The sequence below is a fragment of the Camellia sinensis genome, chromosome 11 (genome assembly GCF_055761805.1).
Source record: "Camellia sinensis isolate YWXY chromosome 11, ASM5576180v1, whole genome shotgun sequence".
In the NCBI taxonomy this organism is placed as follows: domain Eukaryota; kingdom Viridiplantae; phylum Streptophyta; class Magnoliopsida; order Ericales; family Theaceae; genus Camellia; species Camellia sinensis.
In genome coordinates, this window is record NC_138971.1 from 11,298,254 (window position 1) to 11,370,342 (window position 72,089).

A 72,089-nucleotide genomic window follows, 5' to 3' on the forward strand; every position below is an offset into this window, starting at 1 on the left:
ACCAATGAATATGGGGTCATGGGAATCCCTGCCACCTCCAGCTCTGGGGCTAATGATGGGAAGTATACATAGACCCATAGCTGAGAAAAGCAGTGCAGAATGTAAGTACGAAATGCTGAGAGCAAAATACAGACTGTAAAAGTGCGCTGTGAGTGCAATGTACAAATAATGAAAAGTAGAAATGTAAATCAAGAGGACAGAAAAGTACCTCCCAGGCTCTCCAATAGCCGCCAAGTAAATCGCCCCGCCCGCGGGAGGTCGCGCTCATATAAAAGTAAAGGGTAGCCAGGCCGGCGCCACCCCAGTCATATCGATGGACCTGTGATAGGTCAACCAGAGCGCTCAGCAGGTATAGCCCGACTGTGTTCCCTCTGTCGGCGAACAGGGTAGTCCCGAAGAGGAACATAAGGAAACCACGGGCATACTGCTCTGTCTCCTCGGGAGTCTCGGGCACCATCTCCGCCCGCCGGAAGTGGGAAGAGAACCAAGTGTATCGGACTCTCCCAGAAACCCTGTCAACAGGCGGGCGAGCCCCCAATAGATACATCCAAGCGACCTCCCACTCGCCCATATCCTCATCGTAGGGGATGGACCAACCTCCGATGTCTAAGCCAGTCAACACAGCGAAGTCTAGGGGCGTCATGGTCATGTCCCCGGTAGCAGAGAAATGAAAGGAGTTGGTGGTGTCCCACCATCTCTCTACCAAGGCTGCCATCAGTGTCCTCCTGGCAGGACAACGTGACAACCCGACGCAGAAGGGCCCAAACCCTGCCAAGTCTACTAAGTCTCGGACACCCTCCGGGAGCTCAGTGTACCAGTCCCGCGCGATGGTGGAACCATACCCCCGCACACTGCGGGAACCAACCTGCATTCATAATGAATACATGTGTCAATAATGGAATGAAATGGGCCGTGTGCCAATGAGATGAAATGGGCTGTGTGCCAATGAAATGAATGGGCTGTGTGCCAATGAGATGAAATGGGCTGTGTGTCAATGAGATGAAATGGGCTGTATGCCGGTGAAGCGAAATAAGCTACATTCAAATTTTAATCTGGGCTGCGTGTTCAGAAAATTTGAAGTTTGGGCTGCGTGTTCAACTTTCTATCAGTGTGGGCTGCGTGTTCACTATTTAATCTGGGCTGCGTGTTCAGAAAATTTAAATTTTGGGCTGCGTGTTCAACTTTCTATCAGTGTGGGCTGCGTGTTCACTATTTAATCTGGGCTGCGTGTTCAGAAAATTTGAAGTTTGGGCTGCGTGTTCAACTTTCTATCAGTGTGGGCTGCGTGTTCACTATTTAATCTGGGCTGCGTGTTCAGAAAATTTGAAGTTTGGGCTGCGTGTTCAACTTTCTATCAGTGTGGGCTGCGTGTTCACTATTTAATCTGGGCTGCGTGTTCAGAAAATTTGAAGTTTGGGCTGCGTGTTCAACTTTCTATCAGTGTGGACTGCGTGTTCACTATTTAATCTGGGCTGCGTGTTCAGAAAATTTGAAGTTTGGGCTGCGTGTTCAAATTTCAACTAGCGTGGGCTGCGTGTTCACTATTTAATCTGGGCTGCGTGTTCAGAAAATTTGAAGTTTGGGCTGCATGTTCAACTTTCTATCAGTGTGGGCAACGTGTTCACTATTTAATCTGGCCTGCGTGTTCAGAAAATTTGAAGTTTGGGCTGCGTGTTCAACTTTCTATCAGTGTGGGCTGCGTGTTCACTATTTAATCTGGGCTGCGTGTTCAGAGAATTTAAAGTTTGGGCTGCGTGTTCAAATTTCAACTAGCGTGGGCTGCGTGTTCACTACTCTAATCTGGGCTGCGTGTTCAGAGAATTTAAAATTTGGGCTGCGTGTTCAAATTTCAACTAGCGTGGGCTGCGTGTTCACTACTCTAATCTGGGCTGCGTGTTCAGAGAATTTAAAGTTTGGGCTGCGTGTTCAAATTTCAACTAGTGTGGGCTGTGTGTTCACTTTCGAATTCGGGCTGTGTGTTCGACAAATCAGTGTTTGAGCCGTGTGTTCACCTCTTAACTAATGTGTGCTGTGCGTTCGCAATTAATTAATGAGCCGAGTGTTCAGAAATTCGAGTGTTGAAACTACATGCTCAGGATGCAAGCAAAGTACTATGTCATAAGCTAAACTGCGTGTTCAAGCATGGCAAAGGTGCGAAATGTACAAAAAATACAGAAAATGAGGAAAATACCTCTCGGGCCTCATGAGAGAGGTGATGCTCCGGCTCTCGGAGAAGCAGATCCCCGGGTGCTCGCTCGTCAAAGCTAGTAAAGTGACGGAAGACAGCACGAGGGAGGACATGTGCTGGCGGACGGTACCTCCCGGGAATAAAAGGTCGGGTCCTCGGGGGTAGAGTCATGGGATCGAAATCATCTCCGGCACCTGGAAAACCTCCGCCGTGGGGAGAATTGCCCGCCATTTTCAAAAGATCTGCAAAGGGAGCAAAAATGAGCAAAATGAGCCGAAATTGAAAAAAGTCAACAAAAGTCAACTCTCGGGAAATGAAAAGTCAACGAAAGTCAACTCCCGAGAAAATCTTCTAAATATTGAGGCAAACTTACTTCAAGTGGCGAAAATGCGAAAAGAAGCTCCGAAACCGAAATTTAATCGCTTCAAAGTGCTTGAAACTGAATTTTTTTTTTTTTTGCGGAAACAATTTGCACGGGGCGTTGGAAAACGCGTAGGAAACTCAGATCTGGAGAAGAAAAGTGTTGTAGGAGGCAAGAAAGGAAGGGGCCTCGGCTGCCTTTTATAGGCTCAAGGTCTTGGCTGAAGGAGCATCAAAAAGGAGGTGAAAAAGACCAAACTGCCCTCGGATCTGGGCATATGGCCGGCCGGCCCCCTTTTCTAGCCGGCCAGCCATTTCCTTTTTGGAAAACTGGCCGGCCAGCTATCTACTTTATGGAAAACCGGTTGGCCACCTCCCCTCTCCCATATAACCGGCCGGCCATGTCCCCCACATGCTCACCTAGCTCCCTGCAAATTTTGAGGAAGATCGGAGTTCCCGGGACCTGAAAAAGTTCAAGAAAAGTACACTTCCGGTCGTGAAATAGCTCCGCTGGGACTTCAGCTTCAAGTTCTGACATATGTCTCATCATCATTCATCGAAATCGAAGTATATCCTTTTTGAATGAGTTGTAGCCTTTCCGGGAAGCGGATCGGAGGCCGTGATCGAGTTACCTTCGCCGAAACACGCGTTTCCGTACTCGTTGTTTCATAACAAACGGGCACCCTGATTCATGCTCGTGTCACATTATCTTGCATTCTCATGAGCATACCTGCATTAACATGCACATTTCTTGATATTGGCATACCTCCATGTTTGAGCATGCGTTGTCACGCACGTTCCTTTCTCGCATCGCGATGCATACACTCACCGGCACTGCGTGTGTCGAACTTTCGGAATCACATTAAATATATGTTGGTAGCATGTTGTACTTGTTGCAATTTCTCTCTTTTGCAGGCACGATATTGTATGTACGGTTCAATTGAAGCTAGTGCGACCAGACGAATCGCGCAGGTATTGTATCTTCTCCGTGTGAGACGTGGCGGGGATTGAATAATCCTCCGCATTCTTAACTGCATGAAATGTAGTTGTTGCTTTGCATTCTTGCTTAAAACTGTTGCATCTATTTGCGAATACTTGCTTCATTACAGCTTGCTGCATTTGCATGATCGTTGAGTTATGTTCGGCTTCTTGCATATCATTTGCATTTTGCCCCCTGCCTGCGGGCACATATCTGTTTATCTTGTACGTTTGTCTAAGTCTTTGGCCTTGTCAAAAATGGGTCGTCTCTGGGCTTTGACATTCACTCCTGTCACTTATGACTTTCGAGTTCTGTCAAAGAGGGGCAACTGTAGACACCCCATTTTTGACCGACCTTAAGACTCAGACGTCACTGATTGAGCGCTTGGTGATGTTGCATAATGTGCTCGTTCAAGAGTTGCGGCCGTGAGCCCTGCCTCCGGACTTCCGAACCCTCTTCTGTGCCTTGTCTCGGTTTGCGAACCAGACTCGGTTTTATCTGTTTCTTTTCCTGAGGGGAGGGAGAGGTCCAGTAGACCATCTCTCAATGTCCGCAGGCTACATTTCGTGGCCGTAGGCCATTTTGCCAATTTCGGAGTCCGGTTTTCGATTTTTCGGGACCGTTGGCTGTGTGCCTCGGTTCGGGACCGCCTAACCACCTCCGTTTGTTCTGATTTTTGGCATACTCCTTATTTGCTCCCTTTTGAGGGACACTGGGGTCTGAGAAACCCACTTCGTGGCCGAACGCCACTTTCGGTGCTTAACAGCCCATTTTCGGGACCCCGAACTGCACGTTTTGGCCCCCGAACATTCGTTTTCAACGGTTTTCGTTCATTTTTGGTAGGTACCTCTGTTTTATCACCGGGGAGGTCACTGAAGGGTGGGAGGCCAGCAATTGTTGCAGCAACCAGTTATACATCCTCCGACGCCCTCCGGCGCCCGTTTTTCGCACTTCCGGGCTAATGTTGAACACTTTGGGCCCATTTTTCTTGAACTTTGAACCACATATTTGTGATGTACACACATGGGAGGACCCTAAAAAATGGTGGCCGGCCATTAATGCTACTTGACCCTTTTGACCCCCTCCTTCCGGGCTAATGTTGAACCCCTTGGGCCCATTTTCTTGAACTTTGAACCACATATTTGTGATGTACACACATGGGAGGACCCTAAAAGTTGGTGGCCGGCCAGTAATTCCACTTGACCCTTTTGAACCCCTCTTTCCGGGCTAATGTTGAACCCCTTGGACCCACTTTCTTGGACTTTTAACCATAGGGTTGTGTTGTACACACATAGGAGGACACCATCAATTGGTGGCCGGCCAGAAAATCTGATTGACCCTTTTGACCCCTAGCCGGCCGGCTAGGGGGTGTGGCCGGCCGGCCACCTGCAGCAAAAGTACCAGGCCGGCCGAGCTCCTTGCACTGTTCCCTTTACAACTGTGGGGCTTTATCCCCCAAAAAAGATCTTTATCCGGGGGATATTTTGTGGGGGAAAGTTGCTCTCCTTTTCCCCCACCTTTGCACCCCATTTTTGGCCTTTATAACAAGCAAGCTATATCACATGTTGGGGTTAGAAAAATTCTTCTTCAAGCTTCCATACACAACTCCATCTCTATACCTCTCATTTCCTTGAAAATTCCTAAGTCCTTAAGCACCATTTCTTCTACACCACCAAGCTCTACCATCACCACCTCATTTCCAGCAACAAGGAAGACTTCTCAAAGGCCAAAGAAGCTGCAAATTGGTCCAAGAAGCAACAAAAGTCTTAGTTTTCAAGGGTGAGTAACACTTCTCCTCTTTGACCCCTTTTTCTTGATCTATTTGTAAGCCCCACATACTTTTTGTTTCAAGCTCCGGCCCTAACTGAAAAGGGCCCTCTTTTGAGCTCATCTTCACTTTTCATTAAGGGCTCAACCCTGTTTGAGCCCTCCATGATGCACTTGCTTCATTGATCCTCTTATATGTCATAATCTTGCATGCTATTTTTGGCCCATGAGTAATCTGTTTTTGAGCATGTTGTAAACTGATATTAGGCTTATTTTGAGCCCCTCTTCAACATTGAAGAAGGGATCAACACCATTTGGGACTTCCATGTTGTACCTACCTTTATACTCCTCTTTTCTTCCCCATTCTTGCATGCAATGGCAGCCTACCATGCTTTTGTTTTTGGCCATTTTACAGTTCTGAAAAGGTGCTTATTTTGGTCAATTCTTCATGTTTCATTTAGGTCCTTTCATGGTTTGGGACCTCCATATGCCACTTCATGTTATATCTCTCTTTTATTCCTCATTCTTGCATGTTTAGTTAGCCTATCATGCTTTTGTTTTTGGCCATTTTACAGTTCTGTAAATAGTCCTATTTTGGCCCATTCTACATGTTCTATTAAGGGTCTTTGGCTGTTTGGTGATTATTTTGTATACCTCATGTTATAGCCACTTTTGAGCCTTATTTTGCATCACATTTCTATCATGTTTGTATACTGATTTTGAGGCTGCCATATACTGTAAATATTCATATTTTTGGTCCCTCTTCAGTGTTGTAGAACGAAATATTTCAGTTTGGGTTTTGCTTATATCACTTGCTTCATTACCCCTCTCTTGGCCCCTATTCTTGCATGCTATTTTTACCATACCTATGCTTGCTGTTTGGCCATGTTTATAACTGTGAAAGTGCCTTTTTTGGGACTTTCTAGCTTCTGTCTTTGCATTGCATGTCCATATTGTGCATGTTTGGCATAGCTATAGGCCATTTCGGGTGCCTAAATTCGCATTTCGGGACAATTCCATGCATTTCATGTCATTTGGCCTCATTTCGGGACTGTTTTCCCCCATATTTTAGTGCTGAAATTCCATTAGAATGATTGCTATCCATTCCATGTCATTACATCACATTCCGCCATTGCCTCGGTTTGCGTGCCCGTGTGCACGCATTTCGAGGCACCTCGTTTTTATCCGACGGCTTCCTATGTGAGTGTGGCTGAGGCTCACTCATATTGGTATAAGCCCATATCATGTTTTCATGTCATTACATCGTATTTTGCCATCGCCTCGGTTTGCGTGCCCGTGTGCACGCATTTCGAGGCACCTCTTTTTTATCCGACGGCATCCTATGTGAGTGTGGCTGAGGCTCACTCATGTTGGTATAAGCCCATATCATGTTTCCATGTCATTACATCACATTCCGCCATTGCCTCGGTTTGCGTGCCCGTGTGCACGCATTTCGAAGCACCTCTTTTTTATCCGTCGGCATCCTATGTGAGTGTGGCTGAGGCTCACTCATGTTGGTATAAGTCCATATCATGCCATTTCCATGCCATTACATCACATTTCGAGGCACCTCTTTTTTATCCGTCGGCATCCTATGTGAGTGTGGCTGAGGCTCACTCATGTTGGTATAAGCCCATATCATGTTTCCATGTCATTACATCGCATTTTGCCAGTGCCTCGGTTTGCGTGCCCGTGTGCACGCATTTCGAGGCACTTCATTTTTATCCGTCGGCATCCTATGTGAGTGTGGCTGAGGCTCACTCATGTTGGTATAAGCCCATATCACATTTTCATGTCATTCGCATTGTGTATGCCATTTTCTCAGTTTGCGTGCCCGTGTGCAAGTATTTCGAGGCATCTCATTTTCACAGCATAGTGCATACTAGGTTGTATCTTAGATTGCATTCTATCATTTTCTCGGTTTGCGTGCCCGTGTGCACACATTTCGAGGCATCTCATTTTCACAGCATAGTGCATACTAGGTTGTATCTTAGATCACATTCTGTCATTTTCTCGGTTTGCGTGCCCGTGTGCACGTACTTCGAGGCATCTCACTTTCATAGCATAGTATATGTTAGGATTGTATCTTAGTCGCATTTCATGCATATCATGCATATTGCATCGTGTTCGGGATAGGAGTTAGCCCGGGCACGGGAAACGAGGTACATTTCGTACTCCGAGTGACGGAATGTGTCTCAATTCCCCAGTCACCGACACTCCGGATTATCCATGATGGAGTTAGGTTTTAGCTGTAGTTTCATGTGCATTTATCCTATATTGAGTTGTGCATTTCGGCTCCTCGGCCATCATGCCTCGGTATGCGTGATTGGTGGCACGAGGATCGAGACATGCATATATCTGTGCAAATACATTGCTATGCCCCTTTCCTGCTCTCTGTTGCAGCAAAACAAAGAATCAGCAACCTTTTGGGGCTTGGCACGCACTTCAAGAACAGGTGTAAACAGAGGCTAATTGGGGCATTCCGGTGGATTTCCGCGCAAGGCAACCCGGACATGCATCATCCATCAGAAGCAAGGCAGTCCCTGGCTTGCACGCCAGTTTTACTTGCTTTCTTAGTTAATTCATTAATTAATTAAGAATTTGTATATTATTCGGACTGTAATATTCTTTCATTTGGGACTGTACTATTTATTCGGACCCTCCGAGTGAGGGCATAACTGTAATAAGTGTGCGTGAGTGTGATGTATGTCTCCCAACCCCACGTCTTTCTCCCTTTTATTTATCCGCTTATGATGGTTAGATTAGGGCATATTTAAAGTAGCATACAGTATGACAGCATGTTTGCATTCATTCATCTGTATTGCATGCACCGGGCTCGGCGCATCATACTAACTGCATTGTACTTTCAATTTCAAAGTTGAATACATGATAGTTGTAACATTTCATATGCCATCTTAGAATAGCCGAGCCTGCTATAATTGCATTTTGCATGTGTTGCATTAGGCATTTCTATATAATTAGGATCATGCATGATTTCTAATGAAGTTTCTATTTTGGCTCGGAGTACCCGGTAAGTTTTATGCTTTAGCATCCTTACATGCGTGTGAGTGACTGCCATGAATAGCATGCTTACCATGAGGCTATGTGCTTATCTGATATAACTGCCTGAATGCCTGTGGGTGAAGGTTGGGTTACTTAAATTGGAATAAATCATCAAATGTTCTAAAGCCTACTTGCGGGTAGCAAACCATTTTCAAAAACAAACATGAAATGTTTCGTTCCAATTCAGGCGACCCGGTCTATATTTGTATGCTGTGCGCATCACATAGTAACCTAGGCTAATAAACCGGAATAAGAACTCACAATGTTTTCAAAAGTTGATATCATGGTTAGTAGAGGCCGGTCTATGACCGGGCGAGCGGGGGTGCTCACGAAGTGACCTTCCCCAATCGTACCCAAGTTCCCGAGCCGAGGCAACTTTGGTGATGACGGACACGTGGCCTTTTGGCACCGAGTCAGGGTTTCCTAAATTTCCCAAAATAAAATATTTAGGTGGCGACTCTGTATCTGGCAAAGCAGTCCATGTTTGGCACTTCTTTCAAAATCTGTTTTTCTCAAAACGATTTGCCGGATTTGGACTCTTTGGTTCAGACTTAGAACCGTGACTAACGAAAGTCGAGTCCGAGCTGTAGCGAGGTCCCCCGCGGGCTTGTCTACACCAGATGGACGTCGTCAGGTATTTGGTAGTCTTTTCTGAATTCGGCTAGGCCGCCCGGAGTATTTACTAAGTATCTATACTTCCCCATCTATCGTATAATTTAAGAATAAGTTATTTCGGTGCAAATATTGTGCTCAGTAGCTCGGTTGAGCGCACGCAGGAGTGCCTGGGCAACCTAAGTCTGCAAAGTAGAAAACACGGGTTAAGCACAGATCATTGGACCGTGCTACAAATTAAAAGCGAGGTTAAGAAGTCCTACTTCGGCTTTATGGACGGGTTCTATCTCGGTTCAGCAAAATTCTTGGTAGCTCGGTTTGAGCAAGGTTCTTATTAGCCAAATCTTGGCGGCATCTCGGCATACTGGCCTTGAAAACAATTTTGTTAGACCGGTTCATAGTCTAGGGGCAGCTTTCTGAGTTCGGTCTAAAAAACTAAGAAAGCTGGCTTAGCCCCAAAGGCCTAAATCGGTTGAATTTGGAGTTTTGTTTTTTCGGTTGAGCCTCTAGGGGCAGCTTTTTGAGTTTTGTTTAGAAACTAGGAAAGCTGGCTTAGCCCCAAAAGCTTAGCTCGGTTAAAGACCGAGGTTCCTTATTTATTAAAGTCAAACTTCGTTCGGTGGGCTTATCTCGGCTAAAGTTATTCAGGAGTTGATAACCTACTGAAAGTACTGATTTCTGAAGTTCTAGTTCGGTTATTATCTGAAGTGATCTACCTATATAGGACAAACAGTATTCTAGTTCGGTTGCTACTTGATTTTGGATTCAAGACTAATTTTCTACAGAATTGGTCTTACGCGCATAAGTTCTGCTAATGTTTTTTCAAGGAGATATAGAAGTGAAGCAGAAATCGAAGAACACGTTTTGCAAAAATACATTAAACCAAATGCATAAAGCAGATACGAAAGCAAAAACAGAGGAAGAGGATGGGCTTACTTACCAGATTGGAGACGAGGGAACTGGAGTTGGAGCAGTGGCAGCAATGAAAAGCACGAACTTGGAAGCAAAGAAATGGAGGCACAGAAAGAGAAGACAGGATAGATGAATTTAGGTGGATGATTGAGAAAGGAAGGGGTGTTTTGTGAAAAGAACGAGCGGCAAAAAGGGGCGGGACTGTTCAAAATTTTCGTGGTACGAGGGCGGCGTGACAGCTGCTCACAGCCTATCAGAGCCTGCCACGTGTCATTGGAAAGTGAAGCGTTACAGTCAGTGATTGAAGAGACGTTTTGACCGAACGCGTAGAGCCGGAGTAAAATAAGCTCGGCTGGAGAGGCTAAGTGATTTTTTAGTTCGGCTGGAAAAGCTTATAGACGTTAGCTCGACTGGTCACTAGGTAATCCCAATCATGCCGTGCAGATGGAATTAAGGGGCAATTGAGAGGGTAATTTTTGGTGAAAATTGGGCCGAGCTATGAAATGGACTTTATGGCCCCAAAGTACGAAGGACCAGGTAAAATGGGCCGAGAAGTTACTCCGGCCCATGAGAAATAAAGTTACTTCGGTCAAAAGAGGTGAAGTTACTTCGGCTCAAGAATTGTAAAGCTACTTCGGTTTGGACAACTTGAGTTAGTCCGGTCTCCGAGTTAGTCCGGTCATGACGTATTCTGGATAGATCGGTCAAGACCTTGCTACTCGGTAGCTCGGTCCCAACATATCATGGTTCATGCATGGGAGAACCGAGATGAGGAGTGAAAGGAAGGGCCGAACTAAGGATAGTTCGGCCTACCTTGTGGCTCAGCTTAGCCAGTTTACTTCGGTTAAATGGTAGTTCGGCCGTAGTAAAAACCATCCCACTTGGTTTAAGCAGTGGGGGGTGTAAAAGGATAAGCATTATCCTTTAGGAGTATGAATCCTAGAAGGACTCTGCATGGAGAAATAAAAGTCCTACTAGGATTGTGCCACTCGAAACCTATAAAAGCTCACAAGCATCATCTTGGAGGAGGTAACATAACACAACATACAATTTTTCTTCCTGAACACATTGAGCTTTGTCTATTTGTCAAGTTTTCTGACTTAGGCATCGGAGAGGTTTCCGGCACACACCCGACGGCTAGCTCACGTTTGTGTTTTCAGGTGACAAAGCGACGTCGTACGGAGGAACGTGGACTTAGTCAACAGGATTATACGAGGAGAATTATTTCTTCCCCGTACAATACTCGAATTGGTTTAGTAATCCCATTGAACGGATGAATTAGCTTGGCAAGTGAAATTGAAAAAATAGCTTACGAGATTAATATTGGTAAGAGTGTTTTGCCCCTCCCTTATATCAATCAGCTCCATTTCATTTGAAAAGATTGGCGAAATATTAGTGCCATTTATAATATTTTATATATTAAATCCATTTAAAATAGTAAAACAAAAAAAAAATTATTGCTATATTATTATTAATCTGGTAGTATATAAACAAATATTTTTATCTTACATTTTTAAACTAATCTCACTTTATTACTAATTTTTTCATTCAATCTCACTATACTCATAATCGCATCCAACCTAATCCGTTAAAAAAATAAGAGGCCTAAGGACTTAAAAGCAATTTGACTTCATATATTTTGCCCCTTTAATATTTGACTATTTTTTTCACTTTAGTCTTAAACAAAAAAAATTCTTTTACCTTGATCCTTGATTTTTTTTTTCAATTTATTCTAGAAGTTATTCAAAATTATACAAAAATTGACACATTGATAGACAGATTACATAAATATTTTATTATATATAACTTACACTTTTGACACAAATCTAAATTTTAATATAATAATATAATTTTTATACCATGTGAAACTAACGTGACATTTTCAATTTAATTTTAAATATAAGTTGGTTTTATGATTTCATTAGGAAAAAAAAATTTAAAATATGAAAGGTTAAAGTGAGGAAAAAAATATTTAAAGAATCAAAAAGAAAATGGCAAAATGTAATTTATCCCTTGAATCCCAATAGATTAACTGCAGTTGTTGTAACCTTGAGGTGTGGGTGCAATATTTAGGTGCTTTATAAAGTGTGAAGTTGGAAGTTCAACTCACTCAAAGTGTTACGTTAATAATTAATAAATAATAATTGATTTTCATTGATAAATAAATAATAATGATACTAAAAAAGGGTCACGACAAGTCTTATTATTGCACATGTGACTCATGAGTATTAGGGATTTGCTTTTTGAAGTAATTTTTGATGACTTATTTTTATTTTTAGTGAATTTTATATATAAAAAAAAATGTTAGGTTTTTAGATTCGACTTGACGAGACACAGTAAAAAAAACTAAAAATAAAATAAAATTTCGAAAAAAAATATAAAAACAAAACTAAAAACAAAACTTTTTTTGGGCTTATTTTCATTTTGTTTAATTATGTTTTTATTTTTTTTAAATATTTTTTAAATTTAGGACAAACTTCACTTTACCCCTTGTGGTTTGGGTTGGATGCGGATTACCTCTATGACATTTGAAAATCACTACATAACCCCCCACGTGGTTTATGGACTAAAATGCACCGTTAGTTTTTTTGTCTAAGATAACAGACTATAAGAGTCACACACTTATATAGAAAGTAGGTCTACTTTTAAGACAAAAATACCCTTTATATATTTTCAAATTTACCAAAGAATGTCATTATTGTTTCCACTCTCTGTACTCCATTTCTTTTCCACCAGCACCTCCTATTCGCGTTAGGATCCTCTAGAGTTAATCCTCTAGAGTGATCTCCTAGAGTGGTTAATCCGACGGCTGGAAATCAAACTCACCAAAACGACGTCGTTTTGGTGAGTATTCTGAAAAAAAAAAAAAAAAAAATGTCTCCCAAAGCTTCAAAGCTCTCCCCTGCACATCCCCTGATCTCTTCTTCATCGCCAAGTACTTTTGAGAGAACCAACTGTGGATTAGATGGTGAAGAGTCTTGTTTGGAGTCACTGAATCGTCCTAAAGATCTTGCATCGTTGTGGGGCAAATGAAGTTGGATCTCTCGTAGGTCTGCCCTGTGCATAGAGTCACAAGATCTAGCGTTGGCTCCAAAGAAATAGGGCAAATGAATGTTGTCTTCAATCATCTTCTTCAGATCCAATTTCTCTTCGGCGCTGGCTCCACCGCCCAAAATCCCATCTTTTACGGCGGCTTCCAGATCTAAACACAAGCCCACCACTGTCCCTCCTCCGACTGCAAGGCTGATACATCGGCATTTTCACACACCCTTATTAGAGAGACTTGTCAAGAACTCTAAAAAAGAGAGAATTTAAAGATTACTCAGAACCAACCCAGAAACAAAAACTGGTCTTCTTCAAGGCCCATCACATCCATGGGACAGGACACGAAGCGTGTGGTTGAAAAGAGAGAAGAAACAGTTTTTTCTCACTCTGCTTTAAGACCCATTGCTTTAAGGGGAGGACAATGAAAGGAGGAGGAGAGAAACGGTGTGGGCGGCAAACGACGAGGACGAAGGAGGCAACGAATCGTTGAGAATGGGCGGGCGACGACTGGGAGAGCTCCAGCGAGGGACGCTATGCCGGAGTGGGGTTGAGTTTAGGAAATGGGTCGGTGATAGAAGTGAAACCCAGAACAAACGAAAGAAATTTGAAATTTTTTTTTTTTTTTTTTTCAAAATACTCACCAAAACGACGTCGTTTTGGTGAGTTTGATTTCCAGCCGTCGGATTAACCACTCTAGGAGATCACTCTAGAGGATTAACTCTAGAGGATCCTAACGCCTCCTATTCATGTTGGTATATTTCTAATAAATTAAATCCCAGAAAAATATCCACATGGGCCTCCAATAACAATAACCTAGGGTGTGTTTGTTGGGGGATAAGGGGGGGACTATCCACTATTTGGACTCCATGTCCGACCTCCCTCCTTATCCGTCGTTTGATTTTTTTTTAGTCCAGCGGACTCCATGTCCGGCCGGACTCCATGTCCCCCATATGGGGGACTATCCTGTCCTGGGGGGGTGGGATTGTTTTGGGGGAACTAATCACTGTTTGGATTAGATGCGAAAATGACAATTTTGACCCTCTACTATTTAATTATGTATTATATTTAATAAAATTTAAATGTCTCAATTTAAAAATAAAATAATTTTATTTAACTTTTTATTAATGTTTTATTTATTTAATTTTTTAAAATAATTTTTTATAGATATTTTATTGATGTTTTATTTTAAAATTTTGTTTATGTTTTATTTAATTTCATTATTTAAATTTAATAGATGTTTTAATAGATGTTTTATTTAAACAATTAAATGTTTAATTTCAACAATAAATAATTTCATTTATTTAAATTATGTTTTATTTAAACATTTAAACATTTGTACATCAACATGTTTATTAAATTATTTCAACATCTGTACATCAACATGTATATTTATTTAACATCTATTAAATTATGTTTTAATACGTCAACATTTGATTACATCTACATTTGTTAATTGTTAATTACATCAACATTTGTTAATTGTTTAAACATAATCTGTACATCAACATTTATTTAATTGTTAATTGTTAATTGTTTAAACATAATCTGTACATCAAAATAATTTCAATGTTAATTGTTTAAATAAAAATTTAAACATTTAACCATTAGTATGTTTAATTTCAACAATAAATTTTTATTTGTTTAAATAAAAATAATCTGTACCAGTCAATTTTTTTTATCAATATTAGTATGTTTAAATATCTTTAAACAAAATTTAACCATTATTATGTTTAATGTTTACTAAAAATAATTAAAATATTAAAGATATGTTTAATATTGCTATTACTTAGTAAACAATTGAAAAAGGGTAAAATAGTCTTTTGTTCATTTATCCTATCCAGTCCGTCCAACCAAACGTTGGATTCACTGAAAATAGTCCTATCCAGACATCTAATCCCATGAAAAAACAAACACATGATACATATCCAATCCGACCAAATAGTCCGGGGGATTCACAGTGTTGGACAATCTTCACCGTATTTAAAAGGATTTAATTCTGTTGTGTACAAAACAACAACCAGAATAAAAGAAATAGAGGAAAAAGGAGAGAATATGTTTGATTACAAAAATCAAACTCGAAATAAAAAATAAATAAATAAAAACAAAACAGATTTTATTTTGTTACAAAAACAAAATTAAAATCTGAATAAATAAACAAATAAAAATAACACTGAAAGTAATTAAATAACTTACTTGATTTAATTTCTTCGAATTATTTTTCTGATCAAGTCCAGTGTTTAACACTGTGTCCTTAAGACAGATTCGTCCTCTCCACGGTGCTTTCAGAATTCGGACGTCTATCTCCCAGGATGAAATGATCTTCCACAAACAATAGCAGCACTACTAATTGTTTGCCTTACGAACACACTAAGTGTTTACACTCTTTCTTTTGAAAATAAAATGCAGCAAGATGAAGAATAGAAAACAGAAGTGAAATACGAAATTTCTGAATGCAAAACATCAAATGAGGGTGGTCCTATTTATAGATGTGAAGGTGGCTCTTCATTTTGAATTAAACAGGTATGTAACTCTTGGTTTTGAATTGAACAGGTATGATACCTGTTGGATTTGAATTCAAACAGATAGCAAAACGGGAAGGGCCCTGTTTGGGTGTGCATTAATTCCAAAACAGTTTATTTCTGTTTGAAACCGGGAAGGGCCCTGTTTGGGTGTGCACTATTTCCAAAACAGGTTATTTCTGTTTGAAACCGGGAAGGGCCCTGTTTGGATGAACAAAAAATCCAAACCAATTTAATTTGAATTATGGATTTTATTTTAATAAAAAATAAAATTAAATTCAAATATTTTTGGCCCAAAAAGATTAGAAGCCCAACCCAACACCACGCACCCGCGCCCAAGCCCAGCCCAGCCCGCCCGCCCGACCGGACGGCGGCGGCGGCGCGCGCGCGTGTGGTGATTTTTGGGTCCAATGGGTCTAGCCCATTTTGCCCATAACCTCTCCCTCTAAAACACTTGGGTACCCCTTGGGGCACACCCCAAGTATCTCACCCTAAGCCTTATAAACCCTTTCAAAACCTCCCACCAAATCAATGTGGGACAAGCCAATTTACAACCTTAAGGAATTTCCACCAAAACTCCATTTCCATGGAGCACACTTTGGCTTCAATTTCCCATTCACTCGGTAATGGTTTTGAGCAACCAAATATACCACGTGAATCACAACGCGGCATAGAACGCGTTACCACTTTAACCCGAGTAAATCGACACTCGGGGCCCACCTAAAAAATAGACCGAACTTAGGAAAAAATTCTGGTTTTATCCAGAATTTTATAACCATTCCAACAATCCCCCACATGAATGGAATTTGATGACAACGGAAATGCAACAAAATGCAGACTTAACGAAAGAGTATAAGTCGAAAATATCTTGCATCAGGATAGGTAGTTTTCGGCTTTGAACCTTCCCTAGTGATAACCTATCGGACTTACTGGCTAACCAATGGACGCGATGCCTTGAATTGTTCAGCCGTTTGTGTAAGCCAAGACAATAGATTTCACACAAAATATCTTCTAACACATCGTGGTTCTCACTGTTGTGTTCATTTTGGCCTTGAACGCACCTGGTTTTCATAAGTGTTTCTAGAGAATTTAGCCTTTGCATTCTCATAGAACCGGCCCCAGTTCAACACTCATATAGGTGATTCTTATTGTGAGTATCTCTTTATACTCGTCTTGATTTTATGCCTTAATCAAGATATAAGTAATCATTAAAAGCAAAGCTTATCCTTATACCCCTGCAGACAACATATGTTGCAGATATCACTCTCACCATAGGAATGGGTAGGAATTTTAATCCCTTGGTGATTTCTGGCGAGCCATACATAACTTAGTTGTCCCTTTGAACTTAGTTCTTGGGATCTCCAGTCATATAAGTAGGGTTACCATTATGACGACTCTTATGTAATAGGCTTTAATCCCATCCCCTTTGATGAACTATACACTAGCTCTTTTGTCAAACCTTTTGTTAACGGATCCGCAATATTCTCTTTAGATTTTATATAATCTATTGAGATTATTCCGTTTGACAACAATTGCCTTACGGTATTATGTCGACGACGTATATGTCGTGACTTACCGTTATACATGTGATTTTGTGCCCTGCCTATTGCAGATTGACTATCACAATGAATGCAAATAGCTGGCACAGGTTTTGGCCACATTGGAATGTCTTCTAAGAAGTGACGAAGCCATTCTGCTTCTTCACCTGCTTTGTCTAAAGCAATAAACTCGGATTCCATTGTGGATCGTGCGATGCAAGTTTGTTTCGTGGACTTCCAAGAAACAGCAGCGCCTCCTAGAGTAAAGACATATCCACTAGTGGATTTTGAATCTTTAGTATCTGATATCCAATTGGCATCACAATAACCTTCGAGTACTGCTGGATATCGAGTAAAGTTCAAACCTTGATCATGAGTAAATCTTAGATATCTAAGAACTCGAATGATCGCTTTCCAATGGTCTTCTCCAGGGTTACTAGTGTACCTACTCAATTTACTTATAGCATAAGCTATATCAGGACGAGTACAATTCATTAGGTACATTAGGCTTCCAATGATTTGGGAGTATTTTAACTGAGACACTGCATCACCTTTATTTTTCGATAAATAAAGACTGATGTCTACAGGTGTTCTAGCTAAATTCAAATCATCCTTGATAAATTTATCAAGAATTTTCTCAATATAATGAGATTGAGATAATGCATATCCGTCAGATGTTTTAGTAATTTTCATTCCTAATATAACATCTGCGACCCCCATATCTTTCATATCAAATCTCTTGTTAAGCATCTGCTTAGTTGATTTGATCATGTTTTGACTGCTTCCAATGATAAGCATGTCATCCACATAAAGACAAACTATGACATATCCTTGGTCAGTGTTTTTAACATAGACGCATTTGTCACATTCGTTTATCTTAAACCCATTAGTAAGCATTGCATGATCAAATTTTTCATGCCATTGCTTAGGTGCTTGTTTTAATCCATAAAGGGATTTTACAAGTCGACAAACTTTCTTTTCTTGCCCTGATACTACAAACCCTTCGGGTTGTTCCATATAGATCTCTTCATTTAGATCACCGTTTAAGAAAGCTGTCTTAACATCCATTTGATGTATTTCTAATTTAAACAACGTTGCTATAGCAATAAGCATGCGAATGGATGTTATTCTTGTCACAGGGGAATATGTGTCAAAATAGTCCAGACCTTCCTTTTGTCTGTAACCTTTAACAACAAGTCTTGCTTTATACTTGTCAATTGAACCATCTGCTTTCATTTTTCTCTTGAATATCCATTTATATCCAAGAGGTTTAGAACCTGGTGGAAGATCCACCAATTCCCAAGTATGATTTTGCATAATGGATTCAATTTCATTATTAACAGCCTCTTTCCACAAAGGTGCTTCAGGACCTGTCATTGCTGCCTTAAAGCTTTGAGGTTCATTTTCTAACAAGTATGTCAGAAAATCTGGACCAAAGGATTTTGATGTTCTCGCTCTTTTACTTCGTCTTGGTTCATCATTAGCTAAATCCTGTTGGTCGAGACTATTACTAGTCTCTTGTGTTTGATTGTCATTAGTCTCTTGACTTTGTGTACAATCATAAGTTCTTTTCTGTGAACTTAATTCCTGTCCTTTCTTGTAAGGAAAGACATGTTCAAAAAACACAGCATTCCTTGACTCTATAATAGTGTTCACATTTATATCAGGTATATCTGATTTATAAGTCAGAAACCGATATGCACTACTATTCTGAGCATAACCAATAAACACACAATCTACTGTTTTTGGTCCAATTTTAGTCTTTTTAGGAACAGGTACTTCAACTTTTGCCAAACACCCCCACACTTTTAAGTATTTGTAGGAAGGTGGTCGACCTTTCCACAATTCATAAGGAATGCTTTTGGTTTTCTTGTGGGGTATTCTATTAAGAACATAATTAGCAGACAATATTGCTTCCCCCCACAAGTTCTGTGGTAAGCCTGAACTTAGTAACATGGCATTCATCATTTCTTTTAGAGTTCTATTCTTCCTTTCAGCAATTCCATTTTGCTGTGGAGAATAAGGGGCTGTAGTTTGGTGAATAATGCCATGTTGTGCACAAAATTCATTTAATGGTGCATCATATTCACCACCCCTATCACTTCTAACCATTTTAATGGTTTTACCAAGTTGATTTTCAACTTCTGTTTTGTAGAGTTTAAACATTTCTAAGGCTTCATCTTTACTTCTAAGTAAATAAACATAACAATATCTTGTGCAATCATCGATAAATGTTATGAAATACTTTTTGCCACCTCTAGTTTGAATAAATTTTAAATCACATACATCAGTGTGAATTAATTCTAGAGGTTCGGTTTTTCTTTCAACCGATTTAAATGGAGCCTTAGTTAATTTCGCTTCTACACAAATTTCACATTTATGATTAGGATTAATTTCAAACTTTGGTATATAATCTAAACCAATTAATCTACGCAAAGCATCAAAATTCACATGTCCTAATCTACCATGCCATAAATTTGACTCAAGAATATAAACAAAAGATGTGTTATTCTTATTCATAGCAACTTTTGGTACAACTGTCATTACATTTAACTTAAAGAGACCATCACTCATGTATCCCTTACCAACATACATACCACTCTTTGTTAATACAAACTTATCAGACTCAAATACAAGCCTAAAACCATTTTTACTTAACAAAGACCCAGAAACTAAATTCTTCCGGATGTCAGGTACATGTAGTATGTTGTTGAGGGTCAGTTCTTTCCCTGATGTCATCTTCAAGATTACTTTCCCTTGTCCAGCCACAGCAGAAGTAGAAGAATTTCCCATGAAAAGTTGTTCACCATTTGCAGCCTCATTGTAGGTAGTGAACATCTTCTTGTCCGCACATATGTGACGAGTTGCTCCAGTGTCAACCCACCACTCTTTGGGATTTCCAACCAAGTTAGCCTCAGACACCACAGCAGAGAGGTTGATGTCATTCACTCCGTCAGAGATGTAATCCAATTCTGTTACATTGGCCTGATTGGTGGTCTTCTTACTTGTACTTCCATGATTCTTTTTAGGGCGGCGGCAGTCAGAAGCTCGATGTCCAGTTTTGCCACAGTTATAGCATTTTCCTTTGAACTTCTTGCTACTATCGCCTTGTTTAGGACCATCTCCAGTAAACTTTCTCTTTTTGTTATGTGGTTTATGAACTTGTTCAACCACATTTGCCTTGGACTCAATGGGATTTTTCCCATTCCTCTTTTCAGCCTTTCGGTTATCTTCTTCAATTCTTAACCTTACAATCAATTCATCCATAGTCATCTCTTTGCGTTTATGTTTTAAATAATTTTTGAAATCTTTCCAAGCCGGTGGTAACTTTTCCACTAAAGCTGCGACTTGGAATGACTCGCTAAGAGACATACCTTCTGAATGAATATCATGCAAAATTATTTGAAAACTTTGAACTTGAGATATTACCGTTTGGGAGTCTACCATAACAAAGTCCAGAAATTTACCAACGACAAATTTCTTCGTGCCGGCATCTTCTGTCTTGTATTTCTTCTCCAAAGAATCCCACAATTCTTTTGCTGTTTTCAGAGGACTGTATACATTATACAGCATATTGTCAAGGCCATTTAGGATGTAGTTTCTGCACAGGAAATCTGAATGTTTCCAAGCATCTACAGCGGCAACAACTTGCCGATCACTTTCACCCTCTTTAAGTGCTGGAGCCTCTTCATGGAGAAACCGGGCCAAATTAAGAGTTGTAAGATAGAACAGCATCTTCTGCTGCCATCTCTTAAACTCGGTACCATTAAATTTTTCCGGTTTTTCTCCATGATTGATTGGTACATGAACATGGTTCTGGATAGGGACCGATGTAGGTGTAACAATAGGAGTACCACTGCCAGATGCAGTTTCAGTTGTAGTAGCCATAATCTCTGATTACAAAAATCAGAAAATATTAAAACACAAATTAATTTTCTAGTTACTAAAACCAGAAAATAATTATAACAACAAAATAATTTTATTTTCCTTGTTACTAAAACTTGAAAAATAAAATATCACAAGAATTTTCTGTAATACCAAATAATATTCTGAATTGTTAATGACACCAGTATCGTACTACTAGTAGTTGTCAAAGAAAAGAGACAGTATATTACTACTATCTGTCAAATAGCATAAATCACTATTTGTTTTTCCAACCAGAATATTAATTTGAAAACACAGAAAATTAAATACAATGAAGATACCCAAAAAGGATTCTGTCTTAAGATTGTTGGACAATCTTCACCGTATTTAAAAGGATTTAATTCTGTTGTGTACAAAACAACAACCAGAATAAAAGAAATAGAGGAAAAAGGAGAGAATATGTTTGATTACAAAAATCAAACTCGAAATAAAAAATAAATAAATAAAAACAAAACAGATTTTATTTTGTTACAAAAACAAAATTAAAATCTGAATAAATAAACAAATAAAAATAACACTGAAAGTAATTAAATAACTTACTTGATTTAATTTCTTCGAATTATTTTTCTGATCAAGTCCAGTGTTTAACACTGTGTCCTTAAGACAGATTCGTCCTCTCCACGGTGCTTTCAGAATTCGGACGTCTATCTCCCAGGATGAAATGATCTTCCACAAACAATAGCAGCACTACTAATTGTTTGCCTTACGAACACACTAAGTGTTTACACTCTTTCTTTTGAAAATAAAATGCAGCAAGATGAAGAATAGAAAACAGAAGTGAAATACGAAATTTCTGAATGCAAAACATCAAATGAGGGTGGTCCTATTTATAGATGTGAAGGTGGCTCTTCATTTTGAATTAAACAGGTATGTAACTCTTGGTTTTGAATTGAACAGGTATGATACCTGTTGGATTTGAATTCAAACAGATAGCAAAACGGGAAGGGCCCTGTTTGGGTGTGCATTAATTCCAAAACAGTTTATTTCTGTTTGAAACCGGGAAGGGCCCTGTTTGGGTGTGCACTATTTCCAAAACAGGTTATTTCTGTTTGAAACCGGGAAGGGCCCTGTTTGGATGAACAAAAAATCCAAACCAATTTAATTTGAATTATGGATTTTATTTTAATAAAAAATAAAATTAAATTCAAATATTTTTGGCCCAAAAGATTAGAAGCCCAACCCAACACCACGCACCCGCGCCCAAGCCCAGCCCGCCCGCCCGACGGACGGCGGCGGCGCGCGCGCGTGTGGTGATTTTTGGGTCCAATGGGTCTAGCCCATTTTGCCCATAACCTCTCCCTCTAAAACACTTGGGTACCCCTTGGGGCACACCCCAAGTATCTCACCCTAAGCCTTATAAACCCTTTCAAAACCTCCCACCAAATCAATGTGGGACAAGCCAATTTACAACCTTAAGGAATTTCCACCAAAACTCCATTTCCATGGAGCACACTTTGGCTTCAATTTCCCATTCACTCGGTAATGGTTTTGAGCAACCAAATATACCACGTGAATCACAACGCGGCATAGAACGCGTTACCACTTTAACCCGAGTAAATCGACACTCGGGGCCCACCTAAAAAATAGACCGAACTTAGGAAAAAATTCTGGTTTTATCCAGAATTTTATAACCATTCCAACACACAGTCCCAGGACTCAAGTCCGATAGATTCTAATCCCCCCTTTTCCAGTCCGTCCAATCAAACACACCCTTAGAGTTTTGATTACCACCATGAACCCATCACCCTTCCATTATATCTCCAGAGCCATTTTCTTTGTTTGCTTTCTTTTTTGCTTGCTTATCCTCAACAAAACCAAAGCTGCCCCAACTTATCAATAAAATAATATACACGCCCAAACACAACAACTTACACTCCCAACAGCACATACCAAGCCAACCTCAACATTCTCCTCTCTGTTCTCTCCTCCAACCCACTGCTACTAATAAGTAATACAAAAATGTCCCAATTCGAAGGTTGTTACAATTTGGTACATAATAAAACCAAATATTAATCCAAATAATTCTAAATTTGTAACTTAATTACTAATTTGTAACCAAGTTCCTGTCTCTAGTTTAATTACATTTATAATAAATATATATATATACACATCTACTTGAAAGTTTGAGGAAAAATAATTTATTTTGAAAAACACTTTTTCAAAGAAACACCTGATTACACAATCTAAAATACTTTCTCCAAGTGTGTTGTCAATAACACCTCACAAAGCGATCCAAGTATCTCGCCTCCAAAGTGATTCACCTTGCACTCTCTTTGATTTATTTTTGTGTATATATTTTCTACAGACCTTAAAAATTTTGATGGCCAATTTTTGTATCAAATACATCTGATATATATACACAACACATGATAGGGTTTGCATGTAGGTGGGATCCTTAGAGATCTTTATTTTTTAGTTATGGAGATAAAATAAAAGATGTATCTTTTATCTTAAATATACAAGATACACCTTATCCAATTTGTCATTAATTATCTTTTAAACAGATAATATAGAACTTCCACTAATTGCAATAATGTCCATCAACACATTACAATTAAACCCCTAAAAGTGGAGAATTACAAGTAAGGCCCATTTCTTACAATTAATCACAAATTTCCTTCCACCAAACTATATTCCACCTAAGCTATTAGGTATGGACAAATTTATCACTATCAAAAGCCTAACTCATGTAACCGAATTCTAAATTTTTCCTTCTTCTAATTGGACCCCAAAAGATTTTTCAAAAATAGTACTTTTGTAATTATATATGTATAAAATATTTTTTTTGTGAAAAAAGTTACCGGCCAGTTTTCTTTTGGTCCAACATTAATAGGAAAAATTACTTGAATATACTTTCTCACTTTAAGAATGGTGGATTCCATGTTAAGCACCTATATAAATCAATTACCACTCACATAACCCAACATGTTCGTGTATAGCCTTTGGTTTGGCGTCACCGATTGACAATATCAAAGTTAAATGAATAGTTACTTAATTTATACAACCCTCTCAGGTCAAAGGAAAATAAGTACATTGTAATAAAGCTACCTTTTAAGCTGACAGTGATCATTCCATAGGTGTTTTCAAAACTGATCATATTCAGTGCATGTACTTATTGTATAGTACCCACCTATTTGCCTAAGGTCACTACCTCAATGATAGAGTTAATCATTCTATCATATAGCAACAAAATACGTGTAGACCATAGTAGTGTGATGCCCAATCAACACCCATTGCCTAGAACATTAATTGGGTCTACAATATACCAAAAAATCATAACTCCCAGCTTTTGGTTCATCAACCATTAACATGTTTCTCTACAATGTTACCCAAGGGACCTTATGTTCACATCATATGTAACATTAAAAATAACATTACCCAAAATAATAATATACTAAGTGCAAAATAAAATGCCAAATAATTTATTTAATCAATCAATAAAGTCAACAAATTGATTTTTGAGGGCACAAATGCTAACATTATATACATGTGTACATATATAATGCACATAACCAAACAAAAAAATTCAACAAATTCATTGGGGCGAATAGATTATGAACACTGGGAATTCGAACATGTTGTGACTAGGATCTAGAAATCTAATTGCAGTAGGTCCCATGACCAAGAAAATAGATGGTGCTACGTGCCATCATTGGCGGTGAATGAGAATGACACAGGTAGTTGTTGTGGATGGAGTGTAAGCACTACAAGAAAAAGCGTTTTTGGCGACCAAAATTTCATTTTTCGTCGCTGAAAGTAGTAGAAATGGCGATTAAAATGGAATTAGTCGCCAAAATTGAACGCTTTTGCCGACTAAAAGACTTTAGTCGCCGAATACAATGGTTTTAGCGACTAAAAGGCAGTTTAGTCGCCGAATGTAGGGGTTTTAGCGACTAAAGGTTGTTTAGTAGCCAAAAGTGACGGTTTTTGGCGACTAAAATAATTTAGTAGCCAAAAGTGATGGTTTTGGCGACTAAAAAGCAGATTGGTCGCCGATTGTAGGTGTTTTGCCGACTAAAAATAGATTGGTCGCTGAAAGTGAAGCTTTTTGGCTACAAAAAAAAAATTAGTAGCTAAAAACTGAGTATTGGCGACTAAAATTTAGTTTAGTAGCCAAAGAGGGACGTTTTTGGCGACTAAAAATAGGTTTCGTCGCCAAAACTGCAAATTTTTAATTGGAACTTCTTTTTTTAGCGACAAAAAAATAATTAGTAGCCCAAAATAATAGAATTGGCGACTAAATAATGGTTTTAGTCGCCAAAAGTGGCCTAAATTTTTTTTTAGTAAATAATTTATTTTTTACATAAATTATATTTGAATTAAAAAAATTATATTTATAAATATTATTTTGTATTAATAGCGGTTAATATATATATATATAAATAATATATATTGCCTATATATTAATGTGATGATGTTGTGGCATAGTGGAGGGAGTGTTTGGCAAATGGTTTGGAATGTGGTGGTGGGATGTCTTAGGTTCGAAACCTGCAGGCAACACAGGTTCAAATTTTTTTTTTTTTAAATATGCTTTTGGCAACTAAAACAGGTGGTCGCCAAAAGCTTTAGTATTGGCGACGAAAAAAATAGTCGGCAAATGTATAAATTAAAAAAAAAAATTCACTATTGGCGACTACAACTTTAGTCGCCAAATGTATAATTTAAAAAATATAAATGAGCTTTGGCGACGAAAATTTTAGTCGCTATAGAGTTTGTTTTTGGCGACTAAAAGTGGGTTAGTCGCCCATACCTTCCGCGACAGTTTTCCAGCGACAAACATGGCGACTAAAAAATTTAGTCGGAAAAACCCAAAATTCGACTTTTGGTGACTAAAAAATCACTTTTAACGACTAAAAAATTAGTCGCCAAATGTGTATTTTCTTGTAGTGAAGGCTGTGAGCCAGAGTGAAGGAGTGAGAAGAGAAAAGAATAAGAATAAAGAGGAATGGATGCAGTGATTGGCAGCGATGAATGATGCCATGGTTGCTGCCATAAGAGAGAGAAGATACAAGAAGAACATAAGTTAGACAAAATAATGAAAAAGACAAAGGTGGGTATAAAGTTCAATTTACCATTGTTGTTAATAGAAGTTAAACGTACACTTTGGTCCATAAACCACATGGGAGCTATGTAGTGATTTTCGAATGTCAGGGGGATAATCCGCATCGGGTCCAAACCTCAAGGGAATAAGTGAAGTTTGCTCATAAATTTATCCACACGAGACCAATTGAGAAAGTAAAATTTTTTGACATAATTTTTTAAAAAAATCTTTGAAAAAAAAATTGTGATTTATATGAGTTATCCCAAACAGCTAATAATCAACTTATTAACACCTTCTTTATCAATTCAACCAACTTATTTTTTTCACTCATTGGATGAAAACATCTTTCTAACAAAATCCCATCGTTATATGACTTCCATTACTTTTGGTTTAGTTTTGATAAACTTGTATCATTAATTTTTTCAAGAGGTAAGTTATAAATACATTTTTTTTTAAATATGTTTAAAATATAAATTTTTTTCATGTAATTTGAAAAATTGCAAACTCCATTATCAAAATTTTTTATTTAACAAAATTAATTGAAAAAATAAAATTTATAACTATTCTCCTATTCAATGATAATATTACCTAAACTATTAATTGAAACAAATCTCTAATATCATTAAAATATTGTTAATTGACTTAATAATTTATTGATAAAATGGGCTATTTATTATGAAATTAAAATTTTCAAAGGACGGGATGTAATTTTCAGAATTACATAGGACAAATCGTATTTTTAGCAAACTTCAGAAGTGTATTTGCAATTTGCCTTTTTTAAAAAAAATAAAAAATTAATTTCAAGAAAAAAAAATTAAAAATACTTATTATTTTTATACAACTTTATCGTAAGAGATAAATAATTTTAAAAAAATATTTTAATGAAGTATCTATTTTTTCAACAAAACTTTCAAAAACTAATTTCACAAATTCAAACCAACATGACACAACCCATCCATCCCTATCTCTCTCATCAAAAATTAATTTCATAAATAATTTCCCTCCTTCGCACTGCTGCTGTCCTTTCCTTCATGTTTCGCTCTCTCTCCCGTGCAAGGATAGAAAAAAGCTTCATACCCCCACTGGGGTACCCCAGTGAGGTGTCGGCTCCGGATTGGTTCAAAAAAAAAATTATTATTATTATTATTATTTTTTAAGTTTTCAGCCAGTGGGGGCGCGCCACGTCACTGGGGGCGCGACCCCCACTGGGTGTATGGATCACGGCTCGCAAGGATAACCCATCCATCCCTATCTCTCTCATCAATTTTATATATTAAATCCATTTAAAATAGTAAAATAAAGGGCAAATTATATATACCTCCCTTGAGGTTTGACTAAATTACAGATACTCCCCTGAGGTTTCGGAAATTACATCCCGCCCCCTAAGGTTTGTATTTTCATAACAATTTGTCCCCTGAGGTTTAAATTTCATAACAAATTACCCCCTAATTTGTTATGCAAATATAGCATTCAGGGGTGAATTTGTAATTTCTCAAACTTCAGGGGTATTTATAATTTAGCCAAACCTCGAGGGAGGTATATGTAATTTGCCCTAAAATGAATAAAAAATTATTGCTATAGTATTATTAATCTGGTAGTACATAAAAAAATATTATTTCTCTTACATTTTTTAACTAATCTCACTTTACTACTAATCTTTTCTTACAATCTCACCATACTCGTAATCTCATCTAATTTAATTTGTCAAAAAAAAAATGAGAGGCCTAAGGACTTAAATGCAAATTGACCTCATGCATTTTCCCCTTTAATATTTGCATTTTTTTCACTTTAGTCTTTAAATTTTGTTTTTCTTTTACCTTGATCCTTCATGTTTTAATTTTTTTTTTCCAATTTATTCTAGAAGTTATTCAAAATTATACAAGAATTGACACATTGACAAATATATTGCGTAAATATTTTATTATATATAACTTACACTTTTGACATAAATTTAAATTCTAATATAATAATAAAATTTTTATACCATGTGAAGCTAATGTGACATTTTTAGTTTAATTTTGAATAGAAGTTAGTTTTATGATTTAATTAGGAATAAAAAATTTAAAATATGAAAGGTTAAAGTGAGAAACAAAATATTTAAAGAATCAAAATAAGAAAATGACAAAATGTAATTTACCCCTTGAATCCCAATAGATTAACTGCAGTTGCCGATGTCCTTGTAGCCATGTGGTGTGGGTGCAATATTTAGGTGCTTTATAAGGGTGAGGTTGGGAGTTCAACTCACTTGAAGTGTTAAGTTGATAATTAATAAATAATAATTAACTTTCATTGATAAATAAATAGTAATTAAAAAAAGAAAAGAGTCGCGACAACTCTTATTAGGGATTTGCTTTTTTTAGTATTTTTTGTTGACTTATTTTTACTTTTAGTGAATTTTATAAAATATATATATATATATATTAGGTTTTTAGATTCGACTTGATGAGACACAGTAAAAAAATTAAAAATAAAATAAAATAAAATTTTGAAAAAAAATTAAAAAAACTAAAAATAGAAACTTTTTTGGGGCTTATTTTGATTTTTTTAATTATGTTTCGATTTTTTTTAAATAAAATATTTTTTAAATTTAGGACAAACTTCACTTTACTCTTATGGTTTGGGCCGGGTGCGGATTACCTCATTGACATTCGAAAATCACTTGTGCCATTTTGGGAGCATGGTAAAATGTCCAAAAACGTGGCTGTCAAAAATGCCAGAAAAGCCATTTGGCAAGTGCCAAAAACGTAGTCGTAAAATTACAAATTAGGACCTATGAAAAAAAAATAAAAAAATAAATCTCTTATGTTGGGTAAGGGTATTTTGGTCATTTTAATTTGATTTGACACCATAAATAAATATTAAACTAAAAAGCAAAAAACTAGCTTTTTACTAACTTCCCAAATCACTTTCAAAAAAACCAAAAAGCTTGGTAAAAAGTCAAAAGTCAGCTTTTCACCAACTTTCCAAAGTGCACCGTTAGTTTTTCTGTCTAAGATAACGGGTTGTAGGAGTCACACACCTATAGAGAGAGCATGTCTACTTTTAGGACGAAAATACCTTTTATACATTTTCAAATTTTCCAAAGAGTGCCATTATTGTTTCCTCACTCTCTCTCTATACTCCATTTCTTTTCCATCAGCACCTTCTATTCATGCTGGTATATTTCTAATAAATTAAACCTCAGAAAAATATCCACATGGAGCTCTAACAACAATACCCATAGAGTTTGGATTGCCACCATAAACCTATCATCCTTCCATCATATCTCCAGAGCCATTTTCTTTATTTGCTTTCTTTTTTGCTTGCTTATTCTCAACAAAACCAAAACTGCCCCAACTTATCAATATAATAATATACATGCCCAAACACGACAACTTACACTCCCAACATCACACACGAAACCAACCTTCAACATTCTCCTCTGTTCTCTCCTCCAACCCACTGCTACTAAATAAGTAATACAAAAATGTCCCAATTCGAAGGTTGTTATGACCTGGTACATAATAAAACCAAATATTAATCCAAAAAATTCTAATTTTATAACTTAAATTCTAATTTGTAACCTAGTTCTCGTCTCTAGTTTAATTACATTTATAATAAACATACATATATACACATATATACATGTGAACATATATAATACACATAACCAAACAAAAAAATTCAACAGATTCATTGGGCGAATAGATTATGAACATTGGGAATTCGAACATGTTGTGGCTAGGACATAGAAATTTGATTGCAATAGGTCCCATGACTAAGAAATTAGATGGTGCTACGTGCCATCATTAGCGGTGAATGGGAATGACACAAGCAGTTGTTGTGGATAGAGTGTAAGGCGGTGATGCCTGAGTGAAGGAGAGAGAAGAGAGGAGAATGAGAATAAAGAGGAATGGAGGCGGTGATTGGCAGCGATGATTGATGCTATGGTTGCTGCCATAAGAGAGAGAAGATACAAGAAGAACATAAGTTCGACGGAAGGATGAAGAAGGCAAGGGTGGGTATAAAGGTCAATTTACCATTGTTGTTAGCAGAAGTTAGACGTGCACTTTGGTTCATAAAACCAAGTGGGAGTTATGTAGTGATTTTCGAATGTTAGAAGGATAATTCGCACTATGTCCAAACCTTAAGGGAGTGAAGTGAAGTTTGCTCATAAATTTATCCACATGAGACCAATTGAGAAAGTAAAATTTTTTGACATAATTTTAAAAAAAAAAATCTTTAAAAAAAAATTTGTGACTTATATGAGTTATTCCAATCAGCTACTAATAAACTGATTAACACCGTCTTTATCAATTCAATCAGCTTATTTTTTTCACTCATTGGATGAAAACATCTTCTTTCTAACAAAATCCCATCGTTACAAGACTGCCATAACTTTGGTTTAGTTTTGATAAACTTGTTTCATTAATTTTTTAAAGAGGTAAGTTATAAATACATTTTTTAAAATATGTTTAAAATATAATTTTTTTTCTTGTAATTTGAAAAATTACAAACTCCATTATCAAAATTTTTTATTTAACAAAATTAATTAAAAAAATAAAATTTATAACTGTTCTCCTATACAATGCTAAAATTACCTAAACTATTAATTGAAATAAATTTCTAATATCATTAAAAATTATTAATTGACTTAGTGGTTTATTAATAAAATGGACTATTTATTATAAAATTAGAAATTTCAAAAGGTGAGATGTAATTTTCAGAATTATATGGGACAAATCGTATTTTTAGCAAACTTCATAAGTATATTTGTAATTTGTCATTTTTAAAAAAATAAAAAATTCATTTCAAGAAAAAAAATTAAAAAAATTTATTATTTTTATACAATATTATCATAGGAGATAAATAATTTTGAAAAATATATTTTAATAGAGTATTTATTTTTTCAACAAAACTTCAAAAAACTAATTTCACAATTTCCAACCAACATGACACTACAAAACCCATCCATCCCTGTCTCTCTCATAAAAAATTAATGTCATAAAGAATTTTCCCTCTTTCACACTGCTGCTGTCTTTTGCTTCCTGTAGCTACCTGCTTCGCTCTCTCTCCCAACCAAAACCCATCCATCCCTATCTCTCTGATCAATTCTTGTTTGTTTTATCAACAAAAATGCTGAAACTAACAAAACCCACTTCACAATTCATCTTCTTCTGGAACCTGACTCTCTCTCTCTCTCTCTCAAGCGCATAGTAGTTGGTTCTTTGAGATGGGTGTGCTGGAGTTGTGGGTAATCCTCATTTTCCTTCTTGTGTTCTCTTCACGAGTTCAAGTTTCGAATTCCCAAAACATCACATGTAATTCGAACGATCTCAAGGCTTTGGAGGCTTTCTTGATTGGATTAGATTCAGGAACTAGCAATGGTTGGGGAACCTCAAATTGCTGTAACTGGTCAGGAATCACCTGCAATTCGTCTTCTTCACTCGGCTTCTTCAACGATCCTATCCATTCCGGTAGGGTTGTGAAATTGGAACTCTCCGGGAACAGATTGACTGGCAAACTCAACGAAACTACTTTCACTGGTTTAGACCAACTCACAACCCTAAACCTCTCTATCAATTTCCTTGGAGGCTCTCTTCCTCCATCTCTGTTTCAATTGCCGAATCTACAAGTCGTCGACCTCAGCAGAAACAATTTCTCTGGTTCAATTCCGATGAGTATCAACCTCCCTTTTCTCGAGATCTTCGACATTTCTCATAATTCATTCGAAAGCTCGGTTCCTGTGGGGATTTGTATCAATTCAACTCGAATTCGAATCATTGATTTTGCTGTGAATTACTTCTTTGGTAGAATTCCATCTGGGTTTGGGAATTGCAGCTCGTTAGAACGCGTTTGGCTTGGTAAGAATTTGCTCGCCGGAGATATACCGGAGGATATTTTCCGGCTACCGAGATTGAATCAGTTGGGTCTTCAGGATAATCAGTTTTCAGGTGAGCTCAGCAGTGGGATTGGTAATCTCTCTGATCTTGTTCATTTGGATATATCATTCAATTCGTTTTCAGGGCCTATCCCAGATGTTTTTCATAGATTTGCAAAGTTACAAGAATTTTTTGTTGAATACAATAATTTTTCGGGTCAAATTCCCAATTCTCTGGCGAATTCTAGGACTATTACTTCACTTGTTTTGAGAAACAATTTTTTGAATGGTGTAATTGAATTGAATTGTTCTGAAATGACCCATCTGGTGTTGCTCAGTTTAACCAATAATCGGTTCACAGGGCCAGTTCCTGATAATCTCCCACTCTGTCCGCGACTGAAAATAATCGCTCTTTCAGGAAACAACTTTACCGGGCAAATCCCAGAAAGCTTTAGGAATTTTCAAGGCCTCTCTTGGATTTCATTATCAAATTCGACCATTTTTAACCTCTCCGCTGCCCTTGACATCTTGCAGCATTGCCAGAACTTGACTACTTTGTCTATTACCTTTAGTTTTCATGGTGAACAATTGCCTTCCTTTCCTATTCTAGGGTTTAAAAATTTGAAGGTTTGCTTTATTGCCAATTGCAGACTCACTGGTGTGTTCCCCCAGTGGTTGAGTGGGTTGACAAATTTGTGGTTGTTGGATTTGTCGTGGAATCGATTATGTTAAAATAAATTGATGTATATTATTGATTGATTTGTATTGAAGGTTGTATTTTGTACAATGGTTCAGGAGCTCCTTATAAAGGAGAAGTTTACAAACAATGCACCCAAAAGCAACCGAAAGCAAAGACATCATGATCAACTAGGACACACTTTACAGCATAGAATACACTAACAATATAATGCACTAACAGCCCCCCTCAAACTCAAGGAGGATAGGCACAAACCAACTTGAGTTTGAAGAGAGTAACAAAATAGAAAAATAAACTGATAAATAAAATAAAACAGGATAGGAGACACGGTATGGTCGTGTCAGACCGTTGTAGGAGACACGGTATGGTCGTGTCGGACCGTTGTAGCAGACAGTTTACGGGGTCATGTCGGACCGTTGTAGTAGACACTGTGTGGTCGTGTCAGACCGTTGTAGAAGACAGTTTATGGGGTCATGTCGGACCGGTGTAGCAGGACAGTTTACGGGGTCATGTCGGACCGTTGTAGAAGACAGTTTACGGGGTCATGTCGGACCGATGTAGCAGCTGACCGGAATCAATGTCGGGACAGTTTACGGGGTCATGTCGGACCGTTGTAGAAGCTGACCGGAATCAATGTCGGGACAGTTTATGGGGTCATGTCGGACCGTTGTAGAAGACATTGTGTGGTCGTGTCAGACCGATGTAGAAGACAGTTTATGGGGTCATGTCGGACCGATGTAGAAGACAGTTTATGGGGTCATGTCGGACCGTTGTAGCAGAGGTTGTGGTGGTGCACCAAGGGGGCGACTTAGGGAGTGCGCCATGAGCGACTTATACATGATACTGTGTATAACCCCCCCTCAAACTCAAATAGGTGTGAAGATAGAAACCTATTTGAGGTTGAAAATGGATTGATAAAGCTGACCGGTGTAGAAGACACTGTATGAGTGTGTATATAGGCTGCCCAAAAAATATACATGGATGTAGATATCGAGCCCTCAAAAGTCGTGCCCTCAAAAGGTGTGCCCAATCTGTCAAAAGGCGTGCATCAAAAGGCGTGCCCGATGCATCAAAAGGCGTGCCAGATATGATGGCGAGGCACGTGAGTGCCTTGGCTGGCGTGCCCGTTTGTCTGGCGTCAGAGGCGCGCGATGCGCGTGGCTGCCTCGGCTATTTAACCAAGACAGAGCTTGAGTCCGAGGCAGAAGCAAAAAACCTGCGAAATCCTCTGTAAAACTCTTCGTTGTGCTGAGAGAGAGAGGCTGTAACACTGTTGTGCTGAGAGAGAGAGTCTGTAACACTCTGTTGCGAGAGAAAATGGCTTCGTCGTCCCGTGGTTTGCTGACTCTCTTTCCCGACCTCAACGAGTCAACAAGAGAGATAACGGGTGCGGTGTCCCGTGAACCGCAACCAAACACTACTGGGTTTGCTCCGTTGAACTTTCCGATGCAGTCGGTGGAGCAAAAAATGGCAGTGCAAACGGATGTGGAGGCGAATCAGTATACTTTGAAGGCATGTGTGGAGTCCATGACGGCGGTCACAAACTTGTCGCACCGGCTGCAGAGTAGGACAAATGAGGTGCAGCAATTAAACTCCCAGCTGGCTCTGCTCCAACGCATGTATAAGGATGCGCGAGCAGAGATAAGCGTGCTAAGGGCAGAAAACAAGGAGCTGAAGCGGAAGGCCACCGTGATGTTCCGATTTGGAGGGCCGCCATATGCTGCAGTGGAGGAGCAGGGAGTAGTGATCATGCCCAGTGGAGTGGGAAACACGGAGGCAACACCGTCAAGGGCCGTCCAGGACGGAGGCAATAAGAAAAGACCGACGGCAGAATAGAGAAGAAAAGTCCCACCTGTGAATGTGGTTGTTTGTTTGTATTTTTTTTTTTTTTTTTTTTTTTTTTTTTTTTGTTTTGTGTGGGTGTGTAAAATTGTGAACGGGGTTGATCCCGAAGATGAATAAAATATGAGTGGTGTGCAAATTTGTAAATTGTTTGGTTTTTTTTTTTTGTTTTTTTTTGTTTTTTTTTTTTTTAAGAAGGGGAACACGCCCATGTGATAATAATAAAAAATAATAAGAATGACAATGAGAATTGGCTCATTGTCCAGCAAAGTGATGGGAGAAAGGAGGAGAGAGAGTGTGTGTGAGAAATATCTTATAATAAAATAAAAATTAAAAAAAAAGAGATATATATATATATATATATATATATATATGGGGCAGTGGAGAAGATGGGTGTTAAAAAAAAAATTGGTGGGTATTTGAAAGATGGTGTTTTGATGGGAGAGATGATTATGTTTTTTTTTTTTTTTTTTTTTTTTTTTTTTTTTTTTTTAAAGACACCACCATCGTAGTGGAGCATCTCTGCTATGTTACCCATCATCACTCTCACACAACAAAGGAGGAGAGAGAAAGAGCCCCTGAGAGAGAGAGAGAGCACGAAACATGTGCTACAGCAGGCGCACAATATACATTCATACATCCCATCAAGCTTTTCCCTATCTTTCGTGCTCTGCGGAACCTCTTTCCCAGGCACCGGAGGCGGGTTCGTCCGCTTCAACCATGGCTCAATACTCTTATACTGGTTATAGTCATATCCACAACCAAATCCTTGATCACGAACATATGGGGCAAAGGCGTGATCGTCGACGACGACCCAGATTCGATCTTGGTGAGGCAAGCCAAGCCATTACAGCCGTCGATGTTCATCGCGCAGGACCCACAGATTCCCTCGCGGCAAGATCGCCGGAAGGTGAGGGTAGGGTCGAATTCGTTCTTGATCTTTTGAGGGGGCGAGGACCATTGGACCACAGTCCTTGAGGTCGATCTGGTAGGCCTGGAGCTCCGGCTTCTTCGGGTTGTCGGGGCTCCACCGGTAGATTTGGAAGGTCTTGAGGTTGGAGTTTCATGGGTTGAACTCACACTATGATGGGCAGCTTCCGTGACGAAGAATATCGATTCTTTGATGCCCATGAAGGCATGGCATCGGCATCTGATTGCCTTAAGTCCTCCGATTCTAGTTTCGGTGTTTCAAATGGTGTCGGAGAATCAGGTAGTTGAATGCAGTGATCTGCGTAAAGAAGAGATTGACAGAATTACGAAGGATAGTGGAGCAGTACTGAGGACATCAAGCTTTGAAGATGAGTTTACTTCAAGCCGGTCTTCCATGTCAAGTTGGGCCAATGATGTTTTTGATGTGCCGGAAGAATGTGGCTCAAATGTATGCAGAATTGGGAATTTGTGGCAGCGGAGTGAAGGTAGGTCCGGCGGGCGGCCAAGGCGAGGCTGCCGCCCGCCGGTGAAGCAGAATGACTAGGTTGTTAACCTAGCTCTGATACCATGTTAAAATAAATTGATGTATATTATTGATTGATTTGTATTGAAGGTTGTATTTTGTACAATGGTTCAGGAGCTCCTTATAAAGGAGAAGTTTACAAACAATGCACCCAAAAGCAACCGAAAGCAAAGACATCATGATCAGCTAGGACACACTTTACAGCATAGAATACACTAACAATATAATGCACTAACAGATTGGATGGAACAATTCCGCCATGGTTAGGTAATTTTGAGTTTCTGTTTTTCATTGACTTGTCGAACAACTTTTTTACCGGAGAGATACCAAAGAACTTGACTAGATTAGAGCACCTCATCTCCGGGGATGTCTTACCGGAAGACCCTTCTCTAGGCTTCTCATTCCCATCTATAGGCTTTTCATTCCCAGTTTCCATCCAACGAATCACGAGCGTTGGCCAGTTGCCGTATAATCAAATTTGGAGGTTTCCACCGACACTTGACCTCGGCAATAACTTTCTCACCGGACCCATTTGGCCTGAGTTTGGGAACCTAAAAAATTTGCATTATTTGGACCTAAAATGCAACAATTTATCTGGAAACATTCCTGAGGATTTGTCTGGTATGATGAGCATAGAGATTTTGGATTTGTCCCATAATGATCTATCTGGAGCTATACCTCTTTCGTTGGTAAATCTCAGCTTTCTATCCAAGTTCAATGTTGCTTACAATCAACTGTATGGGGCAATCCCTACTGGAGGGCAGTTTGAAACCTTTCCAAACTCGAGCTTTGAAGGGAACATAGGTCTATGTGGTAGTGAACATTCGTCCTCATGTCTGATTAGCAATCAAGTTCCTCAAGTAGTCTCTCCTAGCAAGTCGATGTGGGGAGAGATTATTGTCAAAATGTCGTTTGGGATGGGATTTGGGACTGGATTTGGGACAACTGTTGCTGTTATGTTCTTGTTTGTTCTAAACAAATTAACATTTTACAAAAAATAACCTTTGAGTTAAATATTAGAGAGATTTCACAGAAAAGTCCATGATATATAAATGAAGGAACTGTATTCTGGTGAACGAACCATTGATATGATGATTGAAATGCTTGAACAATTCAAGATAATTGTAAGAGAATTTGGATTATTTTTGTTTGTCCACGGGATAGGATCATATCTGTTGTAATATTTTCCATGCACAAATGGTTTTCAATTTTGATGGGATTGCTCTGTTTTAAGTTTCTACTTCTTTCAAGTCTACTGAATTTATGGTGGCTTCGATTTTGCGTGTGTATAATAATAGGGAGTACTCTAAAGAGTAATCTCCAAACATAAAGCATATGTGATTGGGATCTCCTTAAAAACAGCAATTTGAGAGAGAGAGAGAGAGAGAGAGAGTCTTTGTATTGTTGCTGGTTTTAAGTTAGACAGAAGTTAAAAAAGTTATGGAGTCTTGTAACGATGAGATTCTGCTAGAAAGAAGATATATATATATATATATATATTGAGAAATTCTACTATGCTCACGTTATGGATATATGATATGTACTTTAGTTAGGTTATTTTTTTTCTTTTAGTTATGATTAATTTTTTTATTTAGTTATCACTCATAAAATTTTTAATTATACCTCATGTGATGTTTAATTATGATTTTTTTTAATTATGACTCAAAGTATGAAATTATATCATTTTTTTTTAATTATAAGATATATATGGTATACACTTTTTATATAGTATGTATGTAGGCTCCCCCCTCTTTTTTATTTTTTGTTATATGATAGAAAGAAGATGTTTGACATCATCAAATAGGTGAAAAAATAAGTTGATTTGAAGCCTTGTTTGACAATTTCATTTTTCAAATAATCATTGTAAATTGTCATAGCATTTCTTTAATATTTTTTTTTTATATCTTTTAGTATTATGTCAAAAAATTATTTAAAAAAAAAAATCAACATTTTTTTGAATTGTTCAATCAAAGTATGTGTTGGTGTTAATAAATTGATTAGTGGTGGTTTGGGATAACATAAATAAATCACACTTTTGTGTGTGTGCGCGCGCGTTTAGTTATATGTTTTTACTTTGGATTTTTAAATTTTTTTTTTATTTTGACCTGTCATATTTTAATTTTTTTTTTCTAATTTGCTTGTAAAAGTAATTTCTATTCAAAATTAAACACAAATTACCACGTTAACTGTCACATTACATAAAAAATATATATTCTTCTTTAGATTTGTGTCAAAGGTATAAGTTATATGTAATAAAATTTTACTTTGATTTATTGTAAATTTTATTATAAAATTTTAATTTTTAATAAATAAGGGAGTTTTAGCCAAAGTAAACTTCTACTATAATTTATAAATATATTGTTACTGAACAAAATTCAAACTAGAATAAAATTTTCATCATGAATCAGGATAAATTTTTACTGTTGACGATAGTTTCAACAAAAAAAATTTGTAATTTTTTTTTAAAGAATTTTATAGTCAACAAGATTTTGCTTAATAAATTTTAAAAATATTAATTTTATTAAAATCAATATGTAGATTAAAAGTTATATTATTTTAAATTTTAAAATATAAAATTAATTATTAAGAGTAAGATTTTTCAAAAAAAAAAAAAAGAAATAATTTTTTTCGTCCTTTATGAAGGAGGCGTTTATTTTGCAGGGAGTTTATAAATTAAAAAATATTGAACTGTACATTTCACTAAAAAGTAGTCAAATGGTTTTGGTCCCAAAAAAAAAGCACTCTGGAATAATCCCAAAAGGGACAAATCCAATTGGTAACGTTTATATTTTTTATTTATGTTTATAAAATTTTATAAATTAATTTTTATTTATTTTTAAAAAAACATAAATTATAAACTTATTTGATTTGAACAAAATTTTTGAAAAATTTTAAAAATATAAACTAAAACATATATTTGTTCAGGGTTAAAAAATTTATATTTATTTTTTATTATTTATGACAATGGGATCATACATATTATAATTGAAAAACAAAATTAATTAAAAAAAATTATTTGAAAAAAAATTATTTGAAAAGAAAATTAATTGAAAAAAAATATTTGAAAAAAAAATAATTGAAAAGAAAATTAATTAAAAAAATTAATTGAAAAAAAAATATTTGAAAAAAAATAATTGAAAATAAAATTAATTAAAAAAAATTAATTGAAAAAAAAAAATTGTTAGTGAAATTTTTAAGCTTCTGTTTAAAAACCAATGTAAACTCATTTTTTGAATGTACGTTTTTTCCTCAAATTTATAAACTGAGACAACTATTTATAAACCAAAAAAATTATCAACAAGTCTTTATGATAGTTTTTTAAATTTTTATACATATAAACTGTGTATGAGGGGATTCAAGAACGTCGTTGAAAAATTCGAATTTTCTAAAAGATGATAAGAGACTTACATTCTTTAATAGTCTCAACTAAGAACACAAAAGTAAAGAGATGATGGATATAAGAGATTGGGTGAAGAATAAGGCAAAGTAGCTAGAAAGAGAATAATGGCAAGGCTCTCCCATGGATCTCCCATTTTCACTCTCAAGGTTGAAAATGGAGAAGAGAAATTAGTTCTTTCCGAAGAGTTATCTCTCAAAAATTCATCTCTTGTAAAGCTTTGGGTGTGTGCTATTTATAGACATCTCATGATGTAGGATGGAGCCCATGTGCACATGGGGAATATTCTCTCTAACCACCTTGTCCGAGGAGGTGATCTCTCCGAGGATGAGGAAAACCTTCGAAGAGGAGATGAACCTCTCAGCGAACCCTTCTTCTTATCCACATCTAACCAATGATCCCCAATCATCCCAAAGGGTCAGGGGTAGTCCCAGAGGACGTCCTGCCGCATAAGGGTCAGGGGTAGTTCAAGAGAACGCCTTACCACAAATATAGCCGAGTCTGAGGGACCCCCTAGATCGTGCCACCTCAACTCGGGTATAGGCTAGTTTAACCGAAGAGTGAATTTATCTCCACTCACCGTCCTCGGGATCGGGTCCTTTGTTCGGACTCCATTACGCCCATGGTTCTGGTACGTAGATCCTGGAAAGCTCCGAGTCTGCAAGTGTTCTGGGACTTATTAATGGAGCAGCTTCTAGATTACGTCAGAATCCGTTTGAAGCCAAGTGCTTCGGATCTCTAGGTTCGTGGATCCGAACCCTTTCTAGTCTGAGCTCGAGTAAGTCTCTAGATTTGTGGATCCGAACCCTTTCGAGGCTTAGAGCGATTCGGCCCGTTTGATGGCGATAAATCCGGGCTCACCAATCTTGGACTTGTGATAAGTTCGGACCCACCAACCTTAGACTATTAGGCCTAATTAATTTAATAGGCTCAAATTAGCTCCTCTTACAAACTGAAAACGAAATGGTTACCAAACAGTAGTGTTTTGGTATTTCCACGCGCCTAGTTACCTCAATGTGCACATTTAATGAAATATTATTTTAATGGCAATTATACCTTAAACTAAAATTACCACAATGGACATCCACAAACACCCATAATATTATATAAAAATATTCTCTGTACACATATTTTATACTATTGTATCTGCAGTTTTACATTACCCGACTTAGACTAGTCAGTTGAAAGAGTAGAGCCCAGTAGAGTTCGTTGCTCAGACTTTAAAAATTCTTGATGTCCATACCACTTTCAAATCAAGAAAAACTCATTCTTTCTGATACAAAACCAGTCACTCTCAATCATGAGCAATAAAGAAAACTAGTACCAATGGAATTGTTGTTTCTTATGGTTTTTTTCACAACGTTTCAAGGATCTTTTGGAGATTCCAAGCCAACAAAATCGAAGGCCTCCTATGGAATTGGGTCCTCTGTGGTCTTCCCTGTTAGTGGAAATGTTTATCCAAATGGGTATATGCAGTTTGATTATGGGTTTTTATTCTTGGAATGCAATCTTCAATGGAGTGTCTCAGGTCTTCATTTTGTTCAATGGAGTTTTTCTTCAATGTTAAAATCTTCACTGTGAACCAAAATAGGGAAGACATTGCTCTTCAACTTTAAATAGGTGTGTGGAAAGAGAGTTAGTATGTGAAAAGAGGGTTAAAGTGGTGTGTATACAATATATGAGTTAAGAGTATGATTGGTATAATTGGTGTGTGAAATGAGAACAAAAATTAATAATCAAATTACCAAGTGTGTACACTGAGAAAGGATATACACTGAGGTAACTATGTGTGTAGAAATAGAATTTCCCCTGCTTTGGGGCTCTCAATCATTTGTATGGACCTTCTAGGGGCCAAACAAGCCAATACATAGTTTTCATTTGGGATCCGCTTTGTATCATATTGGGTGGTATTTGTATTGTATCATTTTGAGTTTGTATTAGAATTATTTCAACACTAACTTAATTTGTTTATTATTTTGTATTATCATGTTGTGTTATTTTTTATCCATGTTCAATTCATGTTGTGTTAATGTACTTAACTGAAAATATCAAGTCTATGAAAGGAAAAAAAAAAAAAAAATTTATCCACAAAATAAATTTAATGAAATTATTCTCTACTGAATAAATTATTCATAATAATATTTTATTTTAAATCAATTTCATTTTTCTAATTTATAAAAATTATATCCTATTATTATATATTTTTATTAGATTAACTATAAAATAGTAGACAAAATACATTATATTCAACAAAAAAGTTTTATATGAGCCTGAAAATCTTACTTTACATACTTTTTAATAAATTAGATAAAGTTACATAAGGGATTAAAAAATGTCATGACACTTTTTAGTGAAAATTATAATATAAAGTGTACCTAATTTTTTATTAAATGAGTTATTTGTGTCAATTTTATATTACACAGATTTGGCATAAATCCGACTTATTTAATATTTGTATTATCAAATCGTGTCATATATATATTTATATTAGAAAATGATCAATTATAACCTACTAATTACGCGTACAATTCAAGTCGTACTATCCGGTTGTGGTAAAAAAAAAATCCGACCCTTAGCTTTGATAAGGTATAGACATGACCAAAGTTTGTAGTTGTATTTAATTGACTATTTGGGTCTTTTAGGCCTAATGGACTTGTTCCAAGAGAACGTAAGCTTTGGGGTTGGATAATGCAGTCTGGGGTTATTTTATCTATGGGCTATGAGTATAATAATTATTTGGGCCTTTTAGCACTAATGGACTTTGTTTGGAAAGAAGGTAAGACTTGGGTTGAATAATGCAGTTTGGCTTATTTGCCGAAAGGGGGGATTTTATTTAAACCCAAAACATGTTTTAGTACGGCTAATTTAAATTCATAAATTTTAATTTTTATTATATTTTAATATAAATTTATTAATAAGGATAACACATATTAAATTTTAAAATAATTTTTTTTTCTCATGGTACAATCTAATTAGTTATTTCTATTTAAATTTATGTATCTTCTTCCTCAAAGATTCAAATTGTTTCTTCTTCTTCTTCTTCTTCTTCTTCTTTTTTTTTTTTTTTTTTTTTCCTTCTCTTCTTCATTCTTCCTCTAAAACTCTAATCCACCCTACCAAAACTTACCATCGTTATCAACATCATTATTTTTTATTATTTTAAAACCCTAAACCCTAGAAGAAAGTTTGAACAAAATAAAATAATGGATAAGAGTAATAATTAAAATAATATTTTGAAGCAACCTATAAAAAAGGAGATAAGTATTCATATAAAGGAATTTCATAATTTTTATAGAGTATCATGAATTATTTTCTATATCATTTTTTTGACTAAAAATTAAAATTTCTAAGTACTCCAAAATAATTTTTTGTAGAGTACCGGCATTATTTTTTATTTACACCCAATTTCTGTAAAAATTTTACGCACCATGAAAATTTCTAAGTACCATGAAACTATACGCACCCAATTTCTTACGCACCATGAAAATTTCTAAGTACTTCCAAAATAATTTTTGTAAAGCACCATTATTATTTTTTTATTTACACCCAATTTCTGTAGAAATTTTAATTTTTAGTCAAAAAAATGATATAGAAAATAATTGATGACACTTTACAAAAATTGTGAAATCTCTTTATATGAATACTTATCTCTTTTTTTATGAGTTGTTTCAAAAATTATTTTGATTATTACTCTCATCTATTATTTGACTTTATTCAAATTTTCATTAAGGTTTAGGGTTTCAAACTAATAAAAAATAATGATTTTTTTTTTTTTTTTTTTTTTTTTTTTTTTTCCCCGCAAAAAGAAGACTTTATTGATAGAAAAAATAATTTACATCAATAAAGAGGAACTTGGAGCTATAAGAAGCTCCAACCTCCTAGTTGGTGAGAAACCAACGCACAAAGCAAAAGCAAGAAAACCAAAGAGATTAAAACCAGCAGCCCTTCCTGGCTGTGGCTCTACATCAGCCCTTCAATCAATCCAAGCCCCATTTTTGTTTAATCGAACACAGCAGCAAAAACATCTGAGGCACCTGATCATAGCATTCACCAAGAACACCCCCATTCACACAGACCAGCAGCACAGCACCACAACAAAACAGGCAGATTAGACACCAAAACAGAACAACCTTAGAAGTAGAGATAACAAAGTCAGCACAGCCAAAGAAGCCCCAGAACTCACAATCAAATTACAATCCAGACCCCACCACGCAGATAACCCCAGAGCAGCCTACCATAACAGCATGCCAACCAACAGAGCAGCCTCCTAGACTCTGAGTTGCACCAAGACCTACCAGCAGCAGGTCCAGATGTACTGACTCACCCAATTGATATTTGAATCAATCTCAACCAACACAGTTGCAGCATTCCAATTGTGATGCATCACTCCTCAGAAGATTCATCAAAACAAGTTGCAGCTCAAATTCCATTTCTGATGCAACACCAACCAGTGTACCTGATGCAGCTCAGCATACCTTTCAACACAGTATGGCAACCCCTCTACCCAGCAGATCAAATCAACCAGGATATATAGCATCCCCCAAACCTTACTGCCATCCAGGATATATAGCATAATCCAGCCGACAGAGCATCCCCCATAAATGACCCAGCCCAAACATGACAATAAGGAGATAGAACCCAAACAACTAGAGCACCTCATCAGCATGCAACCAGAACACCCCAGGGCTAATCATCAAGACCAGAACAACAGACATTAACTCTGTTGAGCTACCAAAAGACACCATAATTCCAATCCTATATTACCTTCCAACTCTATAAGCTACCAGAGCAATCTGCTGCATGAACTCCTAAGACAAGCACTTTCTAATCTGCTGCAGATTATGCACCAGATCATGGACAGTGTAGTTCAAAGCTGGGACATAGGATTTAACCCACAAAGCAATTCGTACCTCAATGGTTTCACACAGAGCAACGAAATTAGGTTCCACCCCATTAAACACAGAGTCGTTCCTCTGTTTCCATATTAACCAGAAAATAGCATATGGTATTACACTCCACAACTTCTTTTCAATTTCCCTCATTCTACAACCATACCACCATTGAAGAGCACTCTGAACCGAACCAGGTGAAACCCACTGCATCCCCCACCTTTTGACAAAATAAGACCAAATCAGCCACACATAAGGGCAGTAGAGTAACACATGATTAATAGTTTCCTCCCCTTCTTTGCAGAAAACACAGCAGACATCAACATTGGCATTGAGGATACCAATCCTATGCAAATAACTAGCAGATTTGATTCTTCCTCTCCAAACCAACCAACCAAAGAATAGTGCTCTTGGTGGAGCAGGGGCCTTCCACAACCAAGTAGAGATCAAACTATTAGACCCAAGGCCCAATTCAAACCACTGATAGACAGATGATACACTAAAGCTGCCAGATGAAGTAGCATTCCAAGTCAGACAGTCAGCAACATTAGCTTTGAGCAAAGGGGGGCTACTTAGATGCTGTAGCAATCTACTCAATTCTTTTCCTCCCAGGCAAAGAGGGGCCTCCTAAAATTAAACACCCAATTCCCATATACATCTCTATTGCTGTGAAACATGAATACAGACCCTTGCTTGTCAACTAATAGGGAGTATTGCCTAGGAAATTCATCTCTAAGACAGACGCCCTCTGCCCAACAATCAGACCAAAATCTAATTCTTCCGCCATCTCCAATCTTGACCACAGCATTGCTCTTAAAATATTGCATCAGCTCTGCCCTAGAAGCCACAGTGTAAATAATGTCAGCCCATATCTTAGAGAAAGTGCTAGCCCTCTCACTAGAAGGAAACCATGCCCCACCTAACTCTCTGTACTTACCACATATAACATCCTTCCAAAGAGAGTTCTCTTCAGTACCAAACCTCCACCACCACTTCAGTAAAAGGCATACATTCATAATTCTAATTCTCTTAACACCCAACCCTCTTATGTTTTTATTTTTAGAAACATCCTCCCATTTCACCAAGTGCACTTTCCTCCTCAAATCTGAGCCACCCCAAAGAAAACCAGATTGAATGCTTTCCATCTTTTTTGCTACCATCTCAGGCATCTTAAATATTGAGAGATAAAATATAGGTAAGCTGGCAAGGACAGACTTAATCAAAGTTAGCCGACCTGCAAATGATAGATATCTCCTCTTCCAAGAAGTAAGCCTTTGTTTACACTTATCAATCACTGGCCGCCAAGTTCTGCTCCTTCTTGGGCTGGCCTCTAATGGCAGCCCCAAGTATTTGATGGGCAATTTCTGGAATTTACAATTTAACCTACTTGCAAAATCTTGACCCAGCTCATCTGGAATCCCCACCCCACAGACCACACTTTTGTTAAAATTAATTCTAAGTCCTGACAAGACTTCAAAGCACCTGAGAATTCGTTTTATATTGACCATTTTCCCCCAATCTGCTTCATAGAACAAAATGGTATCATCCGCAAATTGAAGATGAGTAATCCGAAGACCATTGGGCCTAACAGACGCCCTTTTAATCAGGCCCAAATTTTTAGCTCTACCCAACAAGATATTAAGTGCTTCAGCCACAATGATGAATAGGAAAGGTGACAGTGGGTCTCCCTGTCGAAGTCCCCTCTGAGGGCAAAATTCAGGAGTTGGAGACCCATTAACCAACACTGAAGTTCTCACAGAAGCAACACATTCCTTCATCCAACTTACCCACTTAGGGCCAAAACCAAATTTAGATAACATAGAATACAAAAATTCCCAATTGACTGAATCATAAGCTTTATGAAAATCCAGTTTAAGCACAACTCCACTTCCTCTAGCCTTCTTCCACCCATCTATTATCTCGTTAGCAATAAGTATGCCATCTAAAATATTTTTGTCCCTCAAAAATGCTGATTGAGATTCACTTATGATCCTAGGTAGCACTTGTTTCAACCTATTTGAAAGTACCTTGGCCAATATCTTGTATACGGAGCCCACTAAGCTGATGGGCCTAAATTCATTATGGCTAGCTGGGTTCTCATTTTTTGGGATTAAAGCTATGAAGGAACTATTTAACCCTCTGACCAACTTGGCATTTTGATGAAATTCCCTCATAACTTGCAAGACCTCATCCTTCACAATGTGCCAGCATTTCTGAAAAAAACCCATATTAAATCCATCAGGCCCGGGGGCCTTGTTTCCCCCAGAAGATTTAATAGCACTAAAGATTTCCTCAGAAAATTATGCTTCCAAAAATCCAGAATCATGGCCTTTCCCAATTGACCTAACGCGGCCATCTAAGGTGGGCCTAACCCTCCAAGGCTCCTCAAACATGTTGGTAAAGTGTTTCAAGACCTCATCCTTAATACCTATTAGCTCTTCTACAGTATTTCCACCCACCAAAATAGAGCATAAGGCATTTCTATTACTTTTACATCTGGCCATAGCATGGAAAAAGGAGGTATTTCTGTCACCCAATAATGCCCATTTAAGTCTAGATTTTTGGAACCACATTCTCTCCAGCATTGTACTTAATTTCCAAGCATCACCTTTCAGTTCTCTTTTCCTAGCTACTTCATCAACAGACAAAGCCCTTACTTCAGCCACTATATCAAGTGCATGAACTTCGTTCTCTGTAGCTTTAAGCTTGCTCTCCACATTTCTAAACACCTCATTATTCCACCTCTTCAAAGCTGATTTTAACCCTTTGAATTTGACTAAACATCTGAATCCAGCCCAACCCATCACATTTAGAGCAGCCCATGTTTGTTCCACAAATGACAAGAATTTTGGATGCATAAACCAAGCACTTATAAACTTGAATGGTCTAGGCCCCCAATCCCTCTCATCCTCCATCAAAACAATAGGGCAATGGTCAGAGACCAGTCTAGGTAAACCCCAAAGCTTGAAATTGAATGTCTGCACCCATTCTGGATTTAATAAGAATCTGTCAAGCCTGCTCCATCTATTACCCTCTTGTGAATGACACCAAGTAAACTTCCTTCCACACATAGGTGGATCAAAGACCTCTAATTGCTCTATCATTTCATTAAACTCCCTCATCCCCTTATCCCTCCTAGAACACCCTTTTCTTTCAAAAATGCTTTTAATCTCATTAAAATCACCCCCCCAAGCACCATGGATCCAAGAATTGTGATTTAAGATTCACAAGAATATCCCAAACCCTTTTCCTTCCTACAGGATCATTTGGCCCATAAACATTAACAATTACACAATTAAAAGAAAAAAAGATCGAACCTACTACGAGAATAAAATTGCGATTGCAATAGCAGTTCTTGAGCTGAAAAACTTCAGGATTCCAGATACAGAGAAGCCCACCAGCAGACCCTATTGAATCAACTGACACAAACTCCATTTTTTCCCCAGCCCAAATAGATTGCACCAGCTTTGAATTAACCACCTCTTTTTTGGTCTCTTGCAAGAGAGCCATATCTATCTTCCTCTCCTTAAGCACCTGCTTGATTTTCCTACATTTACCGGTTCTACCTAACCCCCTAACATTCCAAGATAAAAGCTTCATTTAACAAAAAACACTCCTAAATCTCCTAGAAGAAGTCAATTAACTGACTACTCCCTTTCCCTTTTTGTTCACCTTATCCATATCCATGGACTCCAATTCCATAAGCTTGCTCACAACCTCCTCCTCTTTGCCTTCACAATTGAGCCCGAGTTCTTGCCCTAACTGTAAAGTTGCTTCGGCCTCATTGAGTAGCAATCTACCACAACTGGAATCACTTGCCATAGACAGCGAAATAGCAGCCGCTGGAGACCTAAGAATTGCTCATTTCTTGACTTGTGCTGCTGGACCAATTCGGTTATGAAGCTCATGACTGTAGGTTTTGTTAACCTGGAATGGGAGTTTTGAACATTTCCCAGACTTGCCCAAACCCACTCCACTACCTGACTCAATTTGTAATTAGTGTTGAGCCGTAACCCCACATATAGGCTGAAAATAATTCTCAACATTAGTTGGATTTTCTGTACATCTAGAATCACCAAGGCCTTGGGCCTGATTAAAATTATTCTCCCTATATTGGGCTTGGGCTTTGCCCAACACCACCTCAAGGTTTAAACCAGCCTCATAACCAACAGAACCACTCATACTTCTAATGAAACCAGGCGTGCATAATACATTATTGACATTTGCATGACCTTCACTCACACCTTGCATAGAGTCCCCCAAATTGACTTCAGGGCTGACCTTACGTGCTCCACATGCCACCTCCAGCATACTAACTGTCTTTTCCACCACAGAAACACTCTGCCCACTGTTTAACTTTCCATCATCCACTGACACAGAACGCTCCCCTACTGCCACAACAGCCCTATGATCACCAACTCCTACCTTGGCAGCCTCATCGTCCCCCTGCACCACCGGCAAGTTGCCCCGAATTGAGTCGGAAGCCTCATCAGTAGCCTCCTTGTTTGAACTCTAACTGGCTCTTTCCGGTTAGGATGATCGACAGCTGCATTGTTGCACTACTACCTTAGATATAACAATATGTTCCTCACAGATCTTGACCAGGTATAAAACTCCCCTGCAATTTAAGAAAATGGACGCGTTAATAGATTTCATACAGGATGTAACTATCCTTACCTTAGCACATTGCAGGTTTTTTAACCTCAAAGTGTCATCATCTACCTCAATCACCTGCCCCCACTGCCTCCCTATACTATTGAAAGTGTTGAAGCTCCATAAATTAGGAGGCACCCCATAACAGCTTAGCCACACACTTCTTTCTTGATCCAAGAGCATGCCTTGTTTCCAAACTTTGACTGAGTCACTCCACTCCCTAATCCAACCTTCCATTCTATTAATTTCCTATTGCATCATCCTTACTGAGTTGAAGGAGAGTATAACATCTCTATCCCCACCTATTGTAAATTTAGCCTTCCCCAAACCGCTGATCAACAATTCCTTCTTAAAATCAGCTACAGATTCAACCTGACTACTACACTCTCATATAACCATCCATTTCCTTTTTCCAGTGCCGTGACAGTTATGGTTGGTTTGGACGTGGACCCACCTTCTCGGAGAACTTGCGCATAAGATCTACTCCATCTATGTGGCCTTGGAACGGCAATAGATTTACCTCTCTCTTCTCTACCAACATTTGGATGTGCTGACTTATGGTTCACAACCTCCTCCTTCCCAAATTGGGCCATCTTGACCTTTAGGGCTTTATCATCACACCACATCCCATCTATTTTTTGAATCGCTATGGTTGCTGCCACTAAACAGTCATATCGAACAACACCAAACCTAGTATGAGACTTTTCTTCTCTTGAAGGAGATGAAGACATCCCATACAACTCCAAAACTAGAGTATAAAGAATGTAACCTCCTCGGATCCATCGAGTCAGCGATGTCATCCACGAAGATGGTATGGACAGCAGACTGAACCCTCCAGCCCTCTGAGCCTTGCCTTCCATGTCTACGAACAACTGGTCTCCAACCTCCTAATTCTCTCTCTCTTCTCCTCTCCATGTTCTTGCAACCTAAGAATAAAAAAATAAAAAAAAATAATGATGTTGATGATGATGGTGAGTTTTGATAGAGCGGATTGGAGTTCTAGAGGGAGAAAGAAGAAGAAGAAGAAGAAGAAGAAGAAGAAATAACTTTGATCTCTTGGAAAAGAAGATATAGAGATTTGAATAGAAATAACTAATTAGGGTGTTCTATGAGAAAAAATATATATTTTATTTTAGGGTTTAATATGTGTTGTCTTTATTAGTAAATTCGTATTAAGATATAATAGGAATTAAAATTTATGAATTTAAATTGAGCATATTAAGACATATTTTAGGTTCAAATAAAATCCCCTGCCGAAAGACCAATTAAAAAAAATCTCTGTTCAAAGGCCCAAAAAAACTAAGAACCAATTGTTGTTTATTGGGCAAAACACCATTGCTGAATAAAACAATCCTTGTCCGAAAAAATATATATTTCTTATTTGAAGTCTCAACAAAATTAAAACCATCCTTGTCCAAATGCCCCCCCAATAGTAAAAGTGGTAAAAATTATATTAATTGCAGTTATGCAAAGAAAATAATTATTAAACAACAAATTTTATAATGTATGATTAAATAAATATTATATGAATTCAAAATTTTATAACGAGATTTTGCTTAAGACCTAAAGGTATATTGGGCCGGTCTTGGTTTAACTGTAATATAAAAGACCTTAGGCCTCATTTGATTGTCTAGATTCCATATACAAGTTTGATGAAAATATGTAATAACTAAGGATAAAAATGGGATATAATATATTATAGGATATGAGATGAATTATATATATTGTGGGGTCATTTATATTATATTTGGTTAAGATAGAACATATGATGGGATAAGAGGAGAATAATTTAACCTTTGGATGAAAGATTTCCTATATCAGACTCTAGGGGATATACAATACCATGGGGGTTGGTAATGTATATCCCTCTCTTTTGCATCATATACTATCCAGACTATCTATATTCGGAGCAACCAAATGCGAGATATAAAAAGACAAGAAAATATGTAAGACCCATCTCATATTATATCCAGTCTCAACTTCATATCCACCCCTTATACACTATAAACAAACGAGGCCTTATATCTCAATCGATACTTGTAATTTGCAAGTATTGTAGGCATTATAATGTATAATTAAATAACTATTATATAAACTATTTCAAAATTTTATAATGAGATTTTGCCTATGGCTCCCAAGTGTATTGGGCCGGGTTGGTTCGACTACAATTGGAAACACCATATATCCTATGTTATTGTGCTTGTTTGGACCCCTCTTATTTGACTTGCTATCGGGTAGAGCTCTTATAGTCATGTTTAAAGAGAGTTGCTACACATTAGTCATCCCCTCCTATTCTATTTATCAAGCAAAAACCAATTGGTAAAAGATTAGTCAATTATAAATATAAAAATTAAAATTAAAAGTTACTATAGTATTGATTTGTAGTTTTCTAGCACAAATCGTTTCCAACATTGAGCTAAAAATTTTAATGTGCATGGACCAAATGTAAAACCCAATTGTCTACCTTTGCTCTTGACAGTGGCATAGTTTAACATTTTATTTAGTATGACATTTTACATTTTTAGGACTATAATGTAATTTCATATATTCCTAATAATATTAGCTAAAGTAAGCTTGTCAAATCATGTTATAATTTGAACAACCTGGTTTATAACATATCCGTCAGAAACAGATATATTATCATTAATTGTTGGATTAGACCAGATAAGAGATATGGTTAGAAAAACAAATCAATTTTCTCCAAAAAAAAATTTATTTGCTCACCACTGAGCAAAGATTACAACAACCAGCTTTCCAGAATAAAATTAAGTTAATCGAAAAAGAATTTCAATCAGAAATCTGCGGTGATACTCCAAATGCTTTTTGGGAAAGAAAACGTCATATAATCACCCTTCCTTATGAACCAAATTTTGATGAAAAATTCATCCCAACCAGAACTCGTCCTAGCTAAATGAAAAAAAGAATATTTAGAAATGTGCAAAACATAAATTCAAAATCTTTTACAAGAGAAATTAATCAGACCAATTCACTCCCCTTGGAGTTATACAACATTTTATGTTAATAAAAATGCAGAAATTGAGAGAGGTGTACCAAGATTGATAATTAATTATAAACCTCTTAATGATGTTTTAAGATGGATCAGGTACCCTATTTCTAACAAAAAAGATCTTTTAGATCAATTACAGGATGCAGTCATATTCTCCAAGTTTGACTTAAAATCAGGATATTAGCAAGTTCAAATTGCTGAAACAAACAGGTATAAAATCGCTTTTACAGTACCTTTTGGGCATTATGAATGGAATGTTATGCCATTTGGATTAAAAAATGCTCCATCAGAATTTCAACATATCATGAAAGATATTTTTAATCTTTATACAGAATTTGCAATTTGCTATATTGATGATGTTTTAATTTATTCATCATCAATTGATCAACATATTAAACATCTTAATATATTTAAGAATGTTATTATCAGAAATGGTTTGGCCATCTTTGCACCTAAGATGAAACTTTTCCAAACAACAGTACGCTTTCTTGGTCATATTATTCATAATGGAAGTATTATTCCAATTAACAGAAGTATTGAGTTTTCTTTCAAATTTCCTGATGAAATAAAAGATGAAACTCAACTCCAGAGATTTCTTGGTAGTCTTAATTATATTAGGGATCATTATCACCAATTAGATAAGGATTCCATCATTTTCACCCGTCTTCGAAAGAATCCACCTCGGTGGACTGATGAACATACAACAGCAGTTTAGAAGATTAAGGCCAAGGTTAAACAATTACCTTGTCTTCAACTTCCTTATCCTCAATGGAAGAAAATTGTTGAAACAGATGCCTCTAATCAGGGATTTGGTAGGATTTTGAAACAACTAAATCCTAATACATCTACAGAAGAATTATTACGTTTTCCTTCAGGTAGTTGGAAAGGACCACCTTTAAACTAGCCAACAATTAAATAGGAATGTTTAGCCATTGTTAAATGTGTTTTAAAATTCCAAGATGATTTGCATAATCAACATTTTGTTATTCGTGTTGATTGTTCTACAGTTAAACAGATTTTCAAAAAAGATGTTTTAAATTTAGCATCTAAACAGATGTTTGCAACATGGCAAAATGGTTTATCAGTATTTGATTTTGATATTGAATATATCAAAGGTGAAAATAATTCACTACCCGATTTTCTAACTCAAGAATATTTGCAGGGCCAAAACAGTATTTCTCCATAACCAGCAGAGGCCGCAGAGGTCATGGTAGGGGTTCTAATCCCTATCATACAAAATTTCACAAGCTTAGTGCCACTACCAGTAAAGGCGAATCAAGCCAATTAGCTAAGGATATCTTCCTTAAGCCTGAAGAATAGTATACTCGTAACAGTATTACCGAGGAGATAGTCCTCTATATTGAACCAGCAGATGAAAAATGGATGTCAGATCCATGGGAAATTAAGCATCAATATCTTACCACGCAACAATTTCCTCTCCATTTTGACCAGTACAGATATGTTTGTGAACAGATCTTATCTGAAATAGGATCGGCGGAGATCTAGCATACTTTGCATGATCCCTCCAAAACAGCAAGTCCAATCCAATACAGCAAGATTGTTATCCGCAATATTATGCCCATTTCCACATGGGGCATTCATCCGCATACTACTCGTTAATTAAACATCCGCAACAGGAAAACCCGATACAGTTATTGGGACTACATAGATGCATTCACTTATGCATTCTATTACCAGAATCCTATTAACAACCATTCTCGGTTTATCAGAATCGCCCCTGATGTCCTAAAAAATAATTTACCAAATTGGTTCATCATTTGGTGGGATAAATTTGGGCTTCAGATGGAAATTTTACTAGTACCAGTGAGAGAAGCATATAATGATTGGCATACTGCTTACTCTCATTTACCAGCAAACAAAAATATTTCTATCAGTAAATCTTTGACCCATTTTACTATCCGGTTTGGTATTCCATGGATATAGAAATGGAACTTTGAATGTGATTACTAGAATAAGATCCCACGTCTTAAAAGAGTATTCTTTGTAAGATGGTGGGATAAGGGTATGAACCCTACTTTAACAAAAACTGTCTAGAAAATTAAAGCTCATACACAAGCTTGTTGGGATGCTGTTCCTAAAGCTCTTCTCAACCAACCAGTTAATCCAAATCCTTTTGTTCAAATTCAAACCAAATTAATTCAGAAATTTCCAAATCTGTCAGAAACAGAATTGATTATTAAGAGCATGGATTTCATAAAAGAGCAATTCCTTCAAACTGTGTCAAAGGATGACTCTTCTATGAAATCTGTAACCAGTAACCATGAACAGGAAGATTTCGAAGAAGAAGAAGCCAATCAATTCTATGTATTGGTTGGTGAATCACAACCAGAAGAAGACGAACCAAATTTCGGTGATTTTTGGGATTCGCCAACCAGCATGATTGCAGAAAAGATCGATAAAGAAAAAGACAAAAAAGGAAAATGCAAAGAATGATGCCTTGTCTCCCATCAGAATCAATTCATCAGTATGTCGGCATAAAATGACAAAACACCTTTCGGCAAAAGCAGATGCCCTATCCAGAAAAGAGAAATAAAATATCTCATATTTGTCCAAAGAAGATAAGGATGCTGAGTCAAAAGCAGATTCCCACTCAGCCAAAGGATAAGGATGATCGACTCCACTCCATCCAGGACACGCCACCTGTCCTTACCTTATCTTTTCTTTTCATTTTCTATGTTTATAAAAGGGAAGGACCTCCCCCTTGTTGAGGCAGAGTGTAATTTTAAACTTTAAGTCTTTATTTCCGTCCTCTCTCCTCTGTAAGCTCTCCTGTAATAAAATTTCTCCAATATATAAATTGAGTATTGAAGACTTATGCTGTTCTGAAGATATTAATGATTGTAAGTATTTCTTTTAATGTATGCTCTCTGTAAATTTATTGGTTGATCTTTTACATGTTTTAGAATTTTATACTACAAGTCGTAATCAGTATTTACAGTATTTATCTATATTTTCCGACCCTTGGGTCGTCCAACAATTAGAATTTTGTAATCAACAAATTGATAGAATTCAACAGCAAAGGTCAAATTATTCTGGGGGATATACAATACCATGGGGGTTGGTAATGTATATCCTTCTCTTTTACATCATATACTATCCAAACTATCTATATTCGGAGCAACCAAATGCAGGGTATAGAAAGACAAGAAAATATGTAAGACCCATCTCATATTATATCCAGTCTCAACTTCATATCCATCCCTTATACACTATAAACAAACGGGGCCTTATATCTCAATCGATACTGGTAATTTGCAAGTATTGTAGGCATTATAATGTACAATTAAATAACTGTTATATAAACTATTTCAAAATTTTATAATGAAATTTTGCCGATGGCTCCCAAGTGTATTGGGCCGGGTTGGTTCGCCTACAATGGGAAACACCATATATCCTATGTTATTGTGCTTGTTTGGACCCCTCTTATTTGACTTGCTAGCGGGTAGAGCTCCTATAGTCATGTTTAAAGAGAGTTGCTACACATTAGTCATCCCCTCCTATTCTTTTTATCAAGCAAAAACCAATTGGTAAAAGATTAGTCAATTATAAATATAAAAATTAAAATTAAAAGTTACTATAGTATTGATTTGTAGTTTTCTAGCACAAATCGTTTCCAACATTGAGCTAAAAATTTTAATGTGCATAGGCCAAATGTAAAACCCAAGCTCTTGGCAGTGGCATAGTTTAACATTTTATTTAGTATGATATTTTACATTTTTAGGACTATAATGTAATTTATATTCCTAATAATATCAACTAAAGTATGTTGGAAAAATGGTTTAATATAGGCATATTTTTTAGCTCAATTTGAGTGGGCCCCAAACATTTTTTTGGGGTGGGTCCGAAGAGGTGACGTGTTCCTTGCCGCGTAGCAAGTCACACGGTGAAGACGGAACGTCAAAACCATTTATGAGTGAATGGGAAGTTGACGTCGTTTTCGGGTCTAACATTAATTTTTATTTAGATAAAATTCTTTTGAATTTTTTCAATAAAAATTATTGTGGGAATTTAATTTAATTCTAAAATTCAAATTTTGAGTTCCTAAGTGGTTTCCTAAAATTTGTAATTGTGAGAATTTAATTTAATTCTAAATTTAAATTTTAGGTTCCTTATAAGTTTCCTAAAGTTTGTATCTCTTTATTTATTTATTTATTTAATTATTTCAATAGTTTTATATATATATATATATATATATATTTATTTAGTTTAATATATATTTATATTTATATTTATATTTATATTTGAAATAATTTAAATAATAAATGAACCTATAGTTCCAAACTGTGCGTTTGACCAACGGACATTTTTTGAATTTTGGTTCAACCGCTAGAATTAATTGAATACAACTTTTGCACCTATTCTGCTTTGTCTAAAGGCATCTGTTCATTTAATTTGGTTGCACCTGTTCGGAGACTTGGTTTGCCTACTGAAACAAATGCCCAAACAAGTACTACTGTGGTGGCTGCAATGACGCCAACCCCCTCTCCTGTTGTAACAGTACCGGTAAATCACGGTGAAAAGCCAGAGAAGTTCTTAGGAACTGACTTTAAAAGATGGCAACAGAAAATGTTGTTCTATCTTACAACTCTGAACCTGGCTCGTTTTCTCTGTGAAGATGCTCCTATCCTGAAAGAGGATGAAACCGCAAGTGGTTGCTGCGGTTGATTCTTGGAAACATGCCGATTTCTTTTGCCGGAATTATGTCTTGAACGGACTTGACAACACATTATACAACGTCTACAGTCCAATCAAGATAGCAAAGGAACTTTGGGAATCGTTGGAGAAAAAGTACAAAACGGAAGATGTCGGCTCAAAGAAATTTGTGGTTAGCAGATTCTTGGATTTTGTAATGGTTGATTCAAAAACTGTGATCAGCCAAGCTCAAGATTTCCAACTCATCTTGCATGACATTCACGCAGAAGGTATGTCTCTCAGTGAATCCTTTCAAGTTGCAGCCTTAATTAAAAAATTACCAAAAGGCTGGAAGGAATTCAAGAACTACCTCAAACACAAGCGTAAAGAAATTTCTATGAATGAGTTAATTGTGCGTTTGAGGATTGAGGAGGACAACCGCAATTCTGAAAAGCGGGCTGGTAAGCTTCCTATGGAGTCTAAAGCAAATGTGGTGGAACATGCTTCAAAAACCAAGAAACGAAAGTCTTTTGGAGAAAGTTCATCACAAGGCTCTAAAGGGGGGGAAAATAAAAAGTACAAGTTTAACGGCAAATGTTACATCTGTGACAAAGAGGGACATCGGGCCAAAGATTGCTGTAGCAAAGGCAAAAGCAAAAGAAGAACAAGCAAGAAGCCTGCTCAAGCCCACATGACTGAAGTGGACAATATTTCCAATGGTGTCGATGACATCAATCTTTCTGCAGTTGTTTCCGAGGCAAATCTTGTCGGAAATCCTAAAGAATGGTGGGTGGACACTGGTGCTACTCGCCATATTTGTGCCGACAAAAAGATGTTCACATATTATTCTTCAGTGAACAATGGTGAACAACTTTTTATGGGCAACTCCTCAACTTCCAAAGTTGAAGGACAAGGAAAGATTATACTCAAGATGACATATGGGAAGGAACTCACTCTCAACAATGTGTTACATGTACCGGATATTCGCAAGAATCTTGTTTCCGGATCTTTGTTGAGTAAGAATGGGTTTAGGCTAGTATTTGAGAGTGATAAATTTGTACTTACTAAGAATGGGATGTATGTAGGAAAATGTTACATGTCTGATGGCCTTTTCAAGTTAAATGTAATGACCGTTGTACCCTTAGTTATTAATAATACTACATCTTCTTCTTACTTGCTTGAGTCTTCAAATTTATGGCATGGTAGACTAGAACGTGTTAATTATGGATCTTTGCGTAGATTAATTAATATGGAATGTTTACCTTAATTTAGCATTGATTCAAATCATAAATGTGAAATTTGCGTTGAGGCAAAATTATCTAAAACTCCTTTTCATTCAATTGAAAGAAGTACGGAACCACTTGAATTAATTCATAGCGACATTTGTGATTTTAAATCAATTCAAACTAGAGGTGGGAAAAAGTATTTTATCACTTTTATAGATGACTATACTAGATATAGTTATGTTTATTTAATTCGAACCAATGATGAAACTTTGGAAACTTTCATTCAATATAAGAATGAAGTTGAAAATCAACTTGGTAAGAAAATCAAGAAACTTAGAAGTGATAGAGGTGGTGAATATGAATCACCTTTTGGTGAGTTTTGTAAAGAACATGGAATAATTCATCAAACCACCGCTCCTTACTCACCTCAGCAAAATGGAATTGCTGAAAGGAAAAATAGGACTTTAAAAGAAATGATGAATGCCATGTTAATAAGTTCTGGATTACCTCAGAACTTGTGGGGGGAAGCAATACTTTCTGCTAATTATATTTTAAATAAAGTACCCTGAAAGAACATAAATCAAACACCTTATGAATTGTGGCATGGAAGAGTAGCATCCTATAAATACTTAAAAGTGTGGGGGTGTTTGGCTAAAGTGGCTATTCCTAGTCCTAAAAAGACTAAGATAGGTCATAAAACCATTGATTGCATTTTCATTGGTTATGCTAAGAATAGTAGTGCATATCGGTTTTTGATTCATAAATCAGAACATTCCGAAATGCATGTAAATATTTTATTGAGTCTCGAAATGCATCATTCTTTGAACATGTATTTCCAAATAAGACTGGATAAGAGACTAGTAATAATAAGAGATCTTTTGATGCTATTACTAGTAATGATCAAGAACATGATCAAGAGCAAGAATTAGATCAAAATGAGGAAGAGGAACCTAGGCGTAGTAAACGTGCTAGAACTTCAAAATCTTTTGGTCCAGATTTCCTAACATTTTTGTTAGAAAATGAGCCTTTAACTTTTAAAGAGGCTATGTCCAGTCCTGAAGCTCCTTTATGGAAATAAGCTATCAACAGTGAAGTTGAATCCATCTTGCAAAATCACACTTGGGAATTAGTGGACTTACCACCAGGTTGTAAACCTCTTGGATATAAGTGGATTTTCAAAAGGAAAATGAAAGCGGATGGATCAATTGACAAATACAAGGCAAGACTTGTAGTCAAAGGATTTAGACAAAAAGAAGGTGTTGATTACTTTGACACGTACTCACCAGTTACTAGAATAACATCCATTAGAATGCTAATTGCCATTGCATCTCTATACAATCTAGAAATTCATCAAATGGATGTTAAAACCGCTTTCTTAAATGGTGAGTTAAATGAAGAAATTTACATGGAACAACCAGAAGGGTTTTTCTGTTCCAGGGAAAGAAAAGAAAGTGTGTAAATTGGTTAAATCATTATATGGTTTAAAACAAGCGCCAAAGCAATGGCATGGGAAATTTGACAAGGCAATGATGTCAAATGGATTTAAAATTAATAAGTGTGACAAATGTGTTTATATTAAAAACACAGATAAATGTTATGTCATTGTATGTCTTTATGTAGATGATATGCTCATCATAAGTAGTAATAATGATATGATTAAAACTACCAAGAAAATGTTGAATAAACATTTTGACATGAAGGACATGGGCATTGCTGATGTAATTCTTGGTATGAAAATTACCAAAACATCAGAAGGATATGGTTTGTCACAATCTCATTACATTGAGAAAATACTTGACAAATTCAGCGAAGATGATGATCATCTAGCTAGAACGCCTGTAGATGTTAATTTGTATCTTTCTAAAAATGTACAGGAAAGTATTTCTCAATTAGAGTATGCCCAAATTATTGGAAGCTTAATGTACTTGATGAACTGCACTCACCCAGATATAGCTTATGCAGTAAGTAGATTAAGTAGATATACGAGTAATCCGGGAGTAGAACACTGGAAAGCAATTATAAGGGTTCTAAGATATCTCCGATTTACTCATAATATTGGGCTGAATTATACTAGATATCCAGTAGTACTTGAAGGATACTGTGATGCAAATTGGATATCGGATACAAGAGACTCGAAGTCCATCAGTGGGTATGTCTTTACTCTTGGTGGGGCGGCTGTATCTTGGAAATCTTCTAAACAGACTTGTATTGCTAGGTCTACTATGGAATCTGAATTCATAGCTTTAGACAAAGCTGGGGAAGAGGCAGAATGGCTTCGCCACTTCCTTGAAGATATTCCAATTTGGCCAAAACCGGTGCTTGCTATATGCATACATTGTGATAGTCAATCAGCAATAGGTAAATCACAGAGTCATATGTATAACGGTAAGTCTCGACACATTCATCGTCGACATAATACCGTAAGACAACTACTCTCTAATGGAATTATTTCCATAGAATATGTTAAGTCTAAAGACAACATAGCGGATCCACTAACCAAAGGGTTAGCAAGAGAGTTAGTTGAGAATTCATCGAGGGGAATGGGACTTAAGCCTATTAAATAAGAGTTACCACAACGGCAACCCAACCTAGTTGACTGGAGATCCCAAGATCTAGGTTCAAAGGGACAACCGAGTTGTGAATGACTCAGAAGGATCACTGGGGAGTCTAACTCTTATCCATTTCTATGATGAAATAGTGATGTCTGCAGCGTTTGAGGTTAAGTAAATTTTAATGATGCTTATATCTAGGTAAACCTAGTGGAGTATGGCAGGATACTCTTCATAAGCATCACCTATGTGAGTGTGAACTGGGCCGGTTCTATAAGATTTGTGAAGGGCTACTAGTCTTTAGAGCACTCATGAAGACCAGGTTGTTCAGGGCCAAAATGAACACAATAATGAGAACTAAACTGTGTCTGGGGATATACTGTGTGAGTTCTATTGTCTTGGTTTACACAAACGGCTGAACAGTTCAAGACATCATGTTTACTGGTTAGCTAGTAAATCCGATAGTGTCTCACAAGGGAAGATTCAAAGCCAAAAGCTACCTATCCTCTGCAGAATATTTCCAATTTCTGTATTCTCTATCATTAGATCATGTTGTTGCATTTTCTCTCCGTCAAATTCCATTCATGTGGGGGATTGTTGGAAAAATGGTTTAATATAGGCATATTTTTTAGCTCAATTTGAGTGGGCCCCAAATGTTTTTTTGGGGTGGGTCCGAAGAGGTGACGTGTTCCTTGCCGCGTAGCAAGTCACACGGTGAAGACGGAACGTCAAAACCATTTATGAGTGAATGGGAAGTTGACGTCGTTTTCGGGTCTAACATTAATTTTTATTTAGATAAAATTCTTTTGAATTTTTTCAATAAAAATTATTGTGGGAATTTAATTCAATTCTAAAATTCAAATTTTGAGTTCCTAAGCGGTTTCCTAAAATTTGTAATTGTGAGAATTTAATTTAATTCTAAATTTAAATTTTAGGTTCCTTATAAGTTTCCTAAAGTTTGTATCTCTTTATTTATTTATTTATTTAATTATTTCAATAGTTCAATGAACAAGTGTTCCAATTTATTTATTAATTAATTTATTTAAATATATATATATATATATATATATCAGTGGTGCTTTCAAATAATATTTATACATTTATAGAAAAATTTGTGACTTAATGTTTAAATGTTTATAAAGTTTATCATTCATATATAATTATTTTTGAAAATTTGTACCGAATTGATATTTTCGTTTTATTTTTTCACTCAAAAAAATGTTAGTAAATTGATAAGTTACATTAACACAATTTACACATTTATGGAGAAATTTATAACTTAATATATTTAAACATTTGTCACTAATATATAATTATTTTTCAAAATTTGCACTGAAATGATATTTCCCTTTTATTTTTTTACTCAAAAAAATGTTAGTAAATTGATAAGTTACATTAACACAGCTAAACACTCAGTATTTTTTTATAAGTTCGAATTCCAAATTTTAAATTAAAAATCTAAGAAAATAATCATTTAGCTCAAATTTTCTACCATTCGTGCATTGGAAGTCACCTCTCTCTCCACCAAACAATTAATTAATATATACAATAGCCCAATAAATATAGATATGGGTAAGTTATACTTTTTTTTTCCTTAGATTTTATTTTAATAGTTTATCTTCTAATTATAATATTTAAGTTTTCAAATTTTAACCTGTATTTCAATATGATTCTTTCAACACACACCGTTTTAAATTTGAGTAGAAATTGAAATATAAGGGACCAAAGTAAAATTGAGTACAAGTTAAAAGATGAAAAGGTTAATTTGTCATGCAAATTTTTTTCCTCTAATGTTTCTAAAATTTGCTCATGTAAGTACTTTTTTCAACAATTTTTAAAGATAAGTGATCTAAGGATCATTTTAAAACATGGGTTTATGAGAATTAATTGTTATAATTAAAAAAAATAAGTGATCAAAGTAAAAATCAAGTTAAAGTTTGACAAGGAAAAATATTCAATTCTCTCCCCCTCTATAACTATCACTCATGTACACTTCTAGAAATATATATATATATATATATATACATGTATAAACAAAGGCAAAGAAAGATTTCAGATAATATTTTGTTGATGATTGATGAAGTGAGAGAGATCGATGAACTTGAGAAATTTCACTATCTCATAAACTTAAAAGTAAGGAAATTTCATTAATCAAAATCAACAAAGTCAGTGGCATTTCACTGAACATGATAGTTCATTTCAATTGATTTTCAATTTGTCAATTTTTTGTCTTTATTTTAATTTTTGAGACTTATGTACAAATATTAATAGATAAACTTATTATCCAATAGATCTTATGATAATTAATAAAATACTATTAAAAAAGTCATTAATTGTTAATTTTCAACGACAGGTTAAAAATTGTCACAAAAATGTCACTAATTATAAATTTTGGCGACAGTTACAAAAAAAAAGTCTCTAATTTTTAACTTTCAGTGACAGCATGAAAATTTTGTCACAAAAAAAAATCACTAATTGTAAGTTTTAGCGGCAATTTATAAAAATCATGACAAAAAAAAGTTAACTAATGGTCAATTTTTAGCAACATATGCAAAAAAGTCATCATAAAAATTTATTTTTAATAACAATTTTAGTAGGAATTATTTTTAATAAAATTTAATGAAAATCAAGTCAAACTATTAAGACTTATTAATAATTTATCGTTATATATATATATATATATATTTGAAAACGGTGAAATTTTACTGTATTAGCTTAATAAAAATCCCTAAATTTTTATTTATTTAATTCAAAGCGCGTAAATTAAAGTCAAAAAAAGAAGTTGAGAAATTGAACAAGAAATGATAAGGACCACCATGAGGCAAGGCAACCATTCCAATCTCCTTCACATATTAATATTAATAATGACGTAAGTAGGCCTATAAAGGACATGACCCACCACTTAAGGCTCAATTCATGATTCAAATACTAAAGCCCAACATTCTTGGAACCCAACGTTACACCAAGAACCAATGACATCGGAACACTTGTCAAGAGAAGAACCAGCAACATCAGTAGACAAAGATCCTGCAGAGTTATTGCACCACACATCAGCCATTAATGAAGTTCCCTGCAGCATTTATTACGATAACCCCTTCACGTCGGGACAGAATAGCCTCACCATGAACAAGGCAAGCTAGAACATAGGCTTTCGGCCAACATGACAGGTCGGAGGGGACAAGGAAATGATGAATAAAGGATATAAGTAGGTTTCTAAGACAAAGAAAAGGTTAAGTTCTCCATCAACATCCTATCTCTACATTCCATCACTCTTTCTTCTCTAACTTGCTCGTCGGAGGGTTCGCTGAGGGACTCCCGTTCCCCGTTGAACTCTTGTGCAGGTTTCTCCGTGGGTCAAACAATCGGACAACGGTTTGGGAGGTGTGGATCAACCTGACCCGTTCCATCAGAAGAAAGCAGTATCATCACAACGGTTTGGGAGGCGTGGATTAACCTGACCTGTTCCATCAAAAGAAAGCAGTATCATCAGTTGGCGCCGTCTGTGGGAAGTTTTTACTCTGTGTGACAATCGTGCTCATTGTTGCCGGAGACCTACTCCTGATAATTCCTCCTTGCCACCCACCGGGGTGAATGGTCATAACAAGATCCATGGTTTCTTAACACAACATGGCTGACCCCCAAGCCGACCCTCCTAACCCAAATAACCCGCCGTAGTATTTCACAGAACTCACCAACAGCATCAACTGCCTAGCCGAACAAAACCAAGCCTTGATCAACGCTTTGCTTCAACGAGACCTCCCTGTGCCTCCTCTGCCACCACAAGATATCCCATCTAACCGAGAACGAACTCCGAGCCATCCCTTCCAACAAGCACACCCCTCCAACTTGGAGGGTTTGCGACCCCTACCCCAAGATATGAATCTACCACCTCGGGGTCTACATCCGCCGGTCCAAGCACCTGCTCCCGAGGGAGAGGCCAACAGTGTTCAACCTCCACTGCATTCTGGGGGTGACAACGTCCTTGTTTGGGATGCGGAGCTCCGAGCCATGAAACTCCAGCTTCAAGAAGTCATGCAGAACATACAAAATAAACCCTCTACAACAGCCAACTCACCGTTCGTCACCTCCAGCAGAGAAAAACCCCTACCTCTAATGTTCAAAATGCCCTCGATCGACTCTTTCGACGGTACAACGGACCCGGTCGACCACTTGGAAACTTACAGGACCTTAATGATCCTCCATGCTTTTCTTGATGAGATCATGTGTTGGGCTTTCCCCGTAATGCTCAAGGGGTCGGCTCGACTCTGGTTCAGTCAACTGCTAATGGACTCCCTCTCTAATTTCCAATACCTAAGTGATTCCTTTCTTAGCCATTTCATTGGTGCCCAACGCCAGCGGCGCCTGGCGACTCAACTCCTCAACATCCGTCAGACGGAGGGGGAATCGCTACGTAGCTTCGTCACCATTTCAACACTGAAGCCTTACAAGTGGCGGAAAACGACGACAAGGTCATTCTCATGGCTTTCATGACTGGTCTACGATCATCCGACTTCCTTTTCTCCCTCTGCAAAAACCCTCCAACCTCTATGGCAACCCTCCTCTCCAAAGCCCAAAAATATATGAACGCCGAAGATTCTTTAGCCGCCCGACAAGATTCCACAACCAAAAACCCAACCCTCAGAGAGAAGAGAAAGGAATGTGAAACCAGAACCACCCAATACACGCAACAAACACCTCAGTACACCGATAGCTGACTGGTCAACACCTACCCGACCGCCCGACAAGTTCGAACGGTACACTCCCCTCAATTCCTCCATGGAACAAGTTTTGAACCAAATCCAACGAGATTATCCCCTGAAATGGCTACAACCATCGCGGTCTCCCTCCAACCAGCGAGACCAGTCTAAGTACTACCATTTCCATTAGGACCACGACCACAATACTGAGGAGTGTGCTAACCTTAAAGACCAGGTCGAGAGCTTCATACGCCAGGGACGTCTCAGTCGGTTCACAGCAGGCCTCCCCCAGCAACGGCCAAGGACCGAACCTACTAGAGGCAACCACCGACACACCCCTCCCCGACAACCCGCACAACCTAACCAAGGCAATGATCAACCCCTACAACCCCGAGCACAAGGCAACCCTGCCTCCCTTGTTGGAGAGATCAGAGTCATTGCTGGCGGGCTTGCATGCAGGGGACCATCCCGTTCGGCCCAACGAGCAGAACTCAAAAAAATCAAGCAGGGCTCCGATAAAGAAGTTGCGACATTGGACCACCCCTTCAAACACCCCAAGTAGTGGATGGAGCCCATCACCTTTACGGAGGCCGATTGCATAGGCATCCGTTACCCCCATGACGACTCCCTCGCCATCTCTGCTCTCCTGTCCAATTACAAAGTCAGACGGGTGCTTGTCGACAACGGTAGCTCTTCAGACATCATCTTCCTAAATGCCTATCGCCAGCTCAAGGTCGGGGAATAAAGTTTGTCTCCTCTCTAAACCCCACTGGTCGGCTTCACAGGGGATCGGGTGACCTCCATAGGCTCCATCGATCTTCCCATCACCATCAGAGAGTACCTATGGTAGACCACCAAGTTGCTCACTTTCCTCGTCGTCGACTGTCCCTCTGCTTATAACATCATCCTCGGCCGCACCGTCCTTAAAGCTTTTCAAGCTGTTATATCCACGTACCATCTAGCCATGAAATTTCCTACCGACCTCGAAGTCGGCATCGTGAGGGGAGAGCAGACTGTGGCTAGAGAATGCTACGTCGCTTCACTCAAAGAGGTCAAGCTGAAGGAGGCTATGATCATCGAAGGACTCGACGTCAGAGACGAAGACGAGTTAGTCAAAGGGGAACCAGTGGAAGAACTTGTTGAAGTCTCCATCGACCCCACCAACCCAACAAAAACAGCTAGGATCGGTAGCCAATTATCCCCCCAAGCCAAGGCCGACCTTACAACCCTCATAACCGAGCATAGTGATGTGTTTGCCTAGACCCATTCCGACATGCCGGGTATTGATCCCTCCTTCATCACTCATCGTCTCAGCATCGAGCCTCATTTTCGACCTTTCCGCTAGAAGCAGAGCATCTTTCACCCGGAACGCAACGCTCTTATTGCTTCTGAGGTAGATAAACTACTAGAAGCATGGTTTGTCAAGAACGTGGACTACCCCAGATGGCTGTCAAATGTGGTCCTGGTCCGTAAAAACAAAAGTAAATGGCGACTTTGTGTCGACTACTCCGACCTCAATTGGGCTTGCCCCAAAGATAGTCCCCCGCATAAATCTGCTTGTCGATGCCACGGCCGAACATCAGATGCTTAGTTTCATGGACGCCTTCTCTGGCGACAATCAAATTCTGATGCACTCGTCCGACCAGGAACACACCTCCTTCATCACTGACCGGGGAATGTACCATTATCGTGTCATGCCATTTGGGTTGAAAAATGCCGGAGCAACTTACCAATGGTTAGTCAATGCTGTATTTCATCACTAGATAGGTCGGAACATGGAAGTGTACGTCGATGACATGCTTGTCAAGAGCAAACTCTCCTCTGATCACCTGACAGACCTGCGGGAGACCTTCGACACCCTACGTAAGTATCAAATGAAGCTGAATTCGGAGAAATGCGCCTTCGGCGTAGGATCTGGGAAGTTCTTGGGTTTTATGGTCAGTCAACGGGGTATCGAGGCCAACCCCAAAAAGATCAAGGCCCTGATAGAAATGCAGTCACCCAGAACGGTTAAAGAGGTTCAAAGGCTTACTGGCAGAGTCGCTGCCCTCAACCGTTTTATTTCCTGCGCAACAGGCAAGTGCCTCCTCTTTTTTAAAGTCCTTTGGCAGACTTTTTAGTGGACCACCGAATCCAAAGAGGCCATTCAACAATTGACGTAGTGCATGGCCAACCCCCCCTACTCTTTCAGGCGCTCACGGGTGAGACCTTTTTTCTCTACTTAGCCGTATCGAACACCGCAGTCAGTGCGGCCCTCATCAGGGAGGACGGCTCAGTGCAGCGTCCGATTTATTACATTAGCCGAGCTCTCAGGGGAGTAGAACAGAACTACCCATTGTTGGAAAAAATGGCCTTGGCCTTGGCCTTGGCCTTGGTCATAGCCTCAAGACGACTTCGACCTTACTTCCAAGCTCACTCCATAGTGGTCCTCACTGACCAACCTTTAAAGAAGATAATGCAATAACCAGAGTTGTCCGACAGACTTATGCAATGGTCTGTCGAGCTCAGCCAATTTAAAATCTTCTATCGACCTCGAACAACGATCAAAGGACAGGTTGTCGCCGATTTTATCTTGGAATTCACCAATCCCACTCCAACCATGGCCCCCCGCCGCCGCCGCCCAGCTAATTCAAAAATGAGGCAGAAGATCCCCACTCCTAGACCCTCAATGTCGATGGATCATCCCGTAAAGAAGGCAGTGGGGCTGGTCTCATCCTCACCACCTCCGAGGGTGGTTATTTCAAGTGTGCTCTCTGTTTCCTATTCGACGCAAGCAATAATGAGGCCGAATATAAAGCCTTGATAGCAGGTCTTCGCCTAGCCAGAGACATTGGTGTAAGCCATATCCAGGTGCTCAGTGATTCCCAACTGATCGTCAGACAGATTACGGGGAGATTCGATGCAAAGGAAGACACAATGCGAGCTTACAGGGATATTGCACTCCCCCTTGTTCGCCTTTTCAACACTTTCCATATCAAACACTTCCCTCGATCAGAAAACTCTAAGGCAGACGAAATGGCTCAATTAGCTTCGGCCGACCAGTAAGACCTCAGCCATGGCATCTGCCTTGAATACCTGGCCCACCCGGCTACTTCGCCAACCCAGCATGAGGTCCACTTCCTCCAAAACGAACTTATCCCATGGGCGGCGGACATCCTTTTGTTTTTGACAAATGGGGAGTTGCCAGACGACAAACAGCAGGTCACCAAAGTCAGAGCCCGGTCGTCCAATTACATCCTCATCAGCGGCCTCCTGTACAAACGTGGGTTTTCACGACCATACCTCAAATGCCTCAATCCTGCTCAAGCGACCTATGTGATGAGGGAAGTCCACGAGGGCGTATGTGGTAATCATTCGGGTGCCAGGTCACTGGCCCATAAAACCCTTCGCACCGGTTACTTCTGACCCACTCTAAACCAAGATGCTATTGAATTCGTGTTTAAATGTGATAAATGCCAGCGCTTTGCCAATATCCCCCATGCTCCTCCTACAGAATTGATTACACTTTGCATTCCCTACTCATTCGCCAAGTGGGGGATCAACTTAGTCGGCCCATTGCCCACCGGTAGGGGCCAAACCAAGTTTGCTATCGTCGCCATTGATTACTTCACTAAATGGGTGGAAGCGGAAGCCCTCGCCACAATCACCGAACGGAACACAACTAGATTTATCTGGGAGTCGATCGTATGCCGATTTGGAATCCCTCAAGCCATTGTCTTAGACAACGGCAAGCAATTCGACAATGCCAAGTTCAGGAAATTATGTGCAGAGCTTCACATTCAGCCATGTTTCTCTTCCTCGGGTCATTCCCAAGCCAATGGACAAGTCGAGGTTACCAACCGCTCTCTCCTGAAGATCATCAAAACTAAATTGGAAGCCGCAAAGGGACTCTGGGCTGAGGAATCACCAAACGTACTCTGGGCCTACCGCACTATCGCCCAAACCCCAACTGGGGAGACCCTCTTTCGCTTAACATACGGCGCTGAGGCGATCATCCCAGTGGAAATCGGCCTGCCAACCCCAAGGGTTTTGCACCCGAATCCAGAACTAACTGAAGAATTGCATCGGGCTGACTTAGACCTGATTGAAGAGCTTCGAGAGACCACTACTGTCAGACGGGCCTCATATCAACAAAAAATGAGAACACACTACAACCGCAAAGTCCGACCGAGGGAGTTCACAGTTAGGGACCTAGTTTTGCACGAAGCAACTCTTGCCACCAAAAATCCTACTGAGGGCAAGCTAGCAGCCAAGTGGGAAGGACCTTATGTTGTTAAGGCCAGACCTCGCCCAGGCACTTACCAACTCCAGGATATGGAAGACAGAGACCTACCCCACCTATGGAATACTGAGCACTTGAAGCGTTATTTCCAATAAAGTGCCATATCCTATTTTTGTATTGATCAATTGTTGTATGTTCTTTTTGACGATCTACACACTTGGTCGTTTTTGTCCTTTCCATACATGGTGTAAATTTGTGATCAATAGGCTACGCCTTAAATGACAATGACTTTAGATCTCCATTATCTACGTTGTGTTTCAATAATGACTTGTTACATTGAGTTAATTGAAGCCTTAGCCAGACTGAGTTAATTAATGCCTCAGCCGGACTGAGCACGAAGAGCTCAGGTAGACTGAGTTAATTGAAGCCTCATCCAGATTGAGCACGAAGAGCTCAGCCAGACTGAGTTAATTGAAGCCTCAGCCAGCCTGAGTTGATTGAAACCTCAGCCAGACTGAGCATGAGAAGCCCAGCCAGACTGAGCACGAGGAGCCCAGTTAGACTGACTTAATTGAAGCCTCAGCTGGACTGAGCACGAAGAGCTCAGCCAGACTGAGTTAATTGAAGCCTCAGTCAGACTGAGCACAAAGAGCTCAGCCAGACTGAGTTAATTGAAGCCTCAGCCAGACTGAGCACAAAGAGCTCAGCCAGACTGAGTTAATTGAAGCCTCAGCCAGACTGAGTTAATTGAAGCCTCAGCCAGACTGAGCACGAAGAGCTCAGCCAGACTGAGTTAATTGAAGCCTCAGTCAGACTAAGCACGAAAAGCTCAGCCAGACTGAGCACGAAGAGCTCAGCTAGACTGAGTTAATTGAAGCCTTAGTCAGACTGAGCACGAAGAGCTCAGTCAGACTGAGTTAATTGAAGCCTCAGCTAGCCTGAGTTGATTGAAGCCTCAACCAGACTGAGCACAAGGAGCCCAGCTAGACTGACTTAATTGAAGCCTCAGCTGGACTGAGCACAAAGAGCTCAGCCAGACTGAGTTAATTGAAGCCTCAGCCAGACTGAGCACAAAGAGCTCAGCCAGACTGAGTTAATTGAAGCCTCAGCCAGACTGAGCACGAGGAGCCCAACCAGACTGAGTTAATTGAAGTCTCAGCCGAACTGAGCACGAAGAGCCCAGCCAGACTGAGCACGAAGAGCTCAACCAGACTAAGTTAATTGAAGCCTCAGCCAGACTGAGCACGAGGAGCTTAGCCAAACTGAGTTAATTAAAGCCTCAGCCAGACTGAGCACGAACAGCTCAGCTAGACTGAGTTAATTAAAGCCTCAGCTAGACTGAGCATGAAAAGCTCGGCCAAACTGAGTCAATTACGGCTTCAACATGGTAGAGCCTTCCCAGTCTTAGTCAAAACTCGAATGAAGAATTCGGCCAGTCCATTTTCATAATTTAATATTACGGCATGGTCGTCATACTTACAAAATAATCCAAGTCCATACTACAACATTTTTTAATGTTTCTTACACTTTTAACATTTTCAGTAGACGTACAAGCCAAACTTTCATTTTTAACATTCTTTACATTTTTATGTCTGCCCATTTTTAACATTTTTTACATAATGCTTTGGTTACCCATTTTAAAACTTTTTACATCACAATTTACTAGCAAATTTCACAATTCACGCACAAGTCTTACTTTCACATCCATTTTTCATTAAATTTTGCTCAGCCATTTTCATTATTCCAAATTTACAACTCAAAAGAAATAACGACAACAATAATACAAAAGAAAACTCGTTTTATTTACAAACTTATGGTTCCATACAATTCGCTGCAGAAATTACACATAAAAAAAAAAAAAAAACACCAAAAGTAACATTTTTACACTTAGTTACACAGCTCACCCTTCCCCATTGGATGCAAGATCCACCTCTTCAATGCCCTCGTCCAGGGGGGTCTGGGCAACGTCATCTTCACCTACCTTCACCAGGCTGAAATCCACGTCTGGGAACAGCTTTTGCGCCTTATGCTTGAAGGTTATCCAACCGCTGTCCCAGAAATCGCTCATTTCATGCTTGTAGAAGTCAGACCGCTGGAAGTTTTGGATCACTTCCTCTTCACTCTTACCTCCAGCGGCCGCTCCCGACGGCCTAGTCCCCCCATTCCCCTCCTTCGCCAAGTTGCTGGCAACAACTGCATCTATGGCTATCTGGAAGTCGGTGAACCCCTTGAATTGCTCTACCGCCGCCACACACAAGTCAGGGTACGTCGCCCTCTCAGATGCCAACTTCGCCCTTTCCTTCGCCAGGGCCTTCTCCAATGCCGCAATCCGACCATCAGCCTCTTCCTTGTCCTTGACCGCCTGGTCCCGTAGATCTTCGTTGCTGGTCATGGCCTCCTTTCACCTTTCCTTAGCAGTGGTGCAGGCTTGCTGGACCTCCCCTAGTTTCCTCTTCTTGCCCGCCAACTCGAACTCTAGTGATATCGCCTTGTGGCGCTCCGCTTCCAGCTCTGACTTGGTTGCGAGGAGCTCGACACTAGCTCGGTCCGCTGAGTAGCTCTACACCAACGCCAACACCTCCATGTTCTTCGCCCTTTGCGCATACTCCAACCCCTTGGCGCACGCACTCTGAGCGGCCTTCCTCCACCCTCAGGTTCTGCAGCTGCAATTTTGCCTCTTCCAATTGGGTCCTTAGCGGCTCTGCTTCCACTTTAGCGCGCATTGCCTTATTCATCAAGGCAGTCGCCAGGGTCGCTGCCTCCATCTGGGCTGAGCAAAACCCTCTCAGGAGGTTGGCCTCTGTCAATCGAGCCATCGATCGCACTGCCGCATCCTCCACTACTCCAACAAGGCGGTCGGCTGCGACTCTAGCTTCTCCCCTTTTCGCCGAGCGACCAACCAGCATGTAGGGGTGGGCAACGGTTTATCTGAACTGCTCAAACCGCCCAATTCGCCCAACCCGCATATAAATGGGCGGTTTCGCAAACATAATGCG

The 72,089-nt window shown here is 38.1% G+C and overlaps 2 protein-coding genes across 4 annotated transcripts; one reads left to right on the top strand and one right to left on the bottom strand.

The window, feature by feature from the left end:
* Positions 1-30,884: 30,884 nt before the first annotated feature.
* On the top strand, positions 30,885-37,040 carry LOC114257283 (phytosulfokine receptor 1). 3 transcript variants are annotated; one of them, XM_082893583.1, is made up of 3 exons: positions 30,911-31,902; positions 32,170-32,529; positions 36,038-37,040. In XM_082893583.1, exons 1-3 carry the CDS (start codon positions 31,161-31,163, stop codon positions 36,799-36,801), a joined length of 1,866 nt encoding a protein of 621 aa, XP_082749709.1. In that variant the 5' UTR covers positions 30,911-31,160; the 3' UTR covers positions 36,802-37,040. The 3 variants fall into 3 exon arrangements, with proteins under 3 accessions (XP_082749708.1, XP_082749709.1, XP_082749710.1); XM_082893584.1 differs by having other exon boundaries at positions 30,911-31,881; XM_082893582.1 differs by having other exon boundaries at positions 30,885-32,529.
* Positions 37,041-46,386: 9,346 nt separating this feature from the next.
* On the bottom strand, positions 46,387-47,208 carry LOC145802147 (uncharacterized). The gene has a single exon (XM_082894816.1). It carries the CDS (start codon positions 47,206-47,208, stop codon positions 46,387-46,389), a length of 822 nt encoding a protein of 273 aa, XP_082750942.1.
* Positions 47,209-72,089: the final 24,881 nt, after the last annotated feature.

Coding starts and splice junctions, on each gene's coding strand:
- LOC114257283 (XM_082893582.1), top strand. CDS start 31,161: ATGGGTGTGCTGGAGTTGTGGGTAATCCTCATTTTCCTTCTTGTGTTC. Junction 32,530..36,037: donor GTTGGATTTGTCGTGGAATC/GATTATGTTAAA, acceptor AATGCACTAACA/GATTGGATGGAACAATTCCG.
- LOC145802147 (XM_082894816.1), bottom strand. CDS start 47,208: ATGAGGGAGTTTAATGAAATGATAGAGCAATTAGAGGTCTTTGATCCA.